At 42.5% G+C, this 60,948-nt stretch overlaps 5 protein-coding genes across 6 annotated transcripts; 1 reads left to right on the forward strand and 4 right to left on the reverse strand.

The window, feature by feature from the left end:
- Positions 1-7,824: 7,824 nt before the first annotated feature.
- LOC137603033 (transmembrane protein 182-like) lies at positions 7,825-12,226 on the reverse strand. Its single transcript, XM_068326215.1, has 5 exons — positions 11,901-12,226; positions 9,903-10,026; positions 9,518-9,616; positions 8,360-8,497; positions 7,825-8,060 (listed from the first exon to the last, which is right to left on the reverse strand). Exons 1-5 carry the CDS (start codon positions 12,072-12,074, stop codon positions 7,840-7,842), a joined length of 756 nt encoding a protein of 251 aa, XP_068182316.1. The 5' UTR covers positions 12,075-12,226; the 3' UTR covers positions 7,825-7,839.
- Positions 12,227-12,779: 553 nt separating this feature from the next.
- On the reverse strand, positions 12,780-18,684 carry LOC137602609 (sodium/hydrogen exchanger 2-like). Its single transcript, XM_068325482.1, has 13 exons — positions 18,443-18,684; positions 18,018-18,240; positions 16,906-17,146; positions 16,572-16,822; positions 16,272-16,489; positions 15,995-16,191; positions 15,822-15,911; positions 15,319-15,389; positions 14,881-15,015; positions 14,566-14,659; positions 14,333-14,461; positions 13,879-13,942; positions 12,780-12,976 (listed from the first exon to the last, which is right to left on the reverse strand). The coding sequence occupies exons 1-13, from the start codon at positions 18,681-18,683 to the stop codon at positions 12,798-12,800; spliced, it is 2,133 nt and encodes a 710-aa protein (XP_068181583.1). The 5' UTR covers position 18,684; the 3' UTR covers positions 12,780-12,797.
- A 10,667-nt stretch (positions 18,685-29,351) lies between these two features.
- On the reverse strand, positions 29,352-39,865 carry sh3bgrl (SH3 domain binding glutamate-rich protein like). The gene is made up of 4 exons (XM_068325653.1): positions 39,608-39,865; positions 33,204-33,389; positions 30,629-30,709; positions 29,352-30,292 (listed from the first exon to the last, which is right to left on the reverse strand). The coding sequence occupies exons 1-4, from the start codon at positions 39,650-39,652 to the stop codon at positions 30,257-30,259; spliced, it is 348 nt and encodes a 115-aa protein (XP_068181754.1). The 5' UTR covers positions 39,653-39,865; the 3' UTR covers positions 29,352-30,256.
- Positions 39,866-40,406: 541 nt separating this feature from the next.
- Positions 40,407-43,961, forward strand: hmgn6 (high mobility group nucleosome binding domain 6). Its single transcript, XM_068325654.1, has 6 exons — positions 40,407-40,902; positions 41,861-41,893; positions 42,077-42,106; positions 42,710-42,757; positions 42,856-42,975; positions 43,058-43,961. Exons 1-6 carry the CDS (start codon positions 40,888-40,890, stop codon positions 43,103-43,105), a joined length of 294 nt encoding a protein of 97 aa, XP_068181755.1. The 5' UTR covers positions 40,407-40,887; the 3' UTR covers positions 43,106-43,961.
- Positions 43,962-51,878: 7,917 nt separating this feature from the next.
- LOC137602280 (uncharacterized) lies at positions 51,879-60,119 on the reverse strand. 2 transcript variants are annotated; one of them, XM_068324851.1, is made up of 3 exons: positions 59,865-60,119; positions 57,102-57,416; positions 51,879-56,752 (listed from the first exon to the last, which is right to left on the reverse strand). In XM_068324851.1, exons 1-3 carry the CDS (start codon positions 59,877-59,879, stop codon positions 53,387-53,389), a joined length of 3,696 nt encoding a protein of 1,231 aa, XP_068180952.1. In that variant the 5' UTR covers positions 59,880-60,119; the 3' UTR covers positions 51,879-53,386. The 2 variants fall into 2 exon arrangements, with proteins under 2 accessions (XP_068180952.1, XP_068180951.1); XM_068324850.1 differs by lacking the exon at positions 59,865-60,119 and adding an exon at positions 58,918-59,191.
- Positions 60,120-60,948: the final 829 nt, after the last annotated feature.

Here is a 60,948-nt window from a genome sequence, read left to right on the forward strand (position 1 = left end):
AGCCTCCCCTCCTCAGATGTTGCTTAATTACACAATCATAGGCTGTTAATTACCTTATCAGTGCTGCGTAATCCCATGGTCAGTGTCTGCGTGACATGTATCAAAGTAGAACCGGCATCTTTCATGTGTTTTTTTTTTTTTGCTTCTGATTTCTGAATTCAGTTCCAAATACAACTGTAAGGATGACCGGTTGCAGCATCAGGAAGGTTTCATGTGGAGGCTGATGCTGGATGAAGGGTTTCCCATCCGGTACTTGAGTACAGCATCTGTGGATGCAGCGCGTGAAGCCAGGTAGTGAGTCAGGACAGCATCTATTTGTGTTTACTGGACAGACATGATTGTAGGGAAGCTACTAACCTCACAACATCACAAAGACACACTTCTGCCTTTGTTTTATTTTTAATAAAAAAAGACAATGTGCTGTTTGCTGAGCTCTATAGCTTCAGATTTCACTTCAAAAAGAGCAATTTTAGGTCTACAGTCCCAGTCTTGACGTGACTATCTCATATACTGACACAGGGCATTAAACTTACGGTAATTTGATGACATTTAGCATTTTTTAAAACATATTTCAAAGATATATTTCTTTCAAAATTAAGTTATAACTTTGTATGAACCCTATTGAGGGTGGTTCATAAAGAAAAAAAATTGTTTCAAAATCTTTTCAGAAATATTTTTTTCACACGTGACCTTAATCCTGCTGCTGGTTTTTCTAGTAATAAGCAAAGCAGGAGTTTGGAACAGAGGATCCATGTCAGAAAATAGAACAGTATGAGACAACTCCACATTCAATATAAATGTATTATTTTTATAATTAATTCTATAATATTTATCAATTATTATGTGGAACATGACTTTTAAAATCCTAATCTCATAGGTTGCAATCTAAGAATAACGGAATCTATTGGCCGATGTCAATGTGTTTACCTTGTGTTGTTCATCTGATGTGTTGCACATGTGTGTCAGTTTTATCCCCTGAAAACTGTTTCAGTGAGGAGTTGATAATTAAGAAATAATTGGAGAGGCCAGAGAGACATTTCTCAAGCGTGGAAGATGCATGCCTAAATGTTAATTTACTTGGGATATGTTAATGCATGCACAGATGTTAATGTGGACGCCACGTTGGGCTGTTGTGTTGTGCTTTCCCTGCGCGTATGTGTTTCTTCCCCTCAGCTCTGCCAGCAGCCAACTGGATCTGTCAAGTTGGGGAAAATTTCCATTTTTGCAGCTAACTCTGCAGCCTTTTGAAGGAAGCGTTTTGCCGACTTTTATCTCTCAGTGCGTCTGCAAACTAATTAATTTTTTTTTTCTCACCCTCTCTCTCTCTTTCCTTCAGGCAAATATTTGTTTCCTCAGAAGTGAGCATGGGCAAACCTTCCTCACAGCTCCATATGCTGCCAGCTGCCAATCAAGTGGGCTGGAACCCTGAAACTAATCGCAACACCCCCCCCCCCTCCTCCTCCCCTCTACTCTGTCTCTCTCCTCATCCTCTCCTTCAGCAGAAATGAAAGAAGTTGGGGGGTGGGGTGGGGGAGATGTCGTCGGGTGGTGTTTAAGGAAAATGAAGACATTCAGACGAGAAGAAGAAAGACGATTGTTGAGACACGAGCTTAGAGCAAGATCTCCTCTGTTATGTCTGTCCACAGAGCACTTCCTGTCTGGGCGCTTTATTTCTATTTCACTTCACTGTATGCATTTATTTATTGTTAAAATGGAGCGTACTGCATCTGAACTGGATTTAGTTTGTTTGTCAGACAGGTTTGTTTGTGTGTGTGTGTGTGTGTGTGTGTGTGTGTGTATTGGCAGCAGGTGAATGAAGAGCATGGCAGCAACACAGATGATTAATGTTGTGTGACATCACCCACAATGTTGTTTTAAATGGACAGTTTGTTTCATAATCCTCCAGCCCTGTCACACATGCACAAGCTGTGTGTGTTGGATTGGTGCATTCTGGGGGGGGGGGGGGGGGGGGGTTTGGTTCCTGGACCCTCACTGACTGACACACACAGGCCTGGTTGTGACTGAACTGTCATGTCGTCAGTAGTGGTTCCAGGTCGGATTGTCACTGTCCTCTTGGTCAGCAAACATCAGGAGGTTTTTCGTTCTGTGTTGACTTGATATATTTTCATAAAATTGATGAAAACTAAGCTAATGTCAACCATGACCTCAACAGTGAGGTCAAAATGAGGCCCATTAAAATGCCTAGTCAGAATTTCATGTGCATACGTACATTTACATTTACATGTATGTGTGTGTGTGTGTGTTTATATATCGATGTATACACCTTGTAACTTTAGTTCAGAGGCTAGACGTTAGATATACAACCAGTGGGAGAATTTCTATCCATCATGTTGAACCAAACTAGGTTGGATTGGATTCTTTAACAAACACATTTAAAATAAAAACCGTGTGATCTGATTGGCTGACTGGACCCTGGCTTCTAAATGTCTGCCTCCGTGAGCTCTCAACCAAGTGTTCTGAGTCGGCTGACCTGACATGATGAAGCACACAAATGGGGATAATTACTCACACTTTTGGACAGTCTCTTCTCAAATGTACTCAGGGTATGGAGGTGTTTAAGACACAAAATTGACGAATTGCGGTATAAAGTGGGCGTGCTCATACAGAAGGTTAAAGGTGCACTTGCGCCTTTCTAGATGGACTGGTTTTACAGCGTAGTGAGGCCCTCACTGAAATGTAAAGACAAACAACCATATCATCTTTGACACACTCCAACCATCTACTTATATACAGCACGTATTTTAACGTATTAGAGATACAGCACCTACATTATTCCTGTAAAGCATGAACCATGAAATAATTGCAATAAAAATATGAATCTTTTTGGAAAAGAAATTATTTATTGAACTTTTTGACAAATTTGTCATTAAAAAATTGTGGAAATTTGATAATATGAGCTTTAATTTGGATAATATTTGCTACCGCTGGGATTTTTGCACAAGAAAAACACAACATACATGCGTCTGATTATATACATTAGGTTTTTCAGGAAAAAATATCAAATGTATGTCAAAGCTTCAAAACCCTGAATAGCTTTAAAGGGTTAAGCTTACACATACAAAAAGGGTATTAAAACAAAACTAAAATAAAACTTTTTTCTTTATTTTAAACTATTAAGGCAGTATTGCTTTCTCTCAAATGTTGAATGTCGAATTTTTTGTTCTGCTGCTGAGCGAACCGAAAACCTTTAACTTTGCATTATTCTTGACTACAACCATGTAGTCTAGAATAAAACTACACGGTTGTAGTTTTATTCTAGACTACACAAACTAAAACATTACACCTTGAATCTTTCATATTTGTAGTGTTTTTCCTGGGAAAACGACATCAGCCGCAGCGGCTGAGGACATTTATGTTTGGTGGTTGATGTACAGAAATGTTTGCACTTTCTTCCACGGGACTGTGTGACACAATGTTCACTGCTAATGAGCTGACCGTTTAATCACGCCTCGCAGAGTAGCTGAGCCTGCTTGTATAGATATCAACCACTCACACACACACATACACACACATACACACACTATTATCGTTATCGGATGCGTGTGTAAGTGATCCTGTCTTTGTGAGGTTAATTGAAAGCATGAGCTCTGGCTGTCTGAGACGTAATCTGTCTGCATGAATGGTGTGTGAGAGGGTGTGTGTCTTTAATAAGACCACACTGGTTGTATGGACATAAATAGGAAAGGAGAAATAGAAACAAACAATTCTTTATCAGTCCACCTGCTGTACATCAGCTTCTCCGTAATACATATTAGCCTGTGTGTTTGTGTGTATGTGTGTGTGTGTATTGGGGGTTTGTTAGAGTCAATCCTGGAGATTTGGGGTGTACAAAAGAAACAAAAAAGGGGCTAGTTGTAGTCTCAAATCGCATCTTATCATCCATTTTTGTCAGGAGGAAAACCTTTATCTGCTTGAAACTGTTCACCTGGCCCAAACACACACACACACACACACACACAAACATACACACACACACACACACACACACACACACACACACACACACACACACACACACACACACACACACACACACTGAGAGGTAATCGGCTCACTGGTGGAAGTAGAGGGTTAGAGAAAGGAAGGAAAGGGCTCTCACCAAGTGCCCCCCCCCACCCTTTGACTGGATTAGAGCCCACCAGTATTCAGCCCAGGTGCTCTGGAGGATGGGTGGGTGAGGGGGTCCACAAAGGGTCAATTTTTCCCACCTAATGTAAGACAACATCCTCCTGTTTGCTGACTGACACATCACACACACACACAGCACCTTCAGCAAAGAGTGGGAAATTAGCAGCAACTAATGCTATACGTTATGCAAAGACACACACACACACACACACACACACACACACACACACACACACACACACACACACACACACACACACACACACACACACACACACACACACACACACACACACACACACACACACACACACACACACACACACACACACACATTACCCCTAATCAACAAGGCGTATGCTCTTCTAGTTCCTTGGGTCTGTTGGGGTTAATTTGCAAGGCATTTATTACTTTATTATCGTGTCATATCTTTATTCGCACGATGCTCGCAGTGCCATATTGTGTATAATATTATAATGCTATAATTGCTGACACTTCATGTGCAAGATTATTTCTTCCTTAAATGAAGTGATAGTGTGTTTCCATTGTTGTGGATGACAGGGGAGGAGACATAAGAGTTAATTAACTATGATTAGGAAGCGCTACAGTCACTGAACAAGCTCGGGTTCTAGCTGAATACTCGGCTCAGTAATTGCTTCCTTCACTTCCTTTTCCTTTTCACTCATTGACTCCTTTTTCCTCTCAGTCCATCTCTGAATGTTAGATGTGTTTTCTGCAGGAGAGAGCTGGAGAGCCCTCTCCTGGGTGATCGCTGTAATTCTACCTCCAAGAAGAACCACACCAGCCATTCACTGCTAGGTCAGAGCTCCATAATCCTTTCACAGACCGCTGGATGTTAAAACATGATGCAAAAAATCCCAACAGGTCATTTGCTGTGAATAGTTCATCAAAATATGAGTGATCTGAGCGTCCTTTCTTATAATGTCGTTTTAAATAAAGGTTATATTCAAAACAGAGCAGTCAGAAACTCTGTAACTCCAGAATTGAGAATGAACCATTCTCAATTTATCACACTTATTACTAATCAGCAAAAATATTATGATATTAAAAGTTATGGTTTATCTAAAAATGCACTTTTCAAATTGTTAATGTTTTTAGTAAATATATATATGCACTTTTCAAATTGTTAATGTTTTTAGTATATATATATATATATATATATATATATATATATATATATATATATATATATATATATATATATATATATATATATATATATATATATATATATATATATATATATCATATTTATTAATGTGGCATAAGCTACACCTAATGGTTTGGTGTGTTGCTAATCAGCTAATCCAAATGATAAAAAAAACACCTCCACTTGCCAACACAGAACAGTAGAGGTGAATAGAATACTGTTGGCATTTAGAGCACTGAATAGAATGATGTGAGTTTCCATCAGCTATGTCCTGGTTGGACAGAATAATACAGATGTTGCTGCTAACAGCCAGTAATAACTGCAATTCTGTGAAAAGTAGTTCCAATGAAAACTGTTCTGTGTGAGGCCAGTGGTTTATTTACTGAGGCAGCTAATAGGAAAGACTGCGCTGCTGCTGATTATTTTATTAATGTCATTTAAATGATCAGCAAACCAAATTCTATTCAATGTTTTTGGAGATTGTCAGATGCCGACACAGATTATGAACACCAGTGTGGGTAGTGGAGCGATACATTAAATATTGATCATTAACTACTTCTGATATTTATTTTATAAATTCTGTTTGATGATATTCATTCATTGTGAATGTGATTGTTTGTGGCTGTTAGTGCAAAGATGGAGAGGGAGATGTAGACAGAGAGCAGCATTCAGGTCAGCAGGCCGGCGCAACAGGAACTGAAGATGCTTCTTTTGATTTAGTGAAGACAGACGTGAGTTTTAAAACCAGTTAAAGGTTAAAGTTCAGTATCATCAGAATCACTTTGGTTCACAGAAAATTAGCCTCCAACCAAAATGGTTCCAGACTTAGATGGTTAGACTACTGACATAGAAAAATAAATAAATAAATAAAAATAATAGACTGTGTATTTTAGTAATTTTAATGATGCTTTGCTGTAATATCCTTGAGTCCTTCAAATTAAAAGAGTAGATAAAAACTTAAATATGACGAGAAGACTTAGAATATTCAGTTCAAATCAGAAACCGAAACAGCCTAAACTAGAACATTAATAGAGTTAAATAAAATTCAGTCAAATATAAGGTCAAAACATTTACTCAGTGCCTAATATAATTTTGTCTACATTACTCTGAAAGTCTTTGCATCGTCTGTTTAATTAGAACTGTTATAAGTCTTAGATTGGCCCTCGCTTTCTGTAACATCTGGAATGATGAGTGTGATGAAATAGTGAAAAGACTAATGTTTTACGTGTCGGCGCAATTTTCTGCCATGTGCATGTTTAACCTGTCTCTCATCACGGCAAGAACAGAACAATTTACTTCACACCTCCAACACTTTAATGTTTGATTTTTATGTGAAATACTTTGAAAATCTTATTTATCAGGAATCAGGCTGTTGCAGACAAATTACACGTGAGCTGTCCTTCATCTGTCACTTTGATCAAAGACCAACACAAAATCCCATTAAACACAGCAAGCTCATAAAACTCATGCTATGGTGCTATTTTAGTACATACATGTGGCATACAGTGTTTTGTAATGATTGACATTGGTGTGTTCTGTGTAGTTTAATCACACTGTGTGTGTGAGTGTGTATTCTATGATTTATAATCTCCACTGAGGCAGATGTGGACGCTGATACGTGTGATTGAGAGTCCATCCGCCTGTTTCCACCCGTCGCTCATTCAAAGCGATGACAGAGGAGGATGATCTAATACAGTGATGATACAATCACAGGCTAGTGTTTCCTGTTTGGATAAGACGGTGGAAATAAGTGAGTGATTCTGTTCCACGCGTGAAATGGATGGATGTCAATAGATTATCGATTAAAGGTGGAGTTACGCAATGAAAAGTTTCTTTAAACAGGAAGGGTCGGACCGTTTGAGGGTGAAATAAAATAAAGTGTGAGGTTTCCAGTGAGGGAGTGAAATGTGATTGGGGGTGAAGGAGGCAGGTGGCCGGCCTGCTGCACAACAACCAATCCCACAAACAGCTGTTCATTTGTCAAAGACCCCCCCCCCCCCAGCATAAATTCACTATCTATCTACCCATCCTGCTCCCTCTTCAGCTCCACCTCCAGCCTCCATTCACACACACACACACACACACACACACACACACACACACACACACACACACACACACACACACACACACACACACACACACACACACACACACACACACACACACACACACACACACACACACACTTCCACTCCAGTTAGCCTTCTTTCATCATGTGCCAACAGTAGGACAAGGGATGCAGCCATGGGCTCATCATTTGTAGAGCTGATCTTTAAAAAAAAAAAAAAGAAAAAAAAAAAAAGAATAATAGAATGACTGTAAAATGTAATCAAATGAGAGAATATTGTAGAACCAGAAAAATTAGATTCTTTAAATTAAAGAAATCATATACATGTTCTTTGTTGCCAGCGTCTCATCCCAAACAGCTGTTAACATCGATCACGTCTCTCAGACTCAGTCTGCTGCTGAGTCTCAGTTGCACGACACAAAAAGGTCAGTCCATCTTTGGAGACGGTTTATTTGCTGGAACACAAGGCACGGCCCACCAGCATGAAGACCAGACCCGACACCAACTCCAGAGGCACGCCCGCCGCCGCCACCATGAACGACAGGCCGTACAGCACTGACACCTGCGCCTGGGGACAGGTCTCTCCTCTCTCCTGCAGGACGTAGCGCTTCACCTCCACCGCCTCCATCCACAGCACGTAGAGCAGCAGCACGAGCAGGAACAAGCAGGCTGGGGAGGGAAATCAAGAGCATTAAAGAGGGAGACCCAGATAGGAGCTATCAAAGCTGTGAGGAATGCAGCTACTCTTTCCAGTTGTGTTTACACCTGCTGTTGTTATAGTGATACTTCTGCACTATGTGTGTGTCTGTGTGAATCTGTGAGTGTGTGTGTGTGTGTGTGTGTGTGTATGTGTCATATGACAGGCATTAACAGCTGACAGCAGCAGTAGCGATAGATGCATCACGTGTCTGCATCTCCCACTGTAGTGAGGGATGGAACGCCACACATGTTTCTCCACACATTTTTACCAGCAGCGATGAGGAAAGCCCCACCCAGCTTGTACAGTTTGGGGCTGATGAAGGGCACTCCGCAGACCAGGAGGAAGCCCCCAGCTAGAGCGGCGACCAAGCCGAGGATTATCAGCACCGTCCAGAAACCCCGAAACACTGCAAGAAATCAAAACCCAGGCGCCGTCAGAGCAAATCTACGTAGCAGAGCAAGTGAGAGTTGTGTAGACCACAGGGGGCTAGTCGTTCCCTTTTTCCTGACAGGCTTTAAATATGAGAGTGGCTTGAATCCAGTGAGCTGAACGCTGTGGAAAATACAAGTTTATTTCCAATGCATGTATTAATCTTTAACCTGATTTTACTACTTGTAGACCTGAATTATAAATGAAGGACTTCTCCACCAGATTTGCATTCGTAATTGTGGAAACTTCCACATGGAGGTTTTCAGTCGGGGTGCGTGGGAGGGTGCGTGTGTGGGCTGCTGGTGATACTTTGGAAGTTTTTAACCCTTGACCTCAGTATTTCTAAAAATCTAGCTCTGACGCCGGTTTGTATGCATAATGAATACTAGATCGGAACACCACGGTAGCACTTCTTTCTTTTGTCAGTCATTTACAAACCCCTTCGTTTGAACCCCTGACCCGTCGGCTTCTCACTGCTGCTTTATCAAAGTGGGGATTTTGTGATTTCAGCTTATTTTACTCGTTTATTCAGGATTTTTGCTTTCGTGTGAGGAGGTCTTTGAGCTAAATACGTGCTTGTTGTAAATACACAGATCGGTAACAAAGAAGTCACACCTACATCCACCAGCAAAGGTTGATGGAGGTTATGTGTTTGTCTATGCTTGCTTATCTCTGTTTATTTTATATAAGACATCTAAAAACAATCTTAGGGGTAGATCATTGGCTAAAAAAAAGAGTTGATAAAGATTTGAGTGATTTCCACATGGTGATAGAAAATAGAAATAAATTGTTGATAATAAAAATTATGCTCACAGGTGCTTAAATCCTTAAATCACACTAAATTTAGTCAGCATTTATAAAGTTGACATTTTCAGCAATAGATAGTCGAAGCATCAAGAAAAACACATTTCTGACTGGAAGGAGGAGTTAAATACCGATCCAAACATTCAATCACCCCTGCATATTTGGTTAGTTGTTCCCCGTGTGAACTTGTTACCTGCTGTAGCATCATATACCGGATGAGGAACCTGTCCCAGCGCTACAGGAAGTGGGAAGAGGTAACCATGGACACAGATCTTGGATTCTGGCTGGTTTGCTGCACAAGAGGAAATGTTAAAAATATAAAAACGATGCTCAAAATATCTTGGACACATATGTATTAAAGGATGCCTTACATAAAACAATACCACACAAGAGCAACATCTGGAATCAAGCTTAAAGCGCCCCATGAACACATTCTTCTCATTCTCCTCCTGTATATTTTCTACCAAATGTTCAAGGTTTCACTTTCCTGAACACACTGCAGAGCATGAGACGTGGAGCCACGTTGGAAAAGACCCAATGAAAATGTTTTGGCGCCGCTGGAGGCCTGCTGTACGTACTGAAGAGAGTGGCCAGAACGGCGTGCGCCGTGGGCTCCACCTGAAACACACATCGCCAGAAGAAGCCCTCGTGGTGCAGGGTGAGGAACGGAGGAGAGGCGGTGACGACCTCCACTACCTGGATCTGAACGAACGAAAGAGACGAGCAGACAAACAGAGAAATGAACACGCGGTGGAGGCGGCCGGAGCCTTCATCCCGTGTCGACTTCCTCTACACGTCTGCGCTGACTGCTCCATGTGGTTCTGGTGCCACGGCTTCAAACGTGGTTCTGATTATGTCCTGCTCTTCTGTGAGGTTTCAAGGGAAACTTATGTAACACACATGACTGGTGCTCTCCATTTGCTTGTCAGAAATATGATTGATGGTGCTGAATAGCGCACGCGGCAGCTTTAATCCGCCGCTTTTATTTCCAAATGAAAGACGTTGTTGTGTTGTGATGTGAGGGAGGAGCTCACTGGGGGATTAGTTTATAAATACATCCCATAGTCTGCATTTGGTGAACCTGAATGGAAGAAAAACGTTGAAAAGTAAAGAGGAGTTTACTCATTAAAAGCGGTTGACTTGTGGAGCGCTGCAGGGCCTGTGGAAACTTTGTCAGTGATGTCACGATGATGTCATCAGGGTTATTTTAACACGGGAGACTGCTGCTAATTTTTTATACTTTATTTGACAGTGAGCACAATGAACTGAGCAGCCTGCACTAGTAGCAAATGTCATCCTTCTTGTTCTATATAAATCTAAACCTTCCCATGATGCTTTGCTGTTACATGTGATCACCAGCTGGGTTTTGATCAGAATCGAAATCCATATAAACCAAACAGAAGTGACAGTTCTCAGCTTGGTGGCATAAAATGTGAAACGCTCTATTAAATATAGTATGTCCAATCTATTCTGAGTCAGAACACCGACAGTGGTTTGGTCATGTGATTTGTTGCCTAGGATACTAAACAACCACCGTTTCTGATGACGAAGCATCCGATGGGATTCAAGCAGAAACATTCACAGATGAGGTCGGGTTTTAAAGTTTCTTTCAAGTCACCTCAAGTCACGTTTTTTTCCCAACTTCTTCACTCCCTCTCCGACGTTGTCATGAAGTTATAGCAACAGGCGACCAAAACAAACTACAGTTACCTTGAATAAACTTTCTATTTGCATGAAGCTCACTGGAAACTCTCAGCTTTAGCATCAAGTAGTCATGAATTACATTTTTTTTTTCAAATTAGTAGCTAAGCTGTATTTTGTAGCAGCTTTCTGGTGTTAAAAGTACCTGGGAATCCAGGTTGATAAATTACTATTTGAGTAGTTAACTTCGAAATTATTTTGAAATGCTTAACGAGAATGGTTGTTTTTCTTTTAGTGCTACTACATCGTCCTTTCACTTCACCCTGAATGCACAATCTGTTGCCTCAGCTGCAGAATACATCATTGGGAAACCACTTTAAACACTAAACCAGTGGATAAAATATTCAAACAACTAGCTAATGGTGTGACTGAGGCAGGGATTACAATTATGGTCCGTTGTTTGGTCCACCACTTTGCTCCAGACTGAAATACCTCATAAGATTTCGTGAAGACACATTCCCAACGATCGAACTGTTTTCAGTGTGCTGGCCTGCTAACACATAGGCTAGATATAATAGGCTGCATTATGGGAAATGAAGGATTCATAGTTTTGCAGCAAGGAGGCTAAATATTGCAAAAAATCAGGCTAAATGTGAGGATTCCTCAACTGCTGCTGCAATGACTTACATCTCCTCTTCTTGCAGCCACAACTCCTCTGGCACATCTTTAAATATCTTATAGTAGCATAGCTGGAACACCAACGCCTCCCTCATCTGATCAGGTTCCATGCACTCATAGATTTCTCGTGAGTTGCTTTAGTGGTATAAATAATGCACTACTACAAGTTTGTTTGTTCAAATTGAGGTCAAATTCTAACAACAAGTAGTTTGCATTGACTCTAATTAAAACAAGTCGTACTCGTATGTCTGTCCTACCTCAGTCCCATTGGCATCTTTTTCTCCTGTCGGTGTTATTCGTGTCGGCCATGCATACGGACCACAGTTGTCGCTGGCCACCAGCCAGTAGTCTGTGCTGAAGGCCAGGAAGAAACACAGAGTCCCCACTGCTCCGAATATGCCCCCAGCCAGGGCCGCAGCTCCCACCCTCATGGCTTCTGATTCAGACCTTCCTCACTGTGCTTCTTCACCACGGCTTCACGTCAGTTCCTCCTCCACACCTCGGTGCTGTCCACTCTCTAGATTCCTGTCCAGAAAATAGCCTGGCTTTCCCCGCCACTCCCTGGCATGCAGGGCGCTGCGGGGTTACAGACACCCCAGTAAACCAGGAGGTCGGGCGGCGGGACAGGAGTTATTTTAGGAAGAAGTAATCCTGTCCTCATCAAATTACCAATGGGTGCGCTGTGGAATTTTAAAAGAAACAAGGAGCAGCATAACTAACTGCTTTGTGTGTGTGTTTCTGAGGTGGACAGTGAATATTAACGTTTGTATGTGAGTTATTTCTGAGGTAGGTGTTAAACTTGAAGCAACGCTTTGAAAATAAATTAGACTGGAGACGCAAATGACCCTCAAAGCTCCCTCAAAGGTGTCCAAAGGGTGAAACACAGCTCCAGGAGGCTTTATTGCTGCTGGCAAACACTCAAAATGATGAAACCAAAATCTGAATTATTTAATACATTATAATAGTTTTATTTATATGATATACAATTTCTCATAGCTTTCATGGACCCAGTCTTGAAATCCACAAATCTATGACTAAATAAATATGAGATACATTATGGAGTCATTTAAAAATGACTGAATGACTGACCACACTTTAATCATCACTTGAAATTATTATTATTATTTTTTGGCAGTTTTTCTCACAGTCTGCCTTCATGGCTGCTTTTCACTCTCCAGAATAAAGCTGAGTTGTTTCTTAGGCGTTCTTTCCACAGGTCGGTGTTGTGGAGAGACCGGGTCATCTCTGGCAGCTGGATCTGCTGGCAAAGTCTGGGCGGAGGCTGCAGGATGGAAGGAGTCCTGGAGGACAGGCCTCGGGATTATGGAGCAGACTGCAGGAGTCAACCCATAAAGTCACGAAAGTCATACCTTTGTCAAGGTCAAAGGTCAAGATATAAGGAGCTGGAGGGCTATATTTATGTTCTGGAGCTGATGACTCGCAAAGACCAACTTTAACTCAAGGGCAGACTGTGATGTGTGCTCACATGACAACGTTGTCATGGATACACTTCCTAAATCTCAGACTCAGCCTGGTGGTACTTCAGAGTAAATATGACTAAAGAGTTTTAAAATGGATTGTCTGCCTACCCTCAAAAAACATTTGGTACACTTTTTTAGTTTTAAATGTGTCATTTGAAACCTTTTCCATCAACTTCGAGAACGTATTTGCATACTATTTTTTTTCTTTGCTGAACATATTAAATATTCACTTTTGCAATTACCTCATGACACTTGAGTGACATTGTTTATGTATAACCAGTTGTATATTGTCAAAATGATAATTTTCACAAAACGGTTTGAGGTACTGTTTAGCGAGCCAAACTAGACATACTCCTCAGCTGTCTTTCTTTTAGTTCTTTTAGTGTGAAGCAATTAGTAGAAGGTAGACAAACTAAACAAGAGTAGCATTTTGCATTGATAAAAACTATTACTTTTTGAATTAGTAATCTTAATATAATCAGATAAAATCAAAATAGTTTTATTCCACTGCAGCAGTAAGTGTCCCAAATTGAAGAATCATCACAAAATATATTCATGTGGTTCAGACTGGAAACCCGAAAGGAAAATAGTTTAATGAGTTTATCTTGTGTGTGTGTGTGTGTGTGTGTGTGTGTGTGTGTGTGTGTGTGTGTGTGTGTGTGTGTGTGTGTGTGTGTGTGTGTGTGTGTGTGTGTGTGTGTGTGTGTGTGTGTGTGTGTGTGTGTGTGTGTTCATTTGTCTGTAGTCTCTTTACCTGTGTGAGACCTGCTGAGTCCGGTTCTCCCTCTGCGTGAGTCGGTAAACTCTCCCACCTCCTCCTGTCATAATGGACGTACAAGCAAATTCGTTCACTGTCATTCTCCGTGTTTGTTTTTATCATCATTCTCCTTATTCTAACACTTATTGTAATTCTTGCTCTTGTTCAAATGATCATTTCTTGTTCTCATTCTTGTCATCATTCTTATCCCCATTATTCTTTTATTTTGTGCTCTTTCGTTCGTTTCTTTTTTTATATATATATATATTGTTGCTCTTTCTTATTCTCACCCCTGCTCTCCTTCTTATTCTCATTCTTATCATCCCATCAGGAAGGAATTACCCAGATGAGATTATCTAACGTACTGTAATTTGGTTTTGGTGCCATTTTTACTTGCAAAAGTGAGAAAAAAAAAAGATCAGTGAATTGTGGACCTGTCGGGACACTGTACCTGTGTCCAGGGTGCTCCTGTGTAACACGTGTTCCTCTCTGGCAGACTGTGGTGTCTGTGAAGAGGCGGCCATGTTTTGTCCTTGGAGGCGTCCTGGTGCAGCGTGTGTCTGCTGTAGGCTGGTGTTTGCTGGAGTGACAACAAACACATGAACCCAAATAGTAGACCAATCATGTCACACCCCAGTGCATGTTCAGTGATTACATAAATAAATCAGAGGTCCGAAAATTTACCTTGTTGAAGTTTTGCAGGTTTCTAGAGAGAATGCGCCTGATGTTCTCCATGTCCTCTGATAAGAGAGGCCGACTGTGAGAGCAACGGTACACTCTGAAAGTGAAATATCTATATTTGTTCACATTCATTTATTCCTTATTATAACTGTCAGTTATAATAAGGAACCTTGAACTTGATAAGGGGAGCTATTCTGTAGCTTCTTACTTTCAAAAGGATACAGATTGTGTTTAAAGGGACCTATTCAACAAATTTCAGGTGATCAAAGAGACAAAGCACTGAGGGACACTGACAAAAGTAACCCAAAGTGTGCTCACAGTGGCGGGGCCTCCTCATCTCCCCTCTGCTCCCTCCTCTCCAGCTCCTGGTAGACTCTGAGGATACTGGAGCGAGCCTGATGATCCTCACGGATCAGAAAACGGCGAAGGTACTTCCTGTTGAACTGCTCAAATCTCTCTCACACACACACACACACACACACACACACACACACACACACACACACACACACACACACACACACACACACACACACACACACACACACACACACACACACAGGCACGCATATATAATTTAAAATCCTTTCATGATCATGATGATGGTACTGTGAGGTCTGTCTAAGAAAACTGATCAGGGGGACTGCATCTTGTATCTGCTGCCATCTATTGGTGATTTAAATAAGAGCTTTTGGACAACCATGATTGAACAGAAATTAAAGTGGACCAATTTTACATAAAACATGACAAACTAACTTGTCTTTCCAGTAGTGTTGTCCCCAGTATCCAACCACATCCTCTATTCCTGCCAGCAGGTGATCAATGAGCTAAAAGATGGATCATAGACATATACAGACACATCTGTGACATACAGTATATACTGTATATGCCGATGAATTGATGGTTTGGATATATAAATGTTATTTGGATATTATATTGCAAGCAATTAAATGAAAATATTATGATAGTCAGAAAGAAAATGTAACATTATCATACTGAGAGGATATAGAAATTTAAAACGTATTGATAAATTTCTCTGTGTTATATCACTTGATAGATGTCAGTGTGAAGATCTGAGGTCTGTATAGAAGACAGTGCACTGTATTATTAAATCTATATTTTTACCTATCAGTGTATAGTTTATGTAATTTAAAATGGGATACACCTCAATCAATAACCATTGAACATATTTTTTAAATTGCACATTTTAAACCAAATTGCTGAACCTGTGTCTCACAGTAAATGCTGTTCTCTCTCACCCTGCTGTGGATTTCCTCACTAACGGTTGGCAGAGCTCTCTTCTTCCTCTTCACATCCAGAAGCTCCACGAGAGGTTTAATGGTCATCCCCTGGAAACAGAAAAAAAACCAAACAAACCAAAAAATATTCTCCATAGAGCTAAAGATAATTCAATAACTCGATCTTGTCCCACCTGTACAAAGACAGTGAACAGGATGACCACAATGGTAGTTGTGATGAAGAGTCTTTTCTTGGGAAAATCATCGATCAGGAACACCAGAGAGAAACAGATTGCCCCTCTCAGGCCTCCGTAGGCAATGATGAACTGATCTCGAAAGGTCACAGAGTTCCTCCGGAGTTTGTTCACAGCAGCGGTCAGCAGGAGTACGCCTTCAGAGGAGGAAGAGCACGACACTTCCTCTCACAGGTCGGCAGCTATTTTAAAATCCAACAAGGAGTCTGACAGTTACCTGTGGCTCTCCAGACGAGGCAGAGCAGCAGCGTGGAGCAGACAAAAGTCCAGCTCCACATATGGACATCCTGTATGGTGGACACCCCCAAGAAGATGAAGATGAGGGTTTCACTCACACTGCTCCACATCTTCAGGAAGTACTGGATGCTGGTGTTGCTGCGCTCAGACACGTTAGCCTCCACATACTGCTTCATGGTCACAGCACAGGTCACAATACTGCAAAAAAACCCCACATAAGCCATGAAAATGTTTTTGGAAATGTTATAATGTGTGTAAACCCAGGCTGAGCAGCACGTACGCCGTGATTCCAGAGAGGTGGAGCATCTCCGAGGTGAGGTACGACAAATAGGAGTAGAGGAAAACGAAGAGCGGGGCGATGACCTGGACCCTGGAGGTGAAACGTGAAGTAAGGGCCGCTACCAGGCCGAAGAACAGGCCGACAAACAGACCGCCGAGGCCCACCACCACCACCCTGCAGCCCCCCAGCAGCACATCCAGCCCCGACACCGACGGCAGACGGAGGAAGGACTCAAACAGCTTGTAGAGCACCTAGCAGAGGGAGGGACGTGTTATCACAGTTAGCGATTTCACTTCCACTTCTGCGGCCTCACGGCGACACCTCCGTCCCTCACCACGGTAACAGCATCATTGAGCAGCGACTCTCCAAACACCAGGATGTGAAGCTGGTCGTTGACGTGCATCTCCTGGAAGACAGAGAGGACGGCCACGGGGTCGACGGCAGCGATCAGAGACCCGAACAGCAGGCAATGGAGCAAAGACACGTCTCCCAGGGAATTGTGGGCCAGCAGACACACACCGTACAGGGACAGGCCGATGCCCAGCACGTTCCATAGGGTCCCCAGCACCGCGTACCTGCAGGCATTCGTAAAGAAACACTTTACAGGACATAAGGAGCCCTGGCAAAGAAGACGAAGAAGCCTCAACCAGTTTAAGGCTGTTTTGGTCCAGCTGTTAGAATAGCAATAATATTGTCGGCATATAACTAGTGACTTATTTACACATCCAGATATGAAATAACTTTAGGATTAGTTGCTTTAGCGCTCCTATTAGAAGAAGTGTGTCAAACTCATTTTCACCCAGGGCCACATCAGCATAATGACTGTCGTCAGAGGGCCAGATGTAACTAATAAATGTAACACAATGTAACACAATGTAATGTAAATAAATGTAACTGCTCCTTCATGTTAAATAACTCTGAATTTATTACTTATTCAAGTTACAAACATTACAGTTGCACAGCTAAGATACGTTTGCTTGTTTCTTTGTTATAACTTTAATCGTTTTAATTTGTCAGGTTATTAAACCCACAGAACTCCATCAATCGAGGATCAAAGTAACCAATGAATAAAGAAAAACAACATAAAACACAAGTTAGGACATTAACTATGTGAACACATACATTTTGTCAAAATTAAAATGGACTTACTTACTGCATTGTGGGAAATTGGGTTTCTGGTCAAAGCACACTTTTGACCTATTTATTTTTAGACGCTCTGACCTTTTATGCTCTCTCGTGGGCCACATAAAATGATGTGGTGGGCCACATTTGGCCCCGGGGCCTTGAGTGTGACACATGTGCGTTAGAAGTTAGTGTGACGTTGTTAACCTACTTCTGTTTTGTTCTCTGCTAAGAGCTAAAGATGAGCTAAATGCTAAATTTGACAACACGTCCACCACCTACAGTAGTTGTTACTCATTGAAAATGAATGGATCATACACCAACCAGAGAATGGTACCGAGATTCTCAAAGAACAGCCTCCCTGGCAGAAAATATCCTGCATCTAAGACGATGGGTGGGAGCAGAAAGAGGAAGAAAGCATCAGTGCTGAGGGTCGGGGGGGCAGAGTGGCGAACACCATAGATCACCCCTCCAACCAGAAGGCCCACCATGATGAGGAGGCAGCTTTCAGGGACGACGGCTGGGACTCGACCCGACCAGTGGAATCCTTGACAGGTTTGAGACAGAGACACATTTTACACCATCACAAGCACGGAGCTTCACCACCAGCTGAAACACCACTGCTGTTGATCAGGATGCTTTCATCTGCTTATATTACACAGATTTAATTATTTTACCACATTATAGGATGAGCTACGCAATTTTAGTTATTCGTTTTAAGTGGAAACAGGAAACAGAGTGAAGCTTACCCAGTTTGGCCAATGAGGCCAGCATGATCCACAGCACAATCTCAAAGGGAGCCTGCACATGGTGATAGTCCACATTGAAAACCCCCAGAGCCCTGGGGTGACCCACCGACTGGCTGCTACTGTTGACGCCCACCAAGGTGGGCAGATTGTGGAGCTGTGGGAGCTCAGCAGGGGGGGTGAAGGCCAAATGTAGAGGCCACAGTAAACAGGCAGCAGCGATCAGCAGAGAGAGAGAAGCCATCGTCACGCTGGGACAGCAGGAGAGGACAGGGGTTATAGAGGTAGTAGGAACAGAGGAAACACACACACACACACTCACACACACACATACACACACACACATATAGAGAGAGAGCGGAAAGAGTACAACGTAACTACAACTCATGCAGACACTAATGTGCACAGGAATCCCTGAGCAAGCATCACTATCCAACCATCAATACAAAACTCAGCACAGACATACAAACACACACAAAAACACACAAACACACACAGAAATGTAACGGATATCCACAAAGTTTAAACATTCAATCATCCCACCTGTGACACAAATATCCTGGAAATAAAAAGCTTTAGTTAACAGTTAATGTTTCACCAAATGAATAAATCACAATTTGGATGAATTCACTTTTATTATAATCTTATTAACTTTGTTAAACAAAAGTACTACATTTTGTTTTCATGAAGCCTCTGGATGTGTTTTAAGTTAACTTGTATAGAGAATTGCTGAAAACACACAGTTCAGATTTTATTTGTGAATATTATTCCACTCAGAATGAGAGAGAACCCGGACAGAGAACAACTAGAAGATGACTTGTCAGGAGCATAACTCTGATTTCAGAGGTAAAGATTCAGGAGACAGACCATCATCTGTCCCTCCTGCTGCATAAATCTGTTCACGACTCCTGATCTTCCTTTTCTCAAAATGTTACGCAAATTGGGAAACCTCTACATTCAAAATCTTCTAAAATGCTATTGTAGAGCAGTCAGCTGAAGAGTGAGATGTGTGGGCTCCAACCAAACCACCAAGGAATTTGGAGGGTTTTCAGACCCAAGACAAACGAATAGAAATGTGAAATTTAGTGTAGAAATTAAAAGAGCATTTCTCTAAAAGCTGTGAAATTGAACCTCAAATTCCCAGTTTGCCATACATTTGTGTCTAAAGAAGGCAGAGTGTGTAATTTTCACACATTTAGTCACAAACAGAAGCTAAGTAGCAAACAATGGCTACTTCATAATTATAAAACAAATATTTCTGGTTTCCTAATAATTTATTTCAACTAAACCAGGTTATTCACACCTAGCTAATTTCTTTTTTAAATTGAGAAAATTAATAAAGAATTCAAAGTCTAGATTATGTTGGAATGTTAAATTAATCCAATCTATCATGTAGTTTTTGTTTAACCCTTCTGAGATATACTATAGATGCAGCGATTAATGAAAATTATTTGTTAAGCTATTTAATTTTTTTTCATTTCTGTTCTCTTGTTCCATGCAGATAAGAGAACCTTGTCTGGTTTAGTGGATTTCTATTTACTTTCTTTTCATTACAACGTTTAGTCAGAATTGAACAAGGATTTTAGCTCAGGGTTGGATTACTTTGGCCTTGGTTCAGCCAACAGTCAAGCTTCATTTTTAAGTACCTCATCCACCTCTGCAGTAATTGCAGTAACTAATGTTTACTTCTGTAGGGCAATAACTGGAAATGCTATTCCCTTTTATATGACGAATGTTGTATTTCACAGTGTGTACCGACAACATGCTCACTACAACTTTAAATTCTTTGGAAATGCGTCGTCATCCTTATGTTGCCCTCCTGGACTCCTGGACTGGGCCTAACAGAATTTTTGATCTGTGGTCTGGATGCTCCTCCCAAATGAAAACCTCTGCCAAGGCAGGTCACATGTCAATAAGATGTCAAAGATATTACAGAAGGATATAAAGAGGTTGGCTTCAGTGTCCCAGGCCTCCAGTTTAATGTATTTGGTGTAAGTGACCAGGACCGACAAAAAGTCTGTTGGACTAATGACTTGAAAGAAACAGGAAGTTAGCTATTTTGTTTTTGTTGTAATTTTTTGAAATACAAACACTTTGTAAATTTTTTACACATAACTTTTGGGTAATTTTGCCATAAATTAATAGAACTGTTAAAGCTGTGTGATAGAAAAAAAAAAAGAAAGATAGTCAGGAGTAGACAGCAAAGATCCACAAGCCAGAATCAAACCCACAGCCACTGTTCAAGAACTGAAACCAGCACAAATGGACGCCCATGAACCGATGCACCTGTGGAAACAGCTCAAACTGATGGAAAGAAATTTTTTTAAAAATTATATTGCATAAATTGTTTTTATTGTCAAAAACTCTATATTATATACTATAATGATGATTCCTTTTCAACTGAGTGGAAAAATGAGTATTTCCCCTTAAATAGACATACTGAACTTTGGAGTGGATCTGGAGGGGATCCTTAGTTATTAAATTATTTATGTTTTTATTACTGTGTTAAACATTGTAAGAATATTGAGGTCAGATGCTTTGATGCCACTCATGTCTTGACTGTCGCTCCTTAATGGTGATTTGTACTCTGAGTGAAAAAAGTTGCTATAAAACTAAATCTGTAACAATGCGTCACTCTTTCATTTTCTGTCCCGCTTTTTCAGATTACATATGTCACAGGGATTGTTGGAGCCTATCCCAGTGCACTAATGGGCATGAGGTGGGGAGATCATCCGGACACAATGTCAGCACATAATAATAATAATAATAATAATAATAATAATAATAATAATAATAATAATAATAATAATAATAATAATAATAATAATAATAATAATAATAATAATAATAATAATAATAATAATAATAATAATCTTCTTCTTCTTTTCCTTTCGGCTTTTCCCTTCAGGGGTCGCCACAGCGAATCAATTTCCTCCATCTAGCCCTGTCCTTTGAATCCTCTTCACTCACACCAACTATCTTCATGTCTTCCCTCATTACATCCATAAACCTCCTCTTTGGTCTTCCTCTAGGTCTCCTGCCTGGCGGTTCAAAACTCAGCATCCTTCTACCAATATATTCACTATCTCTCCTCTGGACATGTCCAAACCATCTCAGTCTGGCCTCTCTGACTTTATCTCCAAAACCTCTAACATGTGCTGTCCCTCTGATGTACTCATTCCTGATCCTATCCTTCCTGGTCACTCCCAGAGAGAACCTCAGCATCTTCATCTCTGCTACCTCCAGCTCTTTCTCCTGTCTTTTCCTCAGTGACACTGTCTCTAGACCAAACAACATCGCTGGTCTCACCACAGTTTTGTACACCTTTCCTTTCATTTTAGCTGAAACTCTTCTATCACACATCACACCTGACACTTTCCTCCACCCGTTCCATCCTGCCTGGACACGCTTCTTCACCTCTTTTCCACACTCTCCATTGCTCTGGACTGTTGACCCTAAGTACTTAAAATCCTCCACCTTCTTGATCTCTTCTCCCTCTAACCTCACTCTTCCACTTGGGTCCCTCTCATCCACACACATGTACTCTGTCTTACTGCGGCTAACCTTCATTCCTCTCCTTTCCAGGACAAACCTCCACCTCTCTAGCTTCTCCTCCACCTGTTCCCTGCTCTCACCGCAGATCACAATGTCATCTGCAAACATCATTGTCCATGGTGATTCCTGTCTAACCTCGTCTGTCAGCCTGTCCATCACCATAGCGAACAAGAAGGGGCTCAGAGCTGATCCCTGATGCAGTCCCACCTCCACCTTGAACTCCTCTGTCACACCTACAGCACACCTCACCACTGTCTTACAGTCCTCATACATGTCCTGCACTGCTCTAACATACTTCTCTGCCACTCCAGACTTCCTCATACAATACCACAGTTCCTCTCTGGGCACCCTGTCATAAGCTTTCTCCAGATCTACAAAAACACAATGCAGCTCCCTCTGGTCTTCTCTGTACTTCTCTATCAACATCCTCAGAGCAAATACTGCATCTGTAGTACTCTTTTTTGGCATGAAACCGTACTGCTGCTCACAAATGCTCACTTCTGCCCTTAGTCTAGCTTCCACTACTCTCTCCCATAACTTCATTGTATGGCTCATCAGCTTTATTCCTCTGTAGTTGCCACAACTCTGCACATCTCCCTTGTTCTTAAAAATGGGCACCAGCACACTTCTCCTCCATTCCTCAGGCATCTTCTCACTATCTAAGATCCTGTTGAACAACCCAGTCAGAAACTCTACTGCCACCTCTCCTAGACACTTCCATACCTCTACAGGTATATCATCAGAACCAACTGCCTTTCCACTCTTCATCCTCTTCAATGCCCTCCTCACTTCATCCTGACTAATCTTTGCTACATCCTGGTCCACAACAGTCACCTCTTCTAGTCTTTGTTCTCTCTCATTTTCCACGTTCATCAACTCTTCAAAGTACTCTTTCCATCTTCCCATCACACTTCTGACACCTGTCAATAGACTTCCATCCCTATCCTTAATCACCCTAACCTGCTGCACGTCCTTCCCATCTCTGTCTCTCTGTCTTGCCAACCGGTATAGATCAGTCTCTCCCTCCTTACTGTCCAACCTAGCATACAAGTCATCATAAGCTTCTTGTTTGGCCTTTGCTACCTCTACCTTCACCTTACGCTGCATCTCCCTGTACTCCTGTCTACTCTCCTCGGTCCTCTCACTGTCCCACTTCCTCTTAGCTAACCTCTTTCTCTGTGTACACTCCTGTACCTCCTCATTCCACCACCAAGTCTCTTTATCTACTTTCTTTCCAGATGACACACCAAGTACTCTCCTACCTGTCTCCCTGATCACATTAGCTGTAGTTGTCCAGTCATCTGGAAGCACCTCCTGACCACCCAGAGCCTGTCTTAACTCCCTCCTAAAAGTCATGCAACACTCTTCCTTTTTCAGCTTCCACCATTTCGTCTTCTGCTCTGCCTTTGCCCTCTTGATCTTCCTCACCACCAGAGTCATCCTACACACCACCATCCTATGCTGTTTGGCTACACTCTCACCTACCACTACTTTGCAGTCACTGATCTCCTTCAGGTTACACCGTCTACACAAGATGTAGTCTACCTGTGTGCTCCTACCGCCACTCTTATAGGTCACTCTATGTTCCTGCCTCTTCTGGAAGAAAGTATTCACTACAGCCATTTCCATCCTTTTTGAAAAGTCAACTACCATCTGTCCTTCTGCGTTCCTCTCCTGGATACCAAACCTGCCCATCACATCCTCATCCCCTCTGTTTCCTGCACCAACATGTCCATTGAAGTCTGCTCCAATGACAACTCTCTCACTTCTAGGCAAGCTCTGCATCACTTCATCAAAGTCCGACCAGAATTTCTCCTTCTCCTCCAGCTCACATCCTACCTGTGGAGCATACCCACTAACAACATTGAACATCACACCTTCTATTTCTAGCTTCAGACTCATCACTCTATCCGACACTCTTTTTACCTCCAGGACATTCCTAACAAACTCCTCCTTCAAGATAACTCCTACTCCATTTCTCTTCCCATCTATACCATGATAGAACAACTTGAACCCTGCTCCTAAACTTCTAGCCTTGCTACCTTTCCACCTGGTCTCCTGTACACACAGTATGTCTACCTTCCTCCTCTGCATCATGTCAACCAACTCTCTACCTTTTCCTGTCATAGTTCCAACATTCAACGTCCCTACTCTTAGTCCTATACTCTTGGTGTTCCTCTTCTCTTTCTTCGAGCGAACGCACTTTCCTCCTCTCCTTCTTCGACCAACAGTAATCCAATTTCCACCGGCGCCCTGTAGGTCAACAGCGCCAATGGCGGTCGTTGTTAACCCGGGCCTCGACCGATCCGGTATGGAAGTCATAGGTTTGATTCGCATCTTTGATTTGGCAAAAGTTTTACGCCGGATGCCCTTCCTGACGCAACCCTCTGTATTTATCCGGGCTTGGGACCGGCACAATAAGACACTGGCTTGTGTCCTCTTGCGGCTACATTAATAATAATAATAATAATAATAATAATAATAATAGAAATAAGAATAATAATAATAACAATAATAAGAATAATAATAACAATAATAATAATAATAATAATAATAATAATAATAATAATTATTATTATTATTATTATTATTATTATCCACAGATTAAATGCTTGCAGAATTATTTTCATGACCAGCATGGAGCCTGTTGTCAGAATGAGGTTTACTGTCCTCATTAAAATGAGTTTATTTGTAGTCATTCACACTAAAAAATGTCTGTTTGTAATGAAAATGTGTCTCGTGTTTAAGTTTTTGTGGCTTTTTCTCTTTTCCAAGTTTCCAACAGATGGCACAAGAAAATGTTTATTTCTCTTCCATCTACAATCTGTCGCTGCTTCTGGGGCGTTCTATGTTTTTGTGTCGTCCCACAGAACAGACTGAGCCTCAGTTTAATAAAACCTGGTTTGCAATTGACACTGAATGAACCTGCTCACAATGAATCAATTTATTTAATCAATCTAATCAAATCACATCCTAATTTTAAATGAAAAAAAAAAGAAGCAGAAGGAACTAAAGACAACTAAAATAGGTAAATAATGACACAATTCTGCTCAAAAATAGGGCTGTGAATCTTTTAATTATCAGTCAGTGGTTGATAGATGACTAACTCCACTAAATCTGGTGAAACCAGCATGTGAGAAAGTCCATTTATTCTCCTCTTGTATTGCTCGCTTTATACTTTTGCATCAGTATTGTCAGAGAGGTAAGTCACATTTCAGATTTCATTTCAGCCTCAGATCCTGGGCAGTTCTGGGTTTTAATCCAGGTTGTGTGTCAGCAATATGTTCTCCTCCTGTTTGCACTGGTTCTGGGTTCCCTGTATTCCCCCCACATTGCTAAAGCACGTTGTTGAAATGGTGACTTATACTTATCCATAGTTCAGAGTGTGTTCGTCTCTATTTGTCCATCTGGTGATGATCTGGTGACCTGTCCACTTACGGGTGGAATTGGCTCCAACAACCCTCAAAGGAAAATCAGTTATAGAAAACAGATGGTTGAACTATTCTGCACTTTGCCCTCTTGTTTTAAAGATATCAGCGTAAAATAGTCATGGCTGTAGTTTGTGGAGGGGCCTTGGTACAAATATAAGTTGTTTATCCTTTTCTTCCTGCTGCATTTTAAACTCAAACGTTGTTTCATTATCGTGTCGCTGAAGCTTTTTCAAATTCTTCACCCTCCAGCCATCATTTGTGTGATTGTGTTTTTAATGCTCAGCTTCACAGCATGAGAAATATGAGATACTAGTTTTATAATAGGTCGGGGGGGGGGGGGTTCTGCTCTGATTTACACATATCCAAAGGGTAAAATCTCATCTTCTCTCCATGTGTTGTTTATATTTAATTTTGATGTCAGCAGAGGCAAATTGGCTAAAAGCCCTTATATCCTGATAGAGGCTGTATGTAACAAAACTTTAGAGGCACTGCTGATATAAAACTGTTTATTAGGCAACAACATTCGTATAAACTTTTTTTTTTTTTTTTTCACAGTATTTGTGAAGCACAGTTTGTGTTTCAAAAAGCTCTACTGAATTATTCGATGCTAATGATCACCTGACCCTTTATTCTGAGACAAGATTCTTTGTCTTTTACATAAATCTTATATGAAAAACTGCAGACCTTCATCTCAATCTGGAGCAAACAAGCTGTGATACATTGCTGCCCATTAAAACAGTGAAGATCTTTAAGAGCAAAAGAGAACATTCATTCATCTGATCTTTGATCTTCATCAGGTTCCATCCAAACAATTATGGCAGCATCATTTAAAATGTGTGCTCCACTGCCTGTTGTGTTTGATATATTTAATCCAATAGCTTAAAGTTTTTAAGCATTTTTTAAAACCTTGATCTCCTGAAAGGCCTCAGGACAGCCGTCTGTCTTCATGTTGTGGATGGAATACATAAAATTAGCCAAGTGCTTCAGCCTTCATCTTCTTCATACCATTATGCTGCAATTAATGTATAATTTCTCAAAGTCTTTTCTGCCCTCAGATATAAAATTCCAGAAGAACTATAAAGAAATTAACAACAAAATAACGACATCATAGAAATAAAGAATACAAATAAAGTCCCACAAAGCTAAATGTTGATATGCTCCTCCTTTGAGTTGGTCCTGTTTGTGTCCATATTGTAAGTGAAAGCACTGTTCTTTCCTCAGACTTAAGTAATCCTACAAACTATATGTGATTTTTTTTTCTCCAAACACAAATGAGAGACTGACAAAAATTAACACTAAACTGAATCTGAGCATTTTGTTTCTGTCAGAGCCAAAATATGAGACACAATTCCCATGAAAACACACTGGAACTAGATATTAAGGCCATTTAAAATTAAAAAAATGTAAATGATTTATCCTTAATAATGTTTTTGTTTTTACACCTTTAAACCAGCTGGGATATTTCACAATAGGTTATATCTTTGTTTACAAGGTAGTGACAGTGTGCAATATAGACTTTCACAAGACCATAGGTTGATTAAATATAATTAATTCCTGTAATACATTCATTTACACGGTCTATAAACTAGAGTCTCACAGGATGCACTATGTACCAGGTAACTGTTGGATGGTGTAGTACCACAATCCAACAACAGATGACGCATTAGAGCAAGTAAATTCCAGGCCTCCTTTGACGTAACAAATAAACAAAGACATTGTGTAAATAAGGGCAAACAAATGTAAATAAGGACATCTATAAGCATTATTGAACTGCAGTTTTTAACCTTTTATCAGTGGATTGCAGCATAAATGCATAAATGCACTCAGAAACGAAGAAAAGCAGCTGTTCCAGAGGACTCGTGCGTCACGTCACATGCATTTTTCAGGGTATTTCCATGATTGCCTTCATCAAAGATGACTGTCAGTCTCTGAAATCCTCAGCAGAGGGGAGCTAAAGTTGGATGAGCAGGGAACTATGTTCTGAGTGGTCAGATAATCAATTTTCTGATTACTGTCCCCAACAAATGCCTCCTCCATACTGGCCTCCAGAGAGTAGGGCCCCTGCAGCTGCCTGCTGGGCTTCGGCGGGGGCACCAGGACATGCAGGAGGCTACTGCCCAAGTTGGAGTTACATCGAGCCAAGTTGTCAGTCAAATGCTGCATGTAGACCTCATCCAGCTGTTTGTCCAGAAGACCATTCAGCAATGAGTTGGACATGGGCTCCAACCCTGATCCAGGCAGGTCCAGGCTGACGTTAGTGCCGGCCTCCATGACCAGATAACCCTGGTCTGGATTAGATGACACAGGCTCACCTTGTGGTTCCTGCTGGATTGACCAATCAGGTTGATACCTGACTTCAGAGACTAAGCCTTCCTGGTTGATGATGGCTCTCATTGTGTTATGGGAGATGCAGCCTGGGTCAGCCACCTGTAGGTCTGGGTATTCCTCCAGGAGGCTACAGCTCTCTAAGCAAACTGCACCAAAGGTGGGAACAGGTGAACGGCCAGGGATTGAGAGGCCTGCAGAGCCATGGGGGCCGACTTTAAGGTCCAGGCTTTGTGTCGGGTCTAACTCTTCCTGGTTGGAGCCTGATGAAAGTAAAGTAACTGCTTTAGCAGATTGTACCCAACAAAATCACAACTTGGATTTTATCTGACAAACAATACTTTTAAGTTAACTTTAGCACATGAAACAGTTTTTACTTTACCTGCCACATCTAAATTGATCTGTAGATCTGCAGACTTTGAATCACAGTTGAACGGATCCGTAAAATTAGAGCGTGGCTGGACTTTCTTTGTCTTGTGAGCAGAAGTAACTCTCTTCTCCTCTCGGTACGGCAGCACCCTGAGAAAGCCTTCAGCTAACATGGCTCAGAATGACTCTCCTCTTCTGTTTATCTTCTTTTACCCCAATTCGCTTCTTATATTTGTGAATCTTGGTGGGGGGAAATGATTCAGCGCGTAAACTGCACAAGCTCGAATGACCTGTTTCACTTCTGTAACAGAGAAGTGGCCTCTCCACCCTCATCACTCACTTCCTTTATTTGTCTATAGGGAAAATCTGAACTCAGAGAAAATCGGGACAACAAATGTACAATAAGATGAGAAAATTTATGGTCAGCATTCAATATATTTAAAAAAAGTCCAGAAATACATTTGACACAGTTATTTCTGTAATTACATATTCAAAGTAAAACTACAGTATTATCAGAACCGTGTATGAGAAGTATCAAAAGTGAAAGAGCTTCACAAAAGCATCCCACGAGAGTCATGTGATTGTGTGGTTAGATTGTTCAGGCTGGTGCCTGGTGTAAGTGCTTCCCAGCTGGTTAACTTGGAGCTACTTTATGAGCATTTAGGTGCTGTGGGGGTTCCCAAAAGATAAATCTGTGGTGAAATGGGACACGGGATGGGGAAAATTCTGCTTCATAAAAATGATTTGTGAATTAATAATTCATTCAGCTGAATCAACGTGTGATTAAAATGAACCCCATTGAATGGTTTGGAGAGTAAAAGAACCCCTGATGGAGCTGCTAAATCTCAAATTTGAAACCCATCAAACAGTTCCCACAATGCACTGCTTTCTATAGCGTCGTTAGACACAAACGGTAGAGTCACTGCTTTAGTCTTTACACGTTAAATCACAAGTCAGTGAGTTGAGACTGTTGGATACAAAAGGAGCTGGGTTGTGCTTCCGTTTTATTTTACTGGTTTATGTGTGGCCCTGTCATGTGACACTTTATGTAAAATCTGAATCCGAAAGGTAAGCATATCATAAAGCTGTCACGTCTGGGTCGGTTTCCAACGCTCTGGGGAATATCTGTAATCCAGCCTCTGGACAGCTACTTCCTGTCTCCTGCACTGAGTTCATTATCAGAGTGACGTCACACACTCCACACATCTGAAGCCAATGAAAACACAAACCTGTAAATTTGAAATCCTTTATTGTGGACAAAAATAACAGTTTGTTACAAGAAGGAAGAGACTATTTGAAATGTTTTGACCTTGTCATTGTGGTCGACTGAGAGTCAGGCTAACGATGACAGAATAGAAGTAAGAGCAGTGTCATTTGGATTCTGATTCAGGTAAGATATGGATTTACGTAACAGAGACGTCATCAGATGTGAAACAGCATGCTTAGAGCAAAACATTAACACATATCCAGCGGAAAACAACAACAACAAGAAATACAAAAAAGAACCTCTGTTGGCAGATGTGTAATTTTGGCATGTATTAACATCTTCAGACATACATCAGCTCGTAGAAAAAGGGTTGCTCTTAAAGCAGCATTAAGACAATAGAATGTAAATAAGACATAGAGAATGGGATTTAATGGATAACTTTTAAAAAAGGTGCTGAAGTTTTGGTGCTAACATGACTGACAGGAGCACAAGATTTAACATCCTACTGGTCAAAACTGTTGAGTAACGAAAAAATGACGTGAATGTTTTACGATCTAATGTCATGGACATTCTACAGCGGTGATATCTGATCCAATGATGGGTTCTCAAACAGGAAGCTACATGTTTGTGCTAATGGCTTGACTGACATGTCGTTAGTCCAATAGGCTTAGTGGGCTGAGGTTAATAAGGAGCAAGCTGGGCTATTTGGAGAAACCCACAATGCTCTGCTGTATTAGCTCCCTTCACTACGGCTGAAAAGGCACAGCTGAACACGGGTTAAGGAAAAATAATGAGACTGAATGATTGTACACGTAAGCTGAGCGTAATGTTGCTTCGTTGTTTTCAAATCGGTTCCGGGTCTGTCTGGATCCAGGTCTTGCTTTTTTTGGAACCGGCTTGAGGGGGTCAGGTGGGATGGGTGTGAAGCTGCTACTGCTGCGCTTTCTTCAGTAGAGCCATGGCCTCCTGGACAGGAGAGGCAGAACCAGCAGGGAGGAGAGGAAGAAGAGCGTTACATTAAAATGGAGGATATTGGTTTGTATCCTCTGCTACGGCTCAGAGCGAAATCTGTCTGTTTCTATGGGAACTGCCACAACTCCCTGCTGTTCCTGTTGTGGTAGGGAGGAGGTGCCAGTGTGCAGGAGCCAGAGCACTGACGGCTTGGACTTACAGTGAGCAGTTATGTAATGTAACACTGGGAGGATTCACACTGGAGGCCCGTGTTACAGGCAGTATGGGTAGGCCTGATGATGCAGGGCGAATAAAGGACAGGTTTCAGTGTGTTTGTGTTCGTGGGCTTACTTTGGAGCCTGGGGGAGCAGTCAGACCCAGAAAAGCATAAACAGCGTTATCCTCTCTGGCTTCGAAGAAGGCATCGTAGTTCTGAGGAGGATGGAGGGAAAGTGTTTTAATGTATGTGTGTAACATATGCAACACGTTACCATATATATTCACATGTAAACATCAAAAAGTAAAAAGTGAATTACAGATATCTTTAAATTGGAATGATAAAAAATTATTGATACCATTGATACGTTTTTCAAAGTAGAAATAACTATTTCCGATGTTTGAATTACCACTGGAAATGTAATTTCTCCTTTACAATTTCTGATCCAAAATACCAACAAATCTTTTTGGGTGAATGATTCTCTTTATTCAGTGTTTCTGACATGAATATCACTATTTGATAATTGTATGTATATCAATATAAGCTATCGTTTCACTGTCCATATTAGCATCTCCTGAAAAAATAACAAATATCCATCCATCTATGAAAGAAAAGATGCCTCAGATGAGTAAAGGCGATGATCATATGTACCCCATACCAGCCTAATCCTATCGTGACAATAAACATGAAGTGCATCGAGTAACAAGTGTCAAATCAGATTGACAGAAAACAGAAAAATAACCATAAGTCAGCCTGAACCGACATTAATGTTAATCAAATTAGAGACAATAACTTCCTTCCACCTTCTATTCTGTATGATTCATCTTTCACACTTTCATCCACTCATTCTTCTCCTCCTTCTGTTTGAGCAGTTTGTGAGGATCTGGTGATGATGTCCCGCTGGTTCCGACCAGGCAGCAGCAGGAAGCTCCCACTCAGGAACAGGTTGTCCACCTCCTGTCCAATCCCAACCGCCACCAGCAAGCCGCCCATCCAAAGTGCATTATGGGTTTCTACGTCTTTTTGGTTTATCCTCATTGAAATCACACGGATGCTGCCAGCATCCAAATGAAAAATGAATCTCTGCTACTTAACATCAGTGATTAAAAGTTAGAACATCCTGCCAAAAGTGCAAACCATTTGGAGAACGGCTTAACGTCAACTCCAACCAGAGGAATGATGGGAAACAGGCTTTGGCTCGACACCCGAAGGCGACAGCGTGAGCGGCGGTAACACACGGAGCTCTGTGTGAGACGAGGTTGAGTTATTTGTTCAGGCACAGACCTTTGTAGTCAATCTGATAGGAGACTATTGTCTGTGAGAATGTAACCCAGATTAAACAAACAGTCGTCCATCCACTGCAGGCTTTCATAGCCCTCATTTCACACACACACACACACACACACACACACACACACACACACACACACACACGTAGTATATCACTGCTGCTGGTATGCTGCGAGATGCTGCTCTTTGTCTGTGACATTCAATCCAACCATTCCAGCCATAGATAGCGGACCAGCATCACAGACCCGGGCTTTAGTAGGCCCAGGCTTTAGTAGGCCCAGGCTTTAGCATCAGCTACCATTAGGTACTGGGGGGTACTGAACAGGGATGTGGTCGGAATGCAGCGCCACACTTCACACTGTAAGGAACGGTGTCAAAAATACACGCTGTCAGAAAAAAGTGATGACGAAATCAAACTAACTTAAGAAAAGTTAGGCACAAAAATACTGAATGGTGAAATAAAATCATGATCTTTGCATGGGATTATAGATTTTTTTTTAACCTGATTTCTCTGCAGATTAAATTAATTTGGAATTTTTTAATATAGGAAGTAAAGGCAAACCAGCATTTCCCCATTGTTTCTAGCATTTATGCGATGCTAAGCCAGCCTAGCATCTGGTTGACATTTATCAGTGTGGTTATCGATCTCCCCTTCTAATAAATGTTTTTATGTTCCTTTAAAGCTTCCTGTAATACACATCAGGTAGAAGAAATATGAAATGATTGTAATTATGTTAATTAATAATTATGGTCATAGAGCCAGAAGAGGGTAACACCTCCAGCAAACATCGACCTGCACAGAGAAGAAATTCATCCGGATGTCAGATGTCCTCTGTTCCTTTATCATCTTTACATAAACGACCAAATGACTGGTAGAAATATAACAATATTAAAAGTCACAACATACTAGGGTTAATTTATTTCTAACGTGTAGTGATCGTCTGGTTTATGAGACTGACTGACGGACATATGGACGACTAAATGTCCTGTTATTTTATGTCGGGGGATAAAGAAGTCACATTTTTTTCAGCTTGGCAAAACCCAATATTGACATTTTCTCAACTCACTGCTGACGTGCTGTAGAGAAGAACGATTGGTGATGGACGCTAAGTCATCATTCTAAATAAATGTATCGCTAGCTTTACCTTTGACAACAGGCAAAGTGATTTGATCTGTCGTTTATTGAAAAAAAAAAATTGTTTTGTGCCATTTTAAATGTATTCAATCTAAAAACCCACCATGAATTATTTACGTGTCCTGAGAGCATGAGTTTAGCTCTGTGATCTAATGTGCTGGCGACACGTCTAGGGTGTACCCCGTCTCTCGCTTAGGTCGGCTGGGTTCAGCTCCAGCAGTAGACCTGTACTTAAAAGCATAATCGCTAATGTGGCTATAATTCAGAGCATCTGTGAGCCTCACCCCACAGTAGGTGCTTTCATTAAATATCTGTGGGGGGAGAGGGTTCCCCGTGGCCGGCCTGGACTCCTCCGGAACATTCTCTCTCATCCACTTCCTGTTGGCTTCGTTGGCCGCGATGTCATACTCCTCAAACTCGATCTTATTGGCCATCAGGAAGGTCACCACGTCCTGCTGGTGCTTTTTGATCTGCGTGAGAGAGAGACGACAGACAGGAAACCGTCAGTTAGCCGTTAGCTTCAGTCTGGTGGGGGTTCGGGGTCACTTCTGTCAGTCTGAGGCAAACACAAGGACACCTTATGTCTGCCTGCAGAGATCACCGCTGCTCGGTTACCAGGTCACCACCGGTTTGCTGACAAATAAAGGAAGTGATACCAGCGTGTAGAAGTGAAGGCAAGAGGGACGGACGGAGTTCTGCCTGCAGGACAGAATGAACTCCCAGCATCCCCACATTCCAACAGGGGAATTACACTTTCTGCACTATAAGGCGCACTGGATTATAAGACGCATCCCATTATAAGGCGCACTGTCGGTTTTCGAGAAAACGAAAGGCTTCTAGGTGCGCCTTACTGTACTTTGTTCTAAAGTCAACAACTTAAAATACGTTCCTCTGTTCGAAAAAGAACTGACACACAGCATCGTTTTCATCCATGGAAGTGAACAAAACCGTCTGACTTTCTCCGTGTCAGAGCTGATTGTCCCTACTGTCATTTAGATGTGATTAATATTTAAATCAGGGTGTTGTGTTGTGTTACTTACACACACACACACACACACACACACACACACACACACACACACACACACACACACACACACACACACACACACAGAATATGTAAAACCAGATCCTGCTCAGTGCAAAGCGTTTTTGGTTCCTGCCTTTACCTCTGCGTGTGTGCGTGTGTGTGTGTGTGTGTGTGTGTGCGTGTGTGTGTGATTCACTGTATGAAACTCCTGTCCAATCAGCTCTCAGTGGGTGTGTGTCGGAGGGAGGATGGCCCTACAAGGCCGAACGGAAACAAGAGCTCCTCTGGGACTTGAGAGGAGATAACTGGTCAAACAAGAGCCAAATAAGGCCTGCTGGAAGAAGACACACACACACACACACACACACACACACACACACACACACACACACACTCACACTCACGCTGCCTCTGCTGCACACACGCTGCTACACAGCTAAAATCAAATTGTTGCACAAACATTTTAACAGTTATTTCCCCCGTCAGTTCAAACCCGTCCATGTGAGGACTCCTCCCAGCTCGGCCCACAACGCAGGCGGATTACTTGACAGCCATCTGCTAACAAAGCCGAGGCATGGAAAAGAGGGCGCTAACCATGCTAGCAGATTAGCAGGGGATGAGGGTTGAATCATTGGATGTCTGCAGCCCTCCTGAGGACAAAGTCTCACCTGCAGAGAAGGAATCACCGGAGCAGAACCGGCTCAGGATGACTTCAAGGGGCCTCCACTGAACTCTGACTATCCTCCACGTTCACATTAACTTATAAAGAAAATGACCTTTCAGATTCACAAAAAGGCCGACTTTCTCCTCTCCTCTCTTTCGCTGCATTCTGGCCATTCCCCTCCATCCCAGTTAGCCTGTAATGCATTCTTGCCAAGCCCAATTTATTTGTAGGGCAAACTGGTAGCGTGCCATCTGCCCCTGTCTCTAATTGCTTACTGACTGTTTTCCCTATTTAAGCCATTTGCATTGATTCCTGTTGGGCTATTACTGATTTTCATATTTTAAAAAAAAAAACCCAGCCGGTCCTTGACTTTGGATGAGGTAATAAATGTTTTTCTTGATACTTTGCACTTTTCAATCCTTATCTTTCCCTCTGGAATGCTAGAAATTAACTCTCGAGGTTCCTCAGAAGAAAGATTACGGAGCGAATGAGATGGACGTTTGGTGTCAGGCCTGCAGGTCGTCTGCAGGTTAAAGCCTCGTCCACACAATGCCGGAACTTTTTTGTTGCGTTTACGCCTTCCGTCCACACGACAACGCAGATATCCAGAACAAAAACGCAACTTTTTGAAAACGCTGGCCTAGTTGGATTTTTAAAAAAACCGCTGGGTCTGCGTTGTCGTGTGGATGACGTATCAGCAACTTTTTAAAAACGCTGACGTCTTGCCTCTGTGACGTCATATTTATGGGCCCGTGTGTTGTGACAACAAAACACGGAGGATTCCGATTGGATAAAATTTGACTCAATACTGCCACCACATGGTTTGGCATGCTTATAGCCGTCTTTGGAGACGCACTGCTGCGTTTACGTGTGGATGGAGATTTTTTTTGAAAACGCCGTCGTGTGGACGCCAATCGTTTTCGATGTGTTTTCAAAAAGTTGCGTTTTCAAAAAAATCCGTCATCGTGTGGACGGGGGCCTAAGAGCCTCAAATGTAAGGAACAATCCACATCCTCTGCCACACCCCCAGAGCTCACATTGCTATACAAATTAGCTTCACAGCATGCAAATAAAGTAGCGACTGTCTCTGTGTTTGCTTTTATCCAAAGATGGGCCTAAGTGCTTGTAACGATGTTTGCTATTGTATATTGATCCATGGATGACAGTAAGGAGCAGTTCTTCAGTTTAAAATAGCTCAAAAGATATGAATTGCATTATCATGAAAAAAAATGTATATTGACATTTGTGGTTTCTAGAAAAGAAAACCAGATAAATTTAGACATCCTGTCAGAGTTTGCACTTTTTCACTAGAATATCTCAACATCTGTCAGAGGGAATAGCATCAAACTGATGCAGAGATGGTTCCCAGATGATGTTCTCCCCCCCGAGTACCGATATGAACTCTTCCCATCATTCCTTGCTGCACTTTGTAATAATTGACATGTTTAGCTCTACAGCTGTTGGAGAACTGCATATTCTCACTGTAATTATAACCATGTTAGCATGATATTAGCCTGGCCTGCTATCATGGGTGTATATTGTCATTATCTCCTCTAAAGAGGCTCTGTGTTCTGGTGTCTGTTGGTTTATCCGTAAACAGGGTTAACACAAAAATAAACTGATTTATTGAAACAATATTTTTTTCAGCTTTGCAAGAGAGGACATCCTTCAAGAGTGTCTTTTATATCTCTGGAAATAATTTGTAAATTCTGATGTAAACCACGATGTGATCAAATGTATTTATGTGTATGTATAACCTGGGACAATCTGGGGTGTTGATGGCGTAAGAATTGTGTCGCATATTATTCAAGATTTTAGTGGGATTTTAGTGAGATTTAATTTCCAAGGCATTTACAGTAAAATAAAAGGTAACACAGAAAAAGATGGATGTTTACCCATCATGCTGCACTGCATTGTCCACTTGTATCGATACATCCACTGTTGGATCACCTCGTTGGTTCCAGGTGAAGCCTTTAAACTGTGTGGATGTGGAGACTGAATCTACAAAATAAGCTCTTTGGTTTACATTCCACAACATCGTCATCATCATGGGACAGCCGTGTCAGCAGATCCACAAATGATCAATTTTTGAAAGAGGGCAGAAGTCTGGACACAGCTGCCAGACAATGGAGGGCATTGATCGGAGGCAGTGAATCCATGATATGGGTCTGGATCAATATGGGGGAGACTAGTTTGATCAGTCTGGAATAATGTTTCATCTGAATTTGACTAAATGACGCTTCAAATAAAATTACATGCAAAAGCTGAGGATCCCAATGTTTGGAAGCAGTAGAACTCTGGACAGCAGAGAGAAACATGAGCCATCCCACATTCTAATTATTTCCAGTCTGATTTGTGTTTAAAACAAATCAGCTGTAACCGCGACCCCCCCCCCCCTGAAATCTAGCACTACAGCTCTTCCAAACTCTCTGCTCCCATTTCTCCCTACAGGTGTTACAGCAGCAACCTTTTAACGCTAACTAACTAACTAACTAACTAACTGTCAGCAGCGACTGACCTTTAGACCCTACAGTAGAAGAAGTTTATCTGAAGCTGAAAACCTACTACACACTATTGTGTAGTGAGCACATTGTGGCAATGAGGAAATGGTACAATAGAACAGCTGCAACGCATCAAAGGAAGTAAAGGTGGCAAAAAGTTATTTCAGCTTCTAGTTGCCCTTTTGGTATTCAGGTTCGTGCTGCAGCCTAGTTAGATGTATTCCATGTGAGGATTTACATGTACATATCTAAGAAATGGAAATCTGGCCTCTGTTTAACCAAGGAGCAGGTAAAACAGGATGGAACGCTACTGCCTTCCCTGTAAGTACAAATACCTGATTCTGTTTAATGTTTATTTGGTTTCTGTTCACGTTTAAATAAAGATGCGGGCCTACGGTGTGGGATTATCGATAGACAGTCACCGACTGTAACCGTAGAAGACTCCCAAGAGAAGTCCGAGTCACAGCCCCACTCCTGCAGGTGAGTCAAACACACTGCTACTCATTACTGGATGGATGTACGCTGACGTCAACTCACAGGCCAGTGTGTGTGTGTGTGTGTGTGTGTGTGTGTGACACACCCAACCTAATCCATTCCTTACTCAAATGGAAAAACACTCACGTTGACTCCTCTCAGCTTTGTGTATTGTTACACATCTGTAGTGGGACCAGCTGTGGTTGTGTTCTACTACAAGTGAGGTCATTTAACAGTCATGAGATGTTTGGTCCTGATGTTCTCCAGAAGCATTTCATTCTACAACCTCCAAGATAGTAAAATTACATGGTTTCAATTCTGCATCGAAGCGATGAATGAAACGCTCCGAACGAGCTCCGGTTTGGAACACATCCCTCCGTCCTTGGCAAATATGTCTGCCTGAATAATGCTGACTACTGTTACTCGTCAAATCAGATCCATCCCTCCGGCTAATTTTAGCTCGTCTCTCTCTCTGTCTCTCTCTCCCTGACCTGCGATTGACTCCTTGTTGGAGCAAAAGCTCTAAAATTCTGTTTCTGAACTACTCCTACTTGTCTCTCTGTTTTTGGCGGTTGTCCCATTCACACGCTGAGCTAAACCGGAGTGATTAATGGAGCAGCAGACGTTGTTGGATAATGGATTGCAATCACATTGTTTTGCAGTCACTAATGCGATCGAACTGCAAGTCTAGTGAGAGCAAAAAGGTTTTGACCACAAGGCCTCACCAGCTTTTAACTGCTTGAATGTCTTTTTTCCACCGGTATTGCATTAAAAGACACGACAGACAGATTTTTGGATTAAAAAAAAAAAAGGAATGTTACATCACGGCAGATGGGATTGAGATAAAAACGGACGTGTTGTGTTTGGACCGTTGCTCTAAACAGACCCTGAAGAAGACGAACAAAGGAAGCGGTTGATGAAGATGAGGGTGTCCATGCAGCATCTAAGAGCACATGAGTGTGTCCACTCCACTGTGTGCCGAAGACAGATCAATGGGAGGTGATGCAGTTTCCCAGACAGGCTCCATCCAGCACAAGTGATGACATCACCGCCTCTCAAGTCTTGACCATCACACTTTACAACCGGCGCCTGACCTCTGAACACACCGCCGCTCTTCCAAATGTCACCGACTTGTGGCAACAACAGAAAAGAGGCCGTGCTCTCGATCACTTCCTGTGTGTGAGCTGAGAAAATGAGCAGCTCAACGAAAACTTTCATTTCACTTCTACATCAGCAAGAAATTAAGTTTAACGGCTACTAATTTTTTATATCATATTCTCACATAAATGTGTTACCACTGAACATTTCAGTGGTAACACATTTATAAAGCTGACTCAATGCTGGTCTGATTTCACACCATTCAACACATGTAATTTCTGCAGAAAGCTTTCATAGTAACATGTTTTGTCATAAAAAAAAGTACTTTAAAAGGTCCTAAAAACGTTCCTTAGCTGCAGCTGCTGATCCAACAGGGACCCTGGAGAATTGCCTCACACTCATTCCTTTCCAATCCAAAAGAAACTGGCAAAGAAGCTGAAAATCGGAAAGTCTGCAGGGAAAGTGAAGCCAACGCGCAGAAGTGTGTTTTCCAGTCCCCCCGGTCGGGTTGGTGTGGGCCCCTACCACCGAGGCACAGGCCCTACCCTCACATCAGGAGACACAAAGACCACTTTAGGGTTTTTACTGCATACTTCCGTCGTTTGGTTTCAGCTGCAAAAACAACTAAACTGTGGTGACAGGAAACTGTAGCGCGTATAGCTGAATCAGACCCAAACTTCCACTTTGCGCCAGAGCTAAAGAAGTTTAAGAAAGACAGGAAAAGACGTTGAAAGAATGAGTGTGGATATTAAAGTAGAGCAAACACGGCAGCCGTAACGACGACTCAGACCAGTCCAGACCACTGGTGACGGTCTGGACATCCCTCGGAACAAGTTCCACCAAAAGTTGCGCTTCCTTCCTGGATGCTGAGCGTGAAACCCTAACGCACAGATAAAACCTGAGCATTCTTCAACACCTTACCGAAGTGGATCCAGATGACGATGCCTTGTACACTTTGATGACCATGATGAAATCAATCCCTGACGATGACACGGTGAAACAGCGCGCTCCTCGCTGACGCTCGGCGGGCGGATCGGTCAGCGGCGACGCGTCAAAAACGCAGCGATAAAAAAGAAAAAAGAAAACGCACGGCGTCTGTAGAGGCAAGCGCACACTTTCTGCGGAAATGTTCCAGTTCTCAGCGCTGGATGGAGCTTTTGCATTCCTCCTCCTCCTCCTCCTCCTCCTCTTCCTCCTCTCGGCCACCCCGCCCCTTCCAGTTATCTCTCGTTGGAGCGTGAGCGCACACTCGGAGACGCGTACGCGCAACCGAGGCAGCAGGCCTATCAGAGAGCCAAGACGGCGAGGGTGATGTTGTCTGAATATCTCAGCATCAGCCCCCCCATTGTCTGCGAGCCAGACATGGGGCTATTGTTCTTTAAACTGCCAGAATGCTGCGCTCCTAGGTGTGCCAGAAAAAAATTCGGGTAGTGACTTCATAAAAAAAAAAAAAAAAAGCATGTGTGTGATTTTCAACACTGACTGGTCGCTTTTGTGCAGCAGCAGACACTGGAGCGCCGTTCTCAGCGCAGCCACAATATTACACGGGCGTTGTGGGCCCCCTACAGGCGTCTGGGGCAGTTGACGCAATTCCTTTTCCAATGGAGCGAATTTTAGGAAAGCGGACTGTCAAACAAAAAAAACAAAAAAAAATGTGTCGGAGTGGACTAGGCGCCATATTGGACTCAAACACAAAGTGAATATATGGTGACATTCCACACTACACGCCGATGCAGACGTGCGCCTCCCGGTGCGCAAACGAGCCGTGGAGGATGCATGTCTTTCCTCCCGGGGATGTGTAAGTCTGGTGCGGGGCGTGCGTGGGTGGAAACAGGTCGGCATCATTCTCATTCTATTTACACGCACCAGTGTGAGAGGATTCGTGTCCTCGAATGCAACTCTTTCTTGCAGGCTTCCTCCCATCTCTCCCCTCAAGAAGCCATTCGCACAGACCCCCGGATCATCACCGGCTCCAAAATTCCAAGTGTTCTGCAGCTCCGAATGGCGTCATCTGATTGGCTAAGAGCCTATCAATCATGCCTTTAGCCGCACCCCTCCCCCCATTCAACCACTTGCCTCTCTGTTTCAGTGTGTTTACTACACTGCCGAGCATAAGGGAGACGCTCGTCTTTACATGCACTGACCCCACTAAGAAATACAGTTTTTAGTTGTATTTGTAAGAAAACCTCCAAGAGATCAACATGCCCAGGAGAAAGGTACGTATTTTCAAAATAAAAACAATAGTTTGGAAGAGATAGCGGCTATTAATGCAATGCAAAATGATTGTGAAGACATCCCTCTGAGACATTACTTAATTATAACGCCATGTATTACCGTTATTCACTGCTGAAATTTTGTGCCTATTTTCTAAATATAATTTTTATATTGTGCGTGTTCAAATTGATATTTTCCTGATCGGAAATGGCCCTCAGAACGCTGTTTCTTCCGAGAGCCTCTGTCCTTTGGAGAGTCAGAAGTCCCTCTCGGTGTCCATGCAGTTAAAGCACAAGCAGCAGCCATGCTTTGCAGCTCTTGTCCACCTTCGTCGCCGACCTACCGAGAACAAACGCCTCACTTTTCGCCATTTCGTAATAAAACCGGCTGAAATGGCACCAGAAAATACCTTAGTGTCTTTACTTTGGATTTTAGCCGCTAGAATAAACATTCACTGTCGCGTTTTGATAAAATTTTATATTTTTTCTCTTTGTTCATAGTCCCAAATGGCTGCCATTGCATGGCTCTGCCGCCTGGTGGCATACGAGAGCCAAAGCCGGTCCCTCCCCCCTCTCAAAGTCTCCCGCGCCAGCTTTCAAATCTGAGCTCCATGCATGGACTAAGAGAAAGAGATGGGGGAGTGAAGGGGGACAGCAGGGCCTGGGCCCTCAGAATTTGGCTCCAGAGGCCCACATGGCTGAGTTCTCACAGCTTATTACTGAAATAAAGCATTACCCCAACATTTCTGGGGTGTAATCCTTTACATTGACCTGTATTGAAAATAAAATCTAGTTTACACATGAAATCAAAAAGTTTTTTCAGCAGGTGTGTGATCATATGTAATCTGACTCTGAAGAGTCTTGCAAGTATACTCTGTTAAATATAAACCCAATTTAAGATTCTACTAATATTATTTGGATTTTCCCCCCCATTTTAACTTGTTATGTTTGTGTTTTTCAGCTTCAGGAAACAGAAGGAGCAGAAAAGGAGGAGGTAAGATGGGACACGTGAAGTAATTCATCACGTATGTGATAGAATAAACATTTTAAGTGTCTTACACATGTCTTACACATGTAACAATATTATCAAGAATAGAGTCAGCTGTGTTTCCTGAATCCAGTCCTGATTGAAGATTTAAAAAAAAAACTTGTGATAACAATTTTTATTCTGTTTCAGCCCCAGAGGAGATCAGCCCGGTTATCTGCGGTAAGACATCACACATAAAACTCAAAACAAGTAATTAGAATGTCAACAGGTTTGGCTGAAAACATTGCACAAAACTTAATAGTTTAATATGTGTACCGAACAAGTCAAAGAAACATTTTTATATTAGAATTAAAAGCACAAACGGGAGATTAAATTTTCATTTTGTAACGTGCATTAATTTGATTTCTAGAGATAAAAACGGTTATAACATGACGTTTTTTTTTCATTTGAATCTTACAAATGAGTTCAGGCTATTTATCTACTGAATTGGGTGGTAATGAAGTTGACAGAAATGCATCAATGCAAAAGAAAACAAAAAACATGAACTAGAAAAGTTTCTGCAATTAAAAAGTGCAATCATGGTAAAGACTTAATTATTAGCACAAATTAATGTATTAAAAAATGTTTAAAACCCTAATCTAACTGTATGTAGTCCATCATATTAATGTTATGGGACTACGATGTGGGCGTGAAAAGTGGTTTCTCATCGGTGAACATTCTTGTTTCATGTTTAAAAAAATGTCAAATCAGAGTCAAAAGAAAAGTTTTATATTAGCACAGAACATCAGCATTGCACTCAAATACAGCATTTGATCTCCGCAGAGACCGATCATCCCTAAGCAGGAACCAAAGGCCAAGAAGGCAGCAAAGGTAGGAGACTCGGTCCCTGAACGCATCACAAGCAGCAGAAAACAGGTGACGTTTGAGTTCCCAGCCTTGCAAACCTCCTGTTTTCCTTTCCCCCGTAGAAAGAAAAGGCTTTGAACGATAAGAAGGAGGACAAGAAGACCAAGAAGGCAAAGGAGAACGCAGAGGCAGAGGCAAACGAGGAAAACCACTCTGAAAACGGAGACGCCAAGACCAACGAGGTGGGTGGGTGGGAGGAAGAGGAGTGCTGACGCTCAGAATGATTCCCGGTTCTGACTCCCAGGTGTCTGCTCGGTTCCACAGGTGGAGGCAGCCCCCGAGGAGGCCAAGGAGGAGGCCAAGTCCGAGTAGCACTACTGCCTGAGCGTCCTGTCCTCCTCTACAATCCCTCCCCCACCCCCCCCAGTGAACCCCCAGCCAACCAGCCAGCCCCCCCCCCCCCCCAAGTCTCTCACATGGTTTCCCTCCAAGGCGTATTGTTAACAGAGGAATATTTTTATCAATGATTTTATAAGTATCCGTACAGATTTTTAGCACAAAAAGCAAAGCTGATTATGGAGCGCCTTGCAGATTTGCAGTGGTCATATCAAGTGTCTGCAAGCAAGATGAACACATTAAAATCTTTTTTAAATGGCATTTCATGATTGTTGAAGGCTTGTGTGGTGTAGAAAGTGCGTCCCTGCCGGATTGGCTATGTTGTGAGCTGTGTACTCCTGTGTTTTTCCTCCTTCCCTGTCTCCCCTCCTCTTCCTCTGCCGATTAGATCTTCCTCCCCCCTTGCAGTTCAGTCTTTTCTCCATGTTTTATTAACGGTTCAACCATTTTAACGTGGGCTATCCTTTTTAGACCTCTAAATGTGCAGTGAGTTCCCTTTAATTTGTCTTTTCTTTTTCTTTTTTTTCTTCTTTTTTTCCATTCAAATCGTGTTTTAACAGCGTGTTGAAGTGTGTTGTCCACATAAGAAAGAGGAAGATGATCATGTGAAACATTCCGGGAACAGCGATTGCCTCCGACCTGTCTCTCTTAAGACGACCCTGCGTGTAAAACAGCTCCTGCTCCACCCCCACGCTGTCATGTCGGCTTTTTCTAAACACTCTGGTTTTTTTAAAAGCGATTGAATTTGGAAACCTTCTCTGACAAATGCAGGTGTCTGGTCCCTCTCTTATGTTCTGAAATTCTCTTAATAAAATGAAGTCCTGGGAATTTTCCTCAAATTTGTGTCAAGAGTTTGTTTCTTTAAGAGATACTTTTCAAGTGGGTGCATCATCCGCCAAAGTCAAACCAGGGTAAAAATCGGTCCGCGTCAAGTAAATGTATCTGGTAATAATTTAGATTGTATAGCTTTTAATCAACCCTAACTAGTTCAAAACACAGTCTCCATAATGCAAAAGCTTTCTCCTATTGATCCGTTAAAAGAAATGTCAAATCAGAGCTTTAATGGATGCAAGACATTTCAGACAGTCGCTACGACCTACCAGCTAAAGCCAAAACATACCTGGTGTCATTTCATCCTTGAATATGTCAAACTTCCCTTTGAGGGGTTGATGCTGCAGGATGCAGATCCTCCACTGATGCTTTTTTCATCTGATTTCACCTGACTGATTTGCTCCATCTAATAACTACAGGTTTGTTGATCCAGTGCTTGATGGCCGGTAATTGAAACCAGTATGACTCACCTAACAGGCCTGTCTGGGGATCAGGTCAGCCATGACAGGGAGCTGGACATTGACAGTATTGGGTATGGGTCTTGTATTAAAGGCCTTTCTTCACCTCCTATTTTACAGCCATTAGCAGGCGGAGGGAGGTTTCAGTGTTCTCTATACCTTCCAGTTTCACACACTAGGATTTAACTCTCCGTGAACCCGAGCTGGACTGCTGTGACCCACATGAAATAGCACAGATTTATTTAGCAACACATAAAGAGGGCTCCATATTTAGTCATGTGCCACTCAATGGTGGGAGCCTGGCAGCAGCGGGCATGAGAGAATGCTCGCAGCTTATAGAGCAAATACAATTGCCTAAGCGTCGGGTGTTTGTTTTTTCTTCCCTCTCCATGAACATCGACAGTCTGCGAAAATCAACACGTTTGCGTATTTTCTGTCATCCGGGAAAACATATGAACCAAAAAAAAACCGCACAAGAAAGAAGCTTTTGTATATGCGATGCAAAGGCAACAGCGATTTTAATAATATGAGATTCAAGGGTTGTTGTTTAGGATGTCACATTTGCAGCTGGCCTTATTTTTTTACGCACTGGGGGGTGGGGGCGCACTGTAAGAAAGCGCGTTCCATTACGAACCGCTACCTCCGTTCTCCGCACCACGGGGACAGCAGATTGCGGTTAATCCGCTGTGTGGTGCAGCAGTTCCAGCCCCCCTCTGACCCGCATTGTCATGGCCGAGCAGCGGGCTCCATTTTGTCGATATTTTTTGTTGCGCAGCGCCGTTGCGCCGGGACACCACTAGATGGCGGCCTTGCCTTATGTTTAGTCGTGGTAACGCTTGAGGCTGCCGGTGGTCTCTGATACACTTGATCAGCTGCCTTAAAGGCATTACTTATGAACTAGTATCCTGTGTTTTATATTTCTGGGAAAAATAGAAGGCGCACATCTCGGCATAAAGGACTACTTCAAACACTCGGAAAGTACCCCCCCCCCAAGTTTTCCAAAAAACTCTCCCCAACACCCTCTCTTTAATCCTCTGTCAACATCTTGTCTGATGCGTGTTGCTTTTCTTTATGTCCTCCATTCATCCTTACTATTCAATTAGTATCACTTCTTTTTCTTTTTCTTTTTTTACGGCCGCGCTATGATTTCAGCCCCCTCCGCCTGAGGTTTATTGATGTGAGAGCAAACTAAAGCAAATACATTATTGATCAGACATAAAGTTTCTGATCTGTGCCCCCGGTACGCTTCTCTGCTCCACTCCGGGCCACCTTCTTTCATCTGCGCAGTGCTTGTGATATTCCTCAGCTCCTCCGCCCTCATTGATCTGTCCATTCATCCTGTCTCCTGTGATCTACCCTCTGACTCGTTAGCGGGATTTATACCAAAAAAGGCACTCATTCACACACTCACGCACACACTTGCGTGAGGCATTCTGGCATCAAGGGGCTAATTACTCCAATATTATTTCATCTGAGCATGTTTTCTGCCTATCCTGCTTGAAATAAATGCCCCACCCCACCCCTTCCCCCAACCCCCTCCCTCACTGTGTGCAGTCAAAACTCTCTGACGGGTTATGAGTGTTGACTAAGATAGCTCTAAAATAGCGCAATTTCCATTTTGAGACGTGCACATACTCTGTCATCCCACGCATTTCCAGCCGCTGTCTCCTCCCCACACTCATCCATTCATAGTCCACGTCCACATCACTCTGGTCAAGGTCCTGCACGCATCATGGGAACAAGTGTGTGTGTGTGTGTGTGTTTTAAGAGAAGGGGGGGAGGGAAATTCTGTGCGTAAAGGATGAGGATGACCTTTTACGAGGAAGTGATTTAAACGATGCCCCGTCGTCACCAGGGATACCAGTAGTGTGTGTGTGTGTGTGTGTGTGTGTGTGTGTGTGTGTGTGTGTGTGTGTGTGTGTGTGTGTGTCTGTGTGTGTGTGTGTGTGTGTGTGTGTGTGTGTGTGTGTGTGTGTGTGTGTGTGTGTCTGTGTGTGTGTGTCTGTGTGTGTGTGTGTGTGTGTGTGTGTGTGTGTGTGTGTGTGTGTGTGTGTGTGTGTGTGTGTGTGAATGAGGGTTTGTCGTGGAAAGAACGTCACGCTCGTGCACGCGCAATCGCACGCGCAATCGCCAACAGGTGCCCCCTCACACTTTGAGTGAAACCCCCCCTAAATGTCCAGCCCTGACCTCATAGCAAAACCCTGATGGTGTTTGAAATGAACAGCTGTTAGTGGGTAGACTAAATGCCCTAATGCCCCCCTCTGATGGGATGCTGCTGTCTGGGGGCTTTTAAATTGTTTGTGCGCGACTGTCATGTGTATCTGCGGGGCAGGCTGTACTCTACGGGGGTGGGATGCACAAAAGGGAGTGAATGGGAGGAGGCGGGGTGATAAGAAGAGGGAGAGAAAGTAACTGGAGGTGAAGAAGAAAAGGGAGCGGGGGGGGGGTAAAGAGAGGAGATGAGGGGGGGGGGGCTGGATGCAGATGGGGATCTATTCTCTCCGCGCACGCAGACAAGATGGAAATGAGTGGGCGTCTGTGACGTCAATCAGTGTAGACACACAAACAGTCCGACCCCCCCCACACCCCCCACCCCACCCATCACCACCTCCTCTCTTCCAGTCCCATGCTAATACATGCTTCAGTGCAAACAGCAGCAGCGCCACAGATCACAGGCATAAACATCAGCACACACAAACAACCCCCCCACCCCATCCCACCCCCGCACCCAAAACGCGCTCTAAATCTGCGACCTGCTGACGCTGTCAACCCCTCATTCCTGTCTTTTCATACAGTAATAGAAGTGACTGGGCCATAGAAATAGAAATCAGAGGAAAGTTTTCCATAAATGCAAACGCGTGTCATCATTTGTGTGATTATAGAGTCAGAGGAGTCTGAGTTACACCCTTATAGATGAGAGAATAAACACAGATCCAGAGAATTAAACTGCCAGAGTAGGATTTAAAGTGGGGCATGGATTTATTCTACTGTATTAATATCACACAGTGGCTGCAGACTGTAGTGCAATCTGGTGGAGAACTACTTTGTGAAAATAGCATCAGGGCTAAGAATCCATTATTACATTACATGAATGTACCTGCAAACGTCATAGAAAGGTGAAAGAAAAGAGTGGGCACTAAAATGTGAAAAGGAAAGAAACTGTACAACCTGCTCAGCCTTCAGAACAGATTTGATAAGGACACCTCGACGGAGTAATATAAGCAGCTATATTCATCATTTTTATTATCACCCCATCAAAGAGCGGTTTAATTGGGCTGTGATAGATATGTACCTCTCCTCAAAGTTGGATGAAGAGATTGCTAAGGAATTTCAGACATGCAGGGAAACATTTCTAGTTAAAAGGTTTGCATGACTTGGATTCATCATTCTACTTTGGCCTTTTTTTATACTGAGGCAACTTCCAAATTATTCTGCCTTTATTCACCTACAAGTACAATGAAGGTTAATTAAGGTCTTACCGAACCAGAATCAGAGATTTTCCCATCGCAGATTCAGCTGTTTTTTTTGGTCAAAGTGTCAAAATGTTATCCTACCATCAAATTATCCTTGTCAAAGTATTTTAGTATTTATTAGTTCATTATTATGTTCATCAGTATAACTTTTCATGCTGGTGTTACAATTAATTATTAACATTTGCTTTAAAACTACTGCTAATTATTATTATTAGTTTTAATCATCTACTTATTACAAGGTTGGAGGCTTACACCTTGACTCCTGCAGTCTACACTGGTGTGAGAAACCCTGTCTTAATGATTAGCACTCCTACAAGCGGGTGACATCCTGCCTCACACAGTTGCAAACCAAAAAGTATGTATGAAGGAAAGCTAATGCCAATTCATTCCTAAACATGTAAAGTGAAAGATTAACAGCCAGAATAGCTGGTTATTCCTGCCGGTCATAGGGATCAAAAGTCTTAGACTACAAAAAAGTATTGATAATATCTGTCATTTACTTTCTGATCGGTCTGTCACCACTCCTCCCCCCTCTCAGCATTCACCATTTGTTGTTCAATTAGAATTTTAACGCAAACTCTACTATATAACACTGGATTCTTAATTTCTTTCAATCGATTGTCCTCGCCTTTTTTTTGTACACCATTTCTCGGGTTTAGCTAGTAAAAATAGAATAGCTACCAGCTAAATTTACTTTGACAGAAAAGGCTTACATCACACATATTTAGTGTCAGTATTTTTATATGTCATTAGATTGTTAATGCACATCCGGCATTATGCATAAAGCATTAAGTATTGTCTTTAGTAAATCAGCTAAAATACTAATGGGAATAGTGGTGGCTGATGATGCTGCTGGGACAGATGAGTCAAATGCAGTGATGAAGTCAGTGAATTTATTAAAAGCTGCAGGACAAAGCAAAATAAATTGGTGGTGTGAAATTTGCTTCACTTTGTCTAGTTTTGACCTCTCGACCCAAGCAGAGAGAACTTTTGGTGTCACAGAAGAACTGTTTTGAAAAAAATCAACAACTTATTCTAATGACATATAACCATTTGTTTGTGCGAAATCAGGAATATGCTTATTTTACACATTTTTTTTTATCTTTATATATGCTTTATCTAAATGAATCACAGTCAGGCATACAAGTCAAAGTAAGTCACAGTTTATTTAAACAGCAGTTTTAAAAAACAGCCTGCATCTGGCCAAAGTGCTAACACACACATATTTATATTACAGTATAGTGTGCACTATGGCTGCTGTGTGAGGCTAAGTAATAGTGATAAGAAACCTGTTCACTGTCAGCCACAGATCTGCTGCTCCCTCACTTAAATCTGCCTTTCTGTCCACCTGACTGATCACCTGTTATAAGCTTGTGTCTCTGTCACATGGCTAACATTATGACCCATTCTGCTGCATTTAGTTTGCATAATTAATTAAGTGAGGTCTCGGTGACCCAGAGGTTCCTGAATGGATTTGATGCGTAAGAGACCAGCAGACCGGAGGCACAGACACCATTCAGGAAACATAATCGGCTCCGGCTGTATTCTGCACCACTGCACAATTTGGATTGATGTAAGAGGAGTTAAAGTAATGAACACAAAATCTGAGCCATAAAATCAAGCAAATGCACTGAAGTTGCAGAGACTAAGAAATATCATCGACAAATTTGATTCCTCGTGGCTTTCTGACTCAAGCTCAATGTGTGGTGTGGTGTTTTTTTTTGGCAGGTTCGCCTTTAAGAAATCATCCATCCATGTCACAGAGTGGTGACGACAGACTTCTATCTAGAGAAAAGAAAAACTATTTTTGAAAGAGTCCTCAGTGCCTCTCGATCCTCGCTGTTAAGGGTGAACTTGAGGATAACATAAGAGTGCTTCAGTTTCAATGTGGGTGTGCGCCTCGTTGGAGGGCAACTGGAAGTTTGAATGTAATGGGGGGTGGGGGGGGGGCATTTAGAGATGCTTGCAATGCCAATTGCGATATGTCTTTGAGTGGAATGGTTTTCTTGGCTGTTTTTCATCAAGGTTTTTATCCTCTTGTACCCTCTACTGAAAGAGGACTGAGTCATAGCAGTCAAGGAAGCAGGTGGGTGGGAGGCACACGGTGGGTGGGGTGAGGAAAAAGCTAGAGGATGTGGGATCTAGTTGGTTTGGGTAAAGGGAGCTGAGGGTGTGGAACACGAGGAAAAAAAAATATGAATGGTGAGAAACATTGATCTATTTCACTACCTGGTGGTCATCGTTCAAATAAACACTCACTGCGTGCTAAAGGATGTTTCACATCGCCGGGCTCGAATGTGAATATCACAAAGCTTAATAAACTTGTGAGAATTTAGAGGAAGAAATTAATTTAGATGACAAGCAGGAGGGAAACTCGACTAAACTGGCCATCGGCTTTATTTATCTGGTGTCACATTTTATTGGAGCAGCACACGTCAACTTGAGGCTTTTGTTTTCATTTTGTTCTGTGACTGCTGATGAAAGAACAGATTAAGAAATGTGGAAGAAAAAAAAAACCTTGTTTGATAAAGCTGTCAAACCTGTATGAGATTTTTTTAAAATGATACCGAGGAGGCGAGACGGGAGACACACACCGATGATATATTCTGTTTGTCTCGGTGAGTTTGAAAGTGTTTGCTGAGGGTGAGCGGGTGGGCAGGCCACTAGGAAAATTGATGTGCACGCTCCTGCAAATGTGAGTGTGTGCGCTCCTGTTCCAACATCACTGCTGTCGTCACTGCAGCCACCTCTCAGTGACTCCCCTGTGGCCCGACAACCTCCCACGCTCTTCACATCAACTCCCCTGCTCCTTTACCCTTGCTTTACCTATAGCCTTGCCCCACTCACCCCCCAACCCCCACTAACCACACTATGGATTCCATCTCCTGCTCAACTGTATTTTCTCATCTATCCATCTCTGTCCACTATCTTTCCCCTCTGATTTCACCCACCTCTCCTTTTTCTCTCTCTGTGCTTGTTTTCATCTCTCGCCCCCTCATTTGCTGTGTGGGTCTTCCCTATCTTTCGTCATGCTCGATGCCTCCACCGTGGCTGCCTGTCTCTGTCTCTATGGAAACCCCGAGTGGACAAGAGTGGCTCAGAGGTCTGTGAGAAGCTGATACAGACCCTATTAGATCACACACACTCTCTCTCTCTTTCCCAGAGAGCCACATACTTCCATCCTTGCACACACAGGTGCAAGCCAACACTGTGTGTAAATTGGTGGTGTGTGACAGTGCCATTACCTGCCATCACATGGGCACCCACTGTGGAAAGAGATGCCTCATCTCCCTTGTGCTCACCACTTATCAATGTGTGAAGAGGGGGGGGGAGGGATGGAGCACTATTGTTTCATTACACTGTAGGTCTGTTCAATTACTAGATGGAGAAAGGGACCACCTGATGCTGCCTCTGTAAATTTATTCCCATCTGAACACACACAAACGCACGCATACACAGACTTGTGACTGGCCCCTTCCTCGCTTTTCTCCCCCCTTTCAGTCTCACACCTCATGAACCGTATTTTCATCACATTTACACATTGTTGAGAGCGCTGTGTTGCGTAGACTGTGCGTCACACGGGTCCTAGCACGTTTAAAGGATTGGTGATTTGCAATAAGCAGCATCACACGGAGAGAAATTTCATAGGTTTGCATTGCACCTCTGGATGTCATCGTGATTTGATGGTCACGCCTAAGTGGATCATAGCAGAGCGCAATCGAGGGATGGATAAGTAAGGGGCACACCTTGTCATTCAGGGTAAATATGGAATGGAAAAGAATAAGAATGGGGGCCAAAACACAAGAAATAGTGGGGCTTCAATTTGTTCAAGTTCAAGGTATTTGCTTTTCGAAGGAATTACATTTCTCGCATCTTTGTTGAGCACGAGCCGCAACAGCGGTAGAAGAGGGTGATGACGAGAAATGAATGAATAAATGAACAGCTTTGTTGGGTTTCCTCTTTATTTTATCAAAATGTACATGAATAAAATACAACAAAGGACTACATTAAAGAAGTGATTAAAACGGGCAGCAATAACAGGGGTCAACAACTGAACACACACCCAAACAAGCCCCAGGCCCACCCCATTAACACCCACAGTGCAGTGAGATAAAGACATGCCAATGATGTCCCACATTTAGGCACTTGATTTTCCCTACCGAACCATCTTTGGTCATAGTTGCTGTCGCACGGCTTTGAACTTAGAATCAAAAAGGTTTCACGTGGATTTGAACTTGTTTCATGTCGTTTGTGATGCTGTGAATTTAAGGATGCTGACCCATGCTGAGGGGAGTCACGAGTTTAAATGTAAAGCCTTTGCTTGAAGCAGATCTACACTTGCTGTAGTTGTAGGTGACCCAAAGATGGTTGTAACCTGACCACCTCCATAGAGTGAACTTTAGCATAATAAAAATCAACACTAGATGATACAGTACGTCACATGATTACAGAAAAGACTCCACGAGGGAAAGGAATCAAGCACTACATTTTAACACAATTTACCTGAAAACAATGCTGTGTATCTGCACACGATATATTGTGAGGTCACAATATACTTAATACGCTGTACAGTCATTGTAAAGGCATTGTTGATATTTTTTGTATTTGTACTATCCAGTATGTTTACCACTGAGTATTATCTTGGAAAGTCTTGCAAAAATAGATGATTTGAGTAGATTAAAAGCCTTTGTTTTGACTTTGACGTGATATATATTTAGCTCATGCATGTCTATCTTTGTGTGTTTACAGTATACTTCATGTTTGCATGTATGTATGAATGTTGTGCATGCATGTGTGTTCTAATGAAACTATTGTACACACCGTTAGACTTTGCCCATCAGTATTTTTTTTTTTTGGAACACACTCCCTTCAGTAAAAGATTAACAAAGTTACATTGAACTGTTTAAGAAGCAGAGAGGTCACACAGTATTTGGCAGTGAGAGAACAGTCCTAATTTATCCATGCACAATATCCACCACAGGTAAGTTCCACATTCCCAACAAACCCATTAAGAACAACACAGTAATAACATGAACATAATGTACAAGAATTCAAAAACATGGAAGTGTATTTTGCATGTGTGCGTGTGTGTGTGTGTGTGTGTGTGTGTGTGTGTGTGTGTGTGTGTGTGTGTGTGTGTGTGTGTGTGTGTGTGTGTGTGCCCGTGCATTTGTGTGAATGTCAACAGCACAGCTGGTTTCCTAGGGAGACCAAGAGGCTATGACTCATGCAGTGCATACAGAAGATTCTGGAATTTAACAAGATCGGAAGAATTGTTATTTTCACACAAAGTCTGTGTAATTAAATATAATCGTGTTAGAACCTTGCAGAGTAAACTGAGAGTTTAATGGAAAAACCTGCTTAATCCCACCCCCATAGGTCTATTATAGACCAAACAGTTTATCCCTGGATTATAGTATCCATTCTACAGCTCTTTCTTCATGGTGAGCAACTGTTGCTCAACTGCTTTGAACAATTATGTGTGTTTGCTTTTCTTAGACTATTCCAGTCTGTGTGTGCAGGTGTAAGGGGTATGGTTGATAAAGCAGAGTGGATCCCCCTTGGGGTATGTAATAGCTGCAGTAGCTAGGTTCTGCTAAGTAGGGGGCGCTGTGCTCAGCAAGATATGGGGCGGGCTGGTAGAAGCACGTCACATGGTCTGTGTTGGGGATAATATTCTGCTCTCCCAGAACCTTCAGTGCCAGCACCGTGATCATATTCAGTGTCTGACGCCTCTCATGTCCCATCAGACACACTGTGCTGTCGTCTACGACCCGACGTAGAGTCATCAAGTACTGATACTTGCTTCTCTCTTCACCAATAAAGTGGTTCTTCAAGTAGGACAGGATCTTCCTCTGCTGCTCCTGCACGTCTGGGAAATCGATGAAAAAGCGTGAGCACATGTAGCGCTCCAACGTCTTTATCTGAGTCTCGCTGGCTGGTCGGTAGTCCCTGACCAACAGGTTGCTGTATTTTAATAAGCCACCACCTCGGATCTCCTCAGGGTTTCTCGTGGCAATTAGGCGGTAGCGCAGGTGATTCATGGCTGCTTCAAAATCACCGTACATGCTCTCTGCCAGTACCTCTACTGCAGGGACTGAGTCACATGCGTGAGGACTGCTGCTCTGCTCAGGCATGTCTGTGGTTACCGTAGGGACCTCTTTGTTCTCAATCATGCAGCTGGATGCTTCATCCGCCTTTGGAGGGTCAGATTCCACTGGGCCTCCACACTGAGACTGGGGTAACGCGGTCGAGGCGGAGTCCGGAATTGTGATCGGAAAAGAAACCGGCTCTGAAACTGGGGGCAATGATAAGATATAATCTTGTTCCTTTTCATCCTCCAATTGAAAATCAGGAACTCCTGGCTGAAGAGATGGCTCTTTAATCTGTTCTCCACTGTCTGTGCTCAGTATCAAAGGCTCCATGTCTGAAGATACCTGAAGAACAAGGTCCTTTTTCTCAACGGGTGGAGTAAGGCAGAGGAGGGGAGGACTTAGACAGACGGGGGGAGGGCTGAGGCTAAGCATCGGAGGGGTCAGGTAAGGAGGTGAGCTGAGGCAGGAGGAGGTAGGGCTGAAACTCAGGGGTGGGGAGTTTAAGCTGGTGGCAGGGCTGACGACGCTCAGCTCAGGAGATGAGAGGCAGTGAGACTGAGGGGTCAGACATTTGGGAGGGCTGAGGCTCGGTGGTGAGAAAGTGAAATCAGGAGGGGAGAGATTTGGTCCTGAAGGGCTGAGATAGGAAACAGGAGGGGTGGTGCATTGGGAAGTGGAGGGTGAACTAAGTGTGGTCTCTTGTGGGTTGTCGTTTTGTTGATTCAAGTCCATCTTTTTGGTCTGTAGGTCTTCGGTTTCTTCATCACTGAGCTGAACTTCTGAGGTTTGAATAGGTTCCTGGGGGTTTGAGCTGAATTTGTCTGGATTTACTGATTCAAGAGGCTCTGATTGTTTGGATTCTAGAGGTGTTTCTGTTGGGGAGGACTGGATCTTGTCATCTAAAGTTAGATGTGCAGACAGCGTCTCTTGGACCTTGTGATTAATTGTTTCACATAAATCCTCTGTGATTAGCTGAGAGGATGCCGTCTCATGAGGTAAAACAGATTTTGGATCCTCAGCAGAGGTGGAAATTATATCAGGGACTGGCTCAGGGGTTGAGGTAAGGTCTAAGCTTGAACTTAAATTAGTGGAAATGTTGGGTTCAGAACCTGGCTTTGTCTGAGTAGAGACACTGTCTGTTGGGGTATTAGTAAGGTGTGAACTGGGAGTTGTCGGCTTTGGGTCAAATGCCATCTGCTGTTCGGTGCTAGGACACGAGTTTGAATCAACAGACGACGCTGTGACAGTTTCTCTTTCAAATACTGGACCTGTGTAATGATTGGCGGTAACCTTCCTACACATTCTCCTGGGGGGTTTTGGAGAAGAGTGTTTTAACACCACCATGTGAGCTAGTCTTTCTGAGGTCTTACACGAGGGGGGAGAGGAAGTCTTTTTGTCAGAAATGAGGCTGGGTTGTGCAGGTAAAATATCCTGAGTGTCTGGAGGGCTGACAGTATCGAGTGTGTTGGGTGTTTTATCTGTGTTGTCACTGTGTAGTGTGCTGTGAATCCCCTGTGTCTCCTGTATGCTAGTGGGCTCCGTGTTAATAGATATGGAAGAGACGGAGCAGGAGCAATCAATACCCTGCAAGTCCTCTCTGTTTTTTGCTTCTGAAGCTAAAATATCTTCTGTCACTTCACTTATTTCCATATAATTTCCCCCCTCTTCTTGCTCCCCTGTCCCTGTTTCTACTTCGCTTTCATCTGCTAACCGTGCCTCTACCTTAGTTTGTGAAGATGTGCTGGAGTCTAGAGCATACTCGTGTTGTGTGTCATCTTCTTCATTGCCTCTCTGATCCTCGTTCAAACTCTTTGAGAGTTCTGTGCTGAGATGATCTGTCAAGTTCTGAGACTCCATCTGGCTGTCGTCTGAGACTTGTTGTACCTCAGACTGTCCCGTGTGGTCCGCGAGTCCTTCCTCTTCAGAGGATTTTGTTTGGTCAGGTTGTTCGTTAAGGGGGTAGTGTTCTTCCTGGTTTGAATGTGCTGGTTTTTGGCCATCACAGGGCTGGGTTTGCTCTGACTGTTCTACCTCTGTTGAATAATTGGTTTTGACAGAGGGCTCTGGCTCATGTCTGAGTTCAAGCTGCGCTGGCGGTTCAGCTTTCTCAGATTTTTGTGTCTTTTCCGTCAAAAGGTTTAGAGGTGTCTGGTCAGACAAGTCAGTCTTATCTAAGTTTTCAGTGTGTTCAGTCACTTCTTTCAGCTCTTCTGGTATTTTTTGCTCAACGATTTTTTCAGCTTTGGACTGTTTGTTCTCAATTGAAGGTTTGGTTTGCTGTGCAAGTTCCTTTTGGGACTCCTTTTCATGTACCTTGTCCTTCTGTTTCAGCTGACTCATCTGAGCCCCCTCTTTCCTAGATAAGTCTCTAGCAGTATTCTTCTGTGTTTCTGCACCGGTGGCCTGCTTTAGCGAGGAGGGAGAGTCTTTTCTCTGATTTTCTGTACACTCATCCTGAAGATCAACAGTGTTATTTTTGTGTTGTGAATCCTGTTGCATGTAGGACTCCAGGAGTCGATCCAGAATGATCTGGAAGGAATCAACACTGAACTCAAACTGCCGCCTCAGCACACTAACAAATTTTAGCTCTAGGTTTTTGCCGCTGTTGTTGGAGAGAGAGATGAGGCTCCAACGGTCATACTCATTGAAAACCTTCACCATTTTCTGGACATAGGCCTCCTTCATCGTTGCGCTGCTGATCCGCTCCCTATTGACTCCCGCAGGTAGGCACTCAAGCAGGCAGCCCAGCACTGACTCCTTGATCACCTGAAAGGAGAAGAGGTCAGCAACATGACAGCTGCTACTAATGACTGCAATCTGAGAGTAATTTTGTTTGTGTCACTGATCTGAATAATATAATGCTCTTGGTTTAGTTTTCTGTATAATTCAATTAAATATATTAAAACCACCACTATTGATTCAGCCTCATGGCAAAATGGTCTGTAATGAAATTATGGTTAGGATTTTAATGTTATTATCAGTATATCCTCTCATGAATAAATTCTGCAACACCTTGTAGATACAGGATATTCAGTGTCTCACTGAAGGACAATGGAAAGAGAAAATTAAGGATTCAGATGCAGGAAATTGAAACCGAATTCTTCACGCTTATTACCTGAAACTCCTCTTGACTGGGCAACTCCACTCCGAAGATGATGTCCAGGTCCTTGTAGCTTGTTCCGTTGTCTCGGACGAGGACGTGACTGGCCGTGGAGCCATTCAGACGGACATCCCTGACCGTGATTCCCTGCTTCTGCAGCCTGGTCCGCACGGCGATGATGATGTCTCTGGGACGCAGCTCCAATGTAGGAAAGTTCCCGCGACCGTGGATCGGAACCACCTCTGACAAAACCTGATGAAGAACCTCCACTTGCTCAGTGTTCAGGCTGTGGAAACGTTGATTGGATCTGGTTTCAGGCATGCTGTTGCTCTGGAATTAAAAAAAAAAAAGGGGGGGGGGTTGACAATCATATTTAATTATAACATCCCAACAAAACGTGATGTGTGTTTAACCCTCACTCTGTCCCAGAAGCACACTTAGCACTCACTCACACTTGTATGCGCACTCCCTGCCAGTCTGCTGTCTGCAACTCACAGCTTGGCTGACAGCTTTTCCACAATGTTAATGTAACTGCTGTGTTGATAAGCTGACACATGGAGCAGTCTGCATAGATACAGTGTGCATAAATATTGTTTAACTGTTCAACCAGATCACCACAAATGAAGACAATGTTTTTAATGAAAGTCAAAAAACCTGAAAGTCATCATGGCATTTACCTCCACTAGAGACTTACCACATCAATTAGTCCCTTCATTTACACACATAGATACAACATCTGATTCAGTTCTTTAAAAAAACACAACAATTAATAACATCAAAATCTACTCATGCTAAATTACGCGATAAGAATAAAAACAACAATAATAATGATTATTACTTTCATCATCATCATTTTTATAATACTAATACTAATAGTAATACTACTACTAATACTAATACTAATAATAATAATAATAATAATAATAATAATAATAATAATAATAATAATAATAATAATAATAATAATAATAATAATAATAATAATAATATATATTACACAAAAGGTGGATTTTATCTTTGTTTATTGATTGTTTCCACTAGTGGAGTAAGGGTTAAGCTGAATGAGTCATCACCAGCAGACTGCATTAATCACACCAACGTCACTAATTAAAGACACACATCTGTTTTTGTGTCCGTGTGTGCAGCACGTGATGAGTATACATGGCAAACAATGCCTCCCACACACATTTGTGTGAGAGCGCACAGGCTCTCACTGAACACCTTTGTAAATTGTAATACAAATTGGAACAAAGTGGGATTTAATATCAGCCAATTTAGTTTGACTTTCCCATCCTCCTGGCAGTGACGCTTGTAGCCTCTGCATCCAGACTGCATCAATCAATCTGTATAAACTAGACAGATTTTTCAATAAACCAAACAACATTTGCCTGTTTAAGTCAGAAGAGTCTCAGCTATGTGATTGAGTGTGTGATTGTGAGTGCATATGAAAGTGTTTCCGGGAGAGAGTGCTCGTGTTTGAATGCACTACTGTGGTTCATAGCAGCCCATTATGATCTATTGTTTGCATTCATCAATGGATGTCACTCAGTGCTTCAGCTGAATGCTGCTGATTGCTAGTATTTGTCAGAACTAGCAGGATAAATATTGGGGTAGTAATGAGAAATAATGGGATGCTCTCTGGTGTTTGTCAAACATCTAAGAGCTGTAGTTCCCAACGGCCACAAACAAACTATTAGAAGGAGTGTTTGAAAAAATCTTCCAATCAATTGTGCTCATTTCATTTCAGTGTAAAGCTAAAAAGACACACAAAAAAAAGAAAGAAAAAAAAGCAAGCATGTATTTTCATTCAAAAGTAAATGAACATTCTTACCGGATGACCAACAAGTTGACTCCAAGAACACAAAGCTCCTAAAAATCTTCTGTAGATGAAGCATTTGTCTGACCCCAACTTCAACAAGGTGAACTTCAAGATACTAATAATGACACTCATGCACACGACGGCGATCGATGCAGTTCCAGGTGGCTGGTATACAATGAAACAGTGAGCCGAGGCACTGCAGGACTGTTCTCCATCGAGTCCCTGTATCTCCCCCTCCCTTTTCGCACTCTTCTGCAAACTTGCAGCCTGAGTGACTCATCCAGGCGTATCGGCTGAGCTCACACATAATCTACGGTCATTGAAAACCCAACAAATCCGAGGGACTCATGCATGGTGGACTAAAACAAACACAAACAACAATCCTCTGTGAACTTGTCATTACCAGTAAAATAGATTAAGTAGACGACAAACCCCGTCCTGTGGACATAAAGCCTCCTAAAACCAGTCTATTCACTTTAACAATGATGTTTATCTACAAGGCATTTGTTGTGCTAGCTGGCAAAATGTAATTCCAGTGTTTACTGACCACAGATTCTAAGTAGAATATAATGATATATGCTTTTGTGATCTATTAAAGAAATTTTGCAGCTAAACTTGTCCTTAAAATAGTTCTTTTCTCTTCATAAACCTGTTAGAAAACCACCCCCTGTGGATTAAAGTTTCCCTTATAGTCAGTCACTACCAGTCCCATTGACTGGAACTGAACCAGAGCCCTGCCGGCTTCTTTTAATGTCATGCTGGTCTCCACTCCTATCATCTGATCACGGACTTGTTAGTACCTGATATGAAAGGTGAGGGGAAATTAAATGCAATTAAGTGCCAGGAGAGACAGGATTAAAAACACATTAACCTGGATAACGGTTTGTCTGCTCCACGCAGCCTCAAAAAAAAAAAAAAAAAAAAAAAAGTGAATGATCCAACTCGTTAAAGGTCCATACCTGTTGCTGTGGCATTTTATGGAGCGACGGGCTCCTGACGTGGATGTTGGATTAAAACCCCGTGAGTCCGGAGCGTCTGTTCCAGGTGGGGTGGTGTTTATTTCCCTGCCCACTCCAGTGCTCAGTGCTGATGCTGCTCTGTCCCTTATGAGGCATGTGAAGCCAGCATCTGTGCGCGGGTTCATCCGGGCGCTGTCCACCAGCTGGCGCGGTGCTGAAATGAAGACTGAAACGAGTCCTCCCGCTCTTGTTTTCTCCTCCGGCCGCCCGGAGCGTAACGCAGTTTCCATAGCGACCTGCCGTCATTCAGTTATGACTGGGGTGTGTGTGTGTGTATGTGTGTGTGTGTGTGTTTTGTGTATATACATCACAGGTGAGACGTAATAATAGTATGTACTTTTATATGTCCTCGTCTTAAAATAAACCTTCACCATCTAAATGCAGAGATGAACCCTCAGCAAAAAAAAGTTTCTCGCATATATTAATAATATTTGGACGAATTACTGAACTCATCCAGATGACTTTTGGTGACATTTATTGTTTGCCTCTTCTGGTGTGTGTGTGTGTGTGTGTGTGTGTGTGTTTTTAAAGCAGTCCACGCGTCAGCACCGTGATGGTGACAGCTGAAGGCCAGGAGTGGGTTCACACTTTCTTTTTCAGATGCGTGTAGATTTTGTCTGGGAACACACTTAGGACACTTCTCATTCACTTGTCCGTACAATGTGATGTCCATAGACTACACACAGTATGAGTCATCCATGATGCTCCCTCCCCCTGACCCAGCCGCTAATACCCCACCCCCCCACCCCCACCCCCTTTATCCCAAACCGACCGACTCTTTCCTTCTTTCCATGATGTGTATTTTCTTTCCATCATTCCAGCACCACCTAAAATTAAACGCATTAATAATTCTAGTTAAAAAAATAAAATAAAATAAAATAAAAAATAAAATAAAATAAAAGAAACCCGCTCCAAAGCGTGAAGGCAAACATTTGAGTATCTAAGTAGAAAAGGTCATTCCACTCCCCCCACTGAAAAAGCACAAGTGACGTCACTAGACGTGTACCACATCCAACCGATACCG

The sequence above is a fragment of the Antennarius striatus genome, chromosome 10 (genome assembly GCF_040054535.1).
Source record: "Antennarius striatus isolate MH-2024 chromosome 10, ASM4005453v1, whole genome shotgun sequence".
Lineage (NCBI taxonomy): Eukaryota > Metazoa > Chordata > Actinopteri > Lophiiformes > Antennariidae > Antennarius > Antennarius striatus.

Coding starts and splice junctions, on each gene's coding strand:
- LOC137603033 (XM_068326215.1), bottom strand. CDS start 12,074: ATGAGGGTGGGAGCTGCGGCCCTGGCTGGGGGCATATTCGGAGCAGTG. Junction 9,617..9,902: donor CGTTCTGGCCACTCTCTTCA/GTACGTACAGCA, acceptor CCTCTTGTGCAG/CAAACCAGCCAGAATCCAAG. Junction 8,498..9,517: donor GGTATATGATGCTACAGCAG/GTAACAAGTTCA, acceptor GATTTCTTGCAG/TGTTTCGGGGTTTCTGGACG.
- LOC137602609 (XM_068325482.1), bottom strand. CDS start 18,683: ATGGCTTCTCTCTCTCTGCTGATCGCTGCTGCCTGTTTACTGTGGCCT. Junction 16,823..16,905: donor TCAATGATGCTGTTACCGTG/GTGAGGGACGGA, acceptor TCCCTCTGCTAG/GTGCTCTACAAGCTGTTTGA. Junction 15,390..15,821: donor GTGAGGAAATCCACAGCAGG/GTGAGAGAGAAC, acceptor TCCATCTTTTAG/CTCATTGATCACCTGCTGGC.
- sh3bgrl (XM_068325653.1), bottom strand. CDS start 39,652: ATGGTCATCAAAGTGTACAAGGCATCGTCATCTGGATCCACTTCG. Junction 33,390..39,607: donor CGTCATCTGGATCCACTTCG/GTAAGGTGTTGA, acceptor TCTCTCACGCAG/ATCAAAAAGCACCAGCAGGA. Junction 30,710..33,203: donor ATGAAAGCACCTACTGTGGG/GTGAGGCTCACA, acceptor CATCCTCCTCAG/AACTACGATGCCTTCTTCGA.
- hmgn6 (XM_068325654.1), top strand. Junction 42,758..42,855: donor AGGCCAAGAAGGCAGCAAAG/GTAGGAGACTCG, acceptor TTTCCCCCGTAG/AAAGAAAAGGCTTTGAACGA. Junction 42,976..43,057: donor GAGACGCCAAGACCAACGAG/GTGGGTGGGTGG, acceptor TCGGTTCCACAG/GTGGAGGCAGCCCCCGAGGA.
- LOC137602280 (XM_068324850.1), bottom strand. CDS start 59,037: ATGAGTGTCATTATTAGTATCTTGAAGTTCACCTTGTTGAAGTTGGGG. Junction 57,417..58,917: donor GTCAACTTGTTGGTCATCCG/GTAAGAATGTTC, acceptor TTTTAATTCCAG/AGCAACAGCATGCCTGAAAC. Junction 56,753..57,101: donor CCAGTCAAGAGGAGTTTCAG/GTAATAAGCGTG, acceptor TTCTCCTTTCAG/GTGATCAAGGAGTCAGTGCT.